The sequence below is a fragment of the Zootoca vivipara genome, chromosome 13 (assembly GCF_965207765.1).
Source record: "Zootoca vivipara chromosome 13, rZooViv2.hap1.1, whole genome shotgun sequence".
Taxonomy (NCBI): domain Eukaryota; kingdom Metazoa; phylum Chordata; class Lepidosauria; order Squamata; family Lacertidae; genus Zootoca; species Zootoca vivipara.
This window is the reverse complement of record NC_142596.1, coordinates 16,062,168-16,130,200: the sequence shown is the minus strand read 5'-3', so window position 1 is coordinate 16,130,200 and position 68,033 is coordinate 16,062,168. Positions and strand designations below refer to the sequence as shown.

Sequence of the window (68,033 nt, the reverse complement as noted above, 5' to 3'; positions counted from 1 at the left end):
TAAGGGAATACTTGAGATTGTAGCACTGGACAGCAGCATCAATTGCCCCCAATGCCCACAAACATCACAAAGTCAGAGACATTGTGGGAAAATCAGATGGGTGAGTAGATTCAGTCACTAGCCCAGGTCCAGCTCTAGGGGTAGGCTGGGTGGTGCGGGGTGCCAGGGCGCTGGGCCCGCAGGGCGCCTGACATGCTTGAGACGGCCCTGCACTAGCCGCTGATTGAAAATAAAGCAAGGGAGGCCCAGGGCATGAGCAGCAGTGGGCCTTGCTGGGGTACTGGTGCCCGGGCAGGTACCCAGGGATGCCAGTTGTTGACAATGGGCTTGGATGGAACCATCGTAGGTGAGGTAGGTGATGACAAGGGAGAGGGCTTTCTTGGTGATGGGACCCTGCATGTGGAATGCTCTCCCCTGGGAGACTCACCAGGCACCTTCTCTGCTGTCTTTTATCTGTTTTATCTGAGCTGATTTACGCTGTTTTTACATGCCTCTTAGAAAAAAGGAAGCCGCCTTTTCCCTATGCATATCATCATTTCATTTGTATGAAAATGCTACTGTTTTTTTTTTTAAAAAAATATCTTATGGGGTTTTGTAATTCTATATTCATGTAATTCTATATTGTCACACCGCAAGGATTCCTTAAAACGTACAGATTAAAGTAAATAAGCAGGTGCAAGAAGCATTTATAGGTTTATTCACATATTCATTCACTCATATTTACTTATATATTCATTTATTTATGTATTCATTTGTAAGCTTCTCTGAAAATATTATTTCTGAATCTTAAAAATGAAAAGCATACAAATAAATGGTTGTGCAAATCAGATGTGGAGGAACCTAGTTCAGATTGGAACTTCAGTGTTATTTAACATTTTCTCCTATGTTGTTTCCTCATCAAAAATTGTTTGGGGTTCCCCCGCAATCTGCTCCCCAAAGGTGCTGTTTTCTCTGTCAGAGAAAATATAGCAGGGATATATCTCCTTGGAGCTAGATTTGAATACCTGCTTAAGCTGGTATATGCAGTCCTGTCTTCCTAAATGTAAACCTGCTGGGTTACATAAGGGCTTTATGCTGAAATAACTAGCTGTGCCTCCTATTAATGCTGAGATATTATACGGGGGGGGGGCAGGCATAAGAGGCTTTCACATCATGCTGGTTACATGGGTAAGGAGCCAGGTGGCTGGCCGCAAGAGCTTAACACTGATAATCTTTGGCAGTAAAACCTCACGTTAAAAATGAAAGTGTGCTGACAACTTGGAGGAGTTGTCAGAATTTGGGGGGATCAAGGAAAGGAACGTAAGCGAAGGAATGGAGAGTTCAGAATTCATCCGAGACCAAAAAAAAGGAAGGAAAATTTTGAACCGAGCAGTTCTGCCTTTTGCTGGGCACATGAAACACACGACAAAAGACTTACAGAATACTTACGGCTAAATCCTTGCAGCTGAAATAACAACAGCTCCCAAAGATGTTGTGAATTCTTCCGACTCGGCCCCAGACATTTTAAGGGGCTAAAGGGGGCCGGTGACAACATGCTTCTCTAAGCAATAGAGGGAAGCCCTCCCCCCTTGCAACAGCAATATTAAACTCTCGGAAAACCTGAAATGAGCTAAATTTAGTCCTTGCTGCCTCTTTGTGTGGGCCTCTTGCTGCATGGGCTTTCAAAGAAGAAGGAGATTGCAGTGACTGCCAAGCGCTACTTCCTAGTAGTATCATTTCTGTGGATTTCAAAATGTTAAGGCCAGCGTCACAAACGCAGAACTGCAGCTTGCCGTGGACAGTATGGATTGGGCCCAGACTAAGTTAGTTGTGCATTGGCCTGCGAGCGCTCCAATTAGAGAAGAGCATTTGCCAAAGGTGTCATGGGCTTTGAAGACGCTCGAATACAGGACGAAAGGGAGAAACCCGCTTAGAGGAAGGCACGCTTGGCAACTCCCACCCAGAAACCTATGTTCTGTGGAAGGACGTGTGGATCCAGAATTGGCCTCCACAGTCACTTACGGACTCACTGTTCATGGAAGACAATCTTACTCGGCTACAAGTGATCGCCAGAGAAGAAAAGTTGCACATTTAATTCTCGCTGGACCATGACTCACAGAATTTGAACCTGGGAGGGCCAACTGCCACCTTACTTTTAAAATATGGCTGTGTGCAACAGTGGGGAAATAGCCAAAGTGAGGAAGATTGTGGGATCAGCTGGCCTGTGTGCTTGTAGGGTTGCCAGACTCAATAGTGGACAGGACTTCTGTGCCTTTAATTGCCCTGCTCTCTTTTGAGTCTGGAAACCTTAAAGAGAAACCAGCAGACCCTTTGTTTAATTTCCAAGCAAAGGGTCTGCTGGTTTCTCTTTAAGGTTTCCAGACTCAAAAGAGAGCAGGGCAATTAAAGGCACAGAAGTCCTGTCCACTGTTGAGTCTGGCAACCCTATGTGCTTGCAGAGTCTGCTGTCCACGTGCTAATTGTTGACGCGCAACCTCCATGGCCCCTTGTACCTTCTTAGGGTTTTACAAATCTTTAAACCAGACTTGAACTGGATAGCTTTCCAAATACAGTACAGGTTTCCTTCAGACAGAAGCTATCCTCTGTCAAGCAGGACATAAGACCAGCCGAGAAGCTAGACAGTGATGGAACTGAGTTGAATCTACACTAAAGAAACCTAAACACTGTTAGGCTCCAGTTCTTATGCTCCAACTCCCATCAGCTGCAGGCAACATGGCCAATGGTCATGGATGATGGGAGATGGAGTTCAAAAGCATCTGGAGAGCCACATATTCCCCACTCCTGTTACAGCCTATCTGACCGCTGTTTCTATAGTATAAAGGGGAAGGGGTGATAAACCTGTGAAAATAAAGATAAGAGCTTTGGTTGTGGTTAAAATAACTTCTATTTAGTCAAAAAGCTTCCATCTCCAAATATTCATTCAGTTTCAAATTTGAGCATTTTTCATATTACCAGACAACTTTTCATATTACCAGACAACTTTTCCTGAAAATTGGGGTTGGGGTTGGGCTGTGTTGTCAAATGGTATTTATAATACCTCCTTTAATTCAGGCTTTAAAGGGGTCTTTATTTCAGCCTCTACTTTAGGAGTAACCACTTTAAAAAAGAGGCCAGATTTATTCATTTTTAAAAGAAACTAGTATTCAAAACGTAGATGAAAGTCCACAAAATGATTTAAAAATAAATAAATCATTGCAATGCCAAATTGGCAATTTCATATAAATCAGTAAGGCTCCAAAGCCAAAATAATTTATATGCTGCACAGCAACCAGTTATTAGGGGGTGAGGGTGGGGAAATAGTTGGTCATAAGATCCTAGGATCAAAACGGTGAGATTTAAGGGCACTCTGCATGGGAGACATATTGCAGAACTGAGAAGATTACGGAAAAGAGTAACTATAATGGTCAGAAGTGTTGTAACATAGGGTCCCATTAATACAGGCAAAAGTGACTGGGGCTTTTATTTATTTAATTTATATACTGCCTTATACCTGGAGGTCTCGGGGCAGTTCACAGAACAAAAGTCAAACTATAAAACCACAAAATATGTAATCAAAATAAAAGCACCAACCCAATAACCCATTTTGAGCATAAGGGTGGTGGTGGTGGTGGGAGAGATGAAGGCAGAATTCCAGTGAGGCTGGTTCCAGGTCTGAATGAGTCCTCAGGGGGCTCTCCTTCTTTCCCAGGGCTCCCTTCTCCCGCCTATGGCTATTCCTGGCTAGAGCAAGAGATGGTATCAAGCCATCATTTAAGATTTTGGACAGTGCCCTCACAATGCCTGATGGTTCCATTGTCCTGGAGCATTGTGGGAAATATAGATTCACATGCAGCCACTTGGCCCAGGACAAGCATCAGCTCCACAAAGGCCTGGTGGAATACTCCACTCCCAAAAGCTGCCCGAGGTTTTCTGCATGCTGACACTGGGGCTTGAATTCAAGTTACATGTGAAGCTGGGCTGACCATCTAGCAGGTTCTCTGTTTTGAGACTTGGGGTGGGGGAGAACTTAGCTCAGTTCAAATTGAAATGTAAATCTACCCCATTCACACTTTCCAAAAACGATAGAAGAACGGCGGCACAACCATCCTTCGAAATTTGCAGTTGTCTGAATTTTGTTGGGGAGCTCTCCAGCCAAGTAATGTGGGCACAAAAATGCACATAATGGGGTAAAGTGTGCATAAAAATGCATATGTCAATGAAAATATATGAAAAATGCATTATATTAGGGGAAACTGTTTTGCAAAAATGTGTACATTAGGGGAAACTGCCATTCAGATAGGTGTCTGTTAAGAAAAAATAATAAAATGTTAATGAATCTTCATTATAATTCTTTTGGAAAAGCCATCACATCAGTTTGCAAACTGAGCTTAAGCTTGGAAAGATGAAAAACCAAGAGAACCCGAAATTGACGGATTTGCACATCCCTAGTTGAGAATACTCTCTCCTTTATTCTATGAGTTATGAAAACGAACATATCAGGGAGTGTACTTGTTCCTCCAGACAAGCCAGGGTTTCTTTGCATGATTATCTGCAGGGAGCACTACCATTTGGGAACATCCGAAAGCAACATCCCCACTGTGACCTTCAACATGACATGGAAAAGTCCTTCCTACCCCCTTCATCCCCCTCCAGGTGCCTTATATGTTCCAAGCCACCTAGTAGGCCCCTCTTCCTTTCGAGGTCAGGGCTCTCCTCATCAGCAGGCAAATTTATAATTTGTTTATTTATGCTCCTGCCTGCTGGCCTGCCGCTGGGGGTCTGCTGCCCCAGACTTCCCAAATCCCTTTCCTCGCTTATCTGTTTCCTGCCTCTCTGCTAAAGCTTCCCACTTCCTTTCATATGGCTGTAATCTCTCCTCTCCTAATTCACCGCAGGTGATGCTCTGGTCCCTTATTCTGGCTTTAGTCAGGGTCTTACACCCGCCTCTCATTTCTTTCCCTGGTTTTTGCCTGCTTATTACCCGGCCCTTGGCTTGTTTCCCCTCCTCCTCTGTTTCATGCTCACTCCCACATTCATGCTCCCGTTCTGTCCTCCATTCCAGTCCGCCCACTCTCACTCTCTCATCTTCACACCAGGCTGCCGTCCTACCTTCCCTCCCACGCTCTTCTTTCATTCCATCCCTGTCTCTCACACGCTCCTATTCATCCTTGATCTGCTGCCGCCTCTTTTACTGCTGCTTCCTTTCCCATATGTCTTATCATACGGGAGGCTAAGCAGCGCTGCTTCATCATTGATCTCTCCCTCGCAACCTCACTTCCAATCTGATTGGCTCACTTTCCATTTGGACTGTCAATACCTTGATGCATTGGAGAGGATGTCTCCCCAACCTCTCCTCACAAACCCTTACTTGAAGGGTAACCTTATCTTACATATGCCCTCTTGACTGCTTCCACTTGCAGAAGTGGCACTCCTACGAATGCTTCCTAGGGTTCGTCCTGCACTTGCAAGGTATCTATCCTTCACTGTAGAAACCCTTACTCTCTAGAACTTTCTGCACATTGACATTAGGTAGCACTAGCATAGCATGGGTTGCCAGTGCCCGGGGCCATGCAGAGGGAGGGAAACAGAAGGAATATGCATCACCCAGGAGAATGCTTCCTAGTGTTTGTCCTGCACTTGCAAGGTATCTATCCTTCACTGTAGAAACCCTTACACTCAGAACTCTCTGCACATTGACATTAGGTAGCACTAGCATAGCGTGGGTTGCCAGTGCCCAGGGCCATGCAGAGGGAGGGAAACAGAAGGAATATGCATCACCCAGGAGATCACAGCTGCAGAGATAAGAAAAGAAGAGTTGTTTTGTTGTCTGGAGAGGTCACTTCCTGGTTTGCATGCAGAAACTTTTTTCAATAGAGTCCAGCAATAGAAGCACTTGCGATTTTGTGCCACTAACAATTTTGTGCCTGGAGCAACCACCCCAGGGCCCCCCACACCACGCCACTGCCAGGCAGGCACCTTGGCTATATTTTTTCTAGCATTAGCTTAATTTTTTTTATTTGTTTAGGTAAGCCTACCCAGGTGTATACTTTTGACCTGAATTTTTATTTTATCATGTATATTTTTAATACTTCCAGTTTTGCTTACATTCTGATCCTTTCTTTAAACCTCACCTTGTTCTACCGATAATATACAATTTCATTTGTATTTTAAAATGCGTATTTTATATTGTTTCAAGTGATCCACTTAGAGCAGGGGTGTCAAACTCAAATTCATCGGGGGCCGCATCAGCAGTCACTCTCAAAGGGCCGGTTGTATCTGTAGGACTATGTGTCCACTCTTTATTATCATAAATTATTGTCACTGCATTCAATTATTACTGTTTTTTGTAATAATGTAAGTAATAACTAGCTCTGAAAGCAGAAACATAGTCAGAATAATGGCAAGTAGATATTCAAATGTACAATTATTGTACAATTTATTGAAAAATGATTTTTGGTAACTGCACTGGGTGGTGGAGGCTCGCTAGGGTTTCATGCAGGACCTTTGCAGAGCTACTAGTACCTGGAGATGCTGGGGTCCTTCTGCATGCAGGACAGATGTTCTGCCAGTGAGCCACCACCCTTCACCAAAGGGACTGGCTGAGGTTGACTCACTGGAGCTGCTCTCCTGGTTCCAGGGTTTAAGGCACGGGTGTTCTAGGCGCCGAGCCGTGGCAGGAGGAGGAGGATTCAAAGTGCTACAGAGCACTGCTGCGTCGCAGAGGCTCGGGACTCTCCGTGCGGCGCTGCCGGGCGCTGACCCGGCAAGCTGCCTCCTCCTCCTCCTGCTGTGGCTCGGGGCGCTCCACGCAGCGCTGCTCTGGCCGCCTTTCTACCTCCTCCGGCCCCAGCTGTTTGTCGGCGCTTAGTCGGTGCGGCGCTTCAGCAGCAAGGTCCCGCTGCTGGGTCCCGCTGGCTGGGGCGCTCAGCGGGCCACATGATGAGGTCTGGCGGGCCGGATTTGGCCCCCGGGCCTTGTGTTTGACACCCGTGACTTAGAGGCTTTCGATTAAAATTCTGTTAAATAAAAAGCTTAGGGAAATTTATGGAGCCTATGTTTTACCAATGGCAGTTAAACATGGCAGCAAAATTGAGCTTCCATGTTCAGGTGCAGTTTACCAGAGCTCGGTGATGAACAACAGGGACAGACTTCATGCCCTGCTTGGGAGCTTCCTGGGAGCACCTGACAGGCTGCTATAAGCAGCAGAGGATTACGGCCTAGGCGGACCTTCGGTCTGATCAAGCAAAGCAACCCTTAAAGACATTCTTTCATCCTCTTCTACCACCCACCCACAGATGCTCTCCATCCCTGAATACATACTCACTCAAAAGTTTTGTTAAAGTGTAACATTCCTATCAGGGCCCACACATCTTAGCAAAACAGTCATGGTTTCACAGCAGTTGCCTTTCTGGAGCCTGCTGCTTGTTGATCCCTCCTTTTTACACACTGCAAGTTCTGAATTCACAGTCCTTGCTCGTCGCAAGAAATGCCGCCAAAAGGCCAGGGCATTTCACCTACACACAAACTGAAGCACAGATCCTTCCGAGGAATCTGGCTGGGGGCGGCTAGGAGGCAAATTGTCAGGCGAGCTCTTTCGGTAGCAAGTCACAGCTGTCAACATTTCCTTTCCTATAAACCCTTTTGCTGTGCAAACTGCAGCTTAACAAATACATCTCCTCCATTAGCGGCGGGTCTGTTCAGCATCTTAGGAACATTCTATGTACAGCAGAACCTCGGCTTATGTTACCCTCGGGTAACGTAAACTTCGGGTTGCAAAAGCAGCAAACCTGGAAGTATTTTCCCGGGTTTTGCCGCTCACGCATGCACAGAAACGCTCTATCTCACCATGCACATGCGCAGAACAGGCACCTCTGGTTGCGGAAACCTCAGGATCCGACTGGAGCTCCGGAACGGATCCCATCCGCAACCAAAGGTACAACTGTATAGAGGCGTAATCCTATAGCTCAGCAGCAAAGCGGTTGATTTCTGCATAAGAAGTCCTAGTTTCAATCCTTACCATTTCTGACAAAAGGTGCTGGGGAAACCCAAGCTTGAGACCCTGGATAGCTGCTGCCAGTCAGAGCATGTACTGAGCTGGATGGACAAAAATAGCTTGACTCAATGCAAGGCAGCTTCCTAAGTTGGAGAATGAATTGTTTCACATGTTTAAAAGAATAATAGCTACACACTTGGCAACCATTCGGACTTGTACCATACCCCATAATACTTTTTGCCTTCCTGTTGAGAGTCACATTCCCATGGTGATAATGGGGGAGGAATTCAAGTCAGGTTGCATTTAAAGAACAAATAGGCCCATTCCAAATTGTTGTTGTTGTTGTTTAGTCGTTTAGTCATTTAGTCGTGTCCAACTCTTCGTGACCCCATGGACCAGAGCACGCCAGGCACTCCTGTCTTGCACTGCCTCCCACAGTTTGGTCAGACTCATGTTGGTAGCTTCAAGAACACTATCCAACCATCTCGTCCTCTGCCGTCCCCTTCTCCTTGTGCCCTCCATCTTTCCCAACATCAGGGTCTTTTCCAGGGAGTCTTCTCTTCTCATGAGGTGGCCAAAGTATTGGAGCCTCAGCTTCAGGATCTATCCTTCCAGTGAACACTCAGGGCTGATTTCCTTCAGAATGGATAGGTTTGATCTTCTTGCAGTCCATGGGACTCTCAAGAGTCTCCTCCAGCACCATAATTCAAAAGCACCAATTCTTCAGCGATCAGCCTTCTTTATGGTCCAAAACAATACATGAAGCAAAATACTGCTAGATGAAGTTATAAGGAAGGGGGAACCTATTTGTAATTCTCCAGTGTAGTTCTCCAGCCAAGCAATGCATTCCAAAATGATAAAGTGTGCCTAAAAAGGTATATAATAGTGAAAATAACATACAATGACAGGCTAGGGTTAGAGGGTTAGGCCTTCCAGATATTGCTGTACAACAATTCCCATAATCCCTGCCCATTGACATGCCTACTGGGGCTGATGGGGGCTGTAGTTCAGCAAGATCTGGAGGGTCATACAGTCCTCATGCATGGTCTACACTGGCCATGAATCTCACAGCCCTGATTCAACTGAGACCCCATACCTGCAACTTTTAGTGAAAGGAAAATGCACTGGCAAATCGCCTCCTCAATCTTCCACGTTACGTGTGAACTGGCTCTGAATGACAGGCACCTCAGTTTAACCCTGACCCTCTCAATAGACAATAACAATGTCTGGGCAGTAGGCTGCCATCTTTCCCCCCTTTGAGTTTATCCCTCTTCATGCTAGATAAAATGTGATGAGGGAGAATATGCCCCTCCAGCTCATCATGCAAACTGTGTCCACCCTGATGTGTGGTCCCCTTCAGCCCTGTAGATGTAATGGAAACTATAAGGCCTAGGAACCGAGGAAGCTGTCTCGTACAATGTCAGACCCGTTGACCCATCTTGCTCGGTATTGCGTCTCCAGCTGTTTTTGGACTACAACTCCCACCACTCCTGACCACTGGCCCCATTAGCTAGGGATGATGGGAGTTGTAGTCCAAAAACAGCTGGAGACCCAAGTGGAGACTGACTGGCTGTGGTTCCCTGGGGTTTCAGAAAGGGTTCTCTCCTAGCCTCTCTCCTAGCCCTACTACTACTACTACTACTACTACTACTACTACTACTACTAATACAGTGGTGCCTCGCTTAACGAATGCCCTGCTTAACGAAATTTCCGCTTAACGAAAGGATTTTTCGAGCGGAGCTTGCCTTGCTAGACGAATGCGTTTTACGAAAAATTCGTCTAGCGAATTGCGGTTTCCCATAGGAATGCATTGAAATTCAATTAATGCGTTCCTATGGGCAAAAAAAAAATTCAATGCTTTCCTATGGGATTCGCTAGACGAATTTTTTCGCTATAAGAAAAGACCCGAGGAACGAATTAATTTCGTCTAGCGAGCCACCACTTTAATAATAATTTATTATTTATAACCTGCCCATCTGGCAGGTTATTTATAACCTGCCCAACTTGGCTTCTCACGGCGAGGGAACCGCCAGAAGGCCCTCAGCACTGGACCTCAGTGTCAGGGCAGAGCGATGGAGGTGGAGACGCTGCTTCAGGTATACTGGACCGAGGCCATTTAGGGCTTTAAAGGTCAGCACCCACACTTTGAATTGTGCTCGGAAACGTACTGGGATGGTGGGGATGGAAGCAGGGCACACAGGGCAGAAGTCATGCCAATGAACGACAACCCTTCCTCTATTCCCTGCCTCCATCCTATGAAACTGCAGGCCTTTGTTAGAAGAGTTAACCCTTTATAAGGTAAACCAAAATGGCAAGACCCTTCTTGTGGGGGGTGGGGTGCACTAAGACATCTGGTGGGATGCCCTGGACACACAAAAAAAACCACCGGGTTCATTTATCGTCTTTCTTTCCCCTGCCCCCTTTTTTTTGCGGTTAGGAAACAATAGCTGTGTCCCATAGCCCTGTACAGAATTACTGAAAGAAAGTCATGTGACAGTCGGAGGGTGTGTTTTCAATTATTGCACTTGAAGCTTTCTGCCGGGGCCGCAAAGACAAACAGCCTTCTGAGGGAGTCTGCTGCCGCTTTGTTGTAAGTCCCTTTTAACATTTCATTTCTTAGAATGGTTCTATATGCTTCTCTCCTGCTCCCGCTGCAATAACCCCGGGCTCTGCTAGATGAAGTTATAAGGAAGGGGGAGACCTACCAATGGGATAGCCCAAGACACATCGGATCCTTCCCGTTTTATTTATGGGGAAAGCTCCAAAGAGGAAGAAGAAGAAGAAGAGAGTGCTGAACCTTCTCGGCTTCTCATCAGAGTTGGATGAAAGAAGTTGAACTACGTTGCTCGCGCCAAACGACACAAAAAGCCTCGTGATCTCTACAGCAAGGAAGAAATTTGGCATTTCCTGCCTTTTCATTAAGAGCAATACTCTCCAGTTCGGTTTTGCAATTGCGCCAAATAGTTTTTTATTATATTCGTAAATGCTCTGTTTGCTCATCCCAAATGAAGTGTAAACGGAATGGACGCTGTTCCTTGCAAGCACATTTGTTTATATAAAGAACAAAAAACAAAAAAAGGTTAGGATCATTTAGTACAAAACAGAGGGAGGGAGATTGAAAGCGGTGTGTGTGTGTGTGTGTGTGTGTGTGTGTGTGTGTGTGTGTGTAGAAGAGAGACCAGCCAGCCAAGCTGTTAAACATTTGATTTGGATTACAAAAACAACGCAAGGCAACTTTGTATCTGGAGCGCATACAGGAAAATCCTTAAGGAGGAGGGCGTGCTTCATCAGGGCATGTTGGCTACATCGACTTATGACTGCATTGGACTTGGCAGGTGGGCAAGTGTCTACAAAATAATTATCCATACGTTAGTTCACAAAACTTTTTGGGCATTTGTATTATTCTTTTGTGCATGGTTGATCGTGACAGTGAATCTTATTCCTTCACCTAGCAGCTAAAAAATTAGGATGAAAAAAAGTTTCAGATCCACTCAGCCAGATCAGGTAAACCTTCTTTCAGGTAGGAGAGCCACTTAAGCATCATAAATAAGAAGAAAAAGAGGGGGGAAAGAGGACACAATTTTTCATGCGTTACCTTTAAATGTATAGGGGCACATTTAGAAATACTGTAATTTAGATAGAAATACTGTTAGTTAGGAATTTTTCCAGTCTTAAATTCAGTTCTCCACATTTCCACATCAGTTTGCAAATTGCTTTTTAAACAAGTTCTCATGAAAATGCAACAGCATCCTAGTGTGAATTTCTCCCAAGAGACCTTTGTTTTGTATGCAATTTGGCAAAATATATACAGTTTGGCAATGCATTTCATTTATGCAATGCACTTTTGTATGTCATTTTCACCAATGCATGCATTTCTATGCACACTGTATCCAAATATGTGCATTTTTGTACACATGACTTGGCTGGAGACCTGAATTGCAAAATTCAGAAAAGTGTGGATTTTCAAAGATGGCTGTATTTGGTTCATGCAATATTCTGGAAAGGGCTAATGAGGGTAAGTTTGCCTTTAAATGCAAACTGAATTGAAGTTCCCCACTATCCCCAAATATAGTACATGTCACCACAGTGAGAAAGACTATGTCCTGGGCATTTGCTCTGGTTGCTATCCTGGGGCTAACTGGGGATACGCAATTCTATTGCTCCCACTGCTCTCGTTTCTTTATCTTTAAACCAGACTTGGGTTAGACCAGGCATCCCCAAACTGCGGCCCTCCAGATGTTTTGGCCTACAACTCCCATGATCCCTAGCTAAGAGGACCAGTGGTCAGGGATGGTGGGAATTGTAGTCCAGAACATCTGGAGGGCCGAAGTTTGGGCATGCCTGGGTTAGACAGCCCTTCAAATGGTAACTTGGTCACATGACCACCTTAGTTTTAAACTGAGCACACACACACACACATGTGGATATGTAGGCAGGTGTATTATGTTGAACTCTGGGTCAAGGTAAACAATGCTCATGGGTCAAAATTTAAAGCACTTCGGTCTACCATAAAAACACTTATTCAGCTTTGGCCTAGGAAATCCATCTTATCTATCCCCCCTTTCGCTCTTTTGATCCCTGCTTGTGCCGCTTTGACCTGCACCTTATTAATCCTTTCCCCGAATGCATTCCTTCCAGGAAAGTGAACATTTATCAGAAGGTGGTCTCAAATTCCTTTCTTCTCTTATTGAGATTTTCTCCTTCCAAGGCGATAGATCATGCTTAAGGGAAGCAGCTGGGCTGGTTTCAACGCCGGGCTGGTTTCTGCTGTAATTGCTTCTGTTGTGGTTGCTGTTGTGGCTCTGATTTATGACAGGGTTAGTCCATTTCCATGTACAGCATGAACCCTTTTAGCCAAGGATGAGCAGGTCCTTGATTACCTGGGGTTCACAGATGAGGCAAAGAGGGGCTAGACACTGCGCCACAAATTTGGTTCTCCTCTGTTATCTTTCTCAAGAAAAAGAAAGAAAGAAACAAGCAAAGCCCAGGAGGGAAAACCCCCAATAGCCAAATCTGTGGGTGCATGCTTCAATTCTCTTAGAGCACATAAAATCCTCAGAAGATGGTATTGGCACCATAATTTCGTTCCAACAGTCCTTTGGCTACTAACTGGCTGTTGTGGCAGGTCTTCCGAGGGTGGGTGTTGTAGTGTGTGGGTGCTTTTAAATGGTTTTGAGTGTCTTCAGTGTTACTGGAAATGACATTCATAAATGTGTATATTATGAGAAATGCACACTAAAATGCTGATGAGTTTTCACAAAGAATTCTAAGATTGGGAAAATGAGATTCTCAGAGATACAGAAATGGAAAGATTCATCCATTCCTGGTAAGGATAGTCAGTGTCAGTTTCATGAGCATTCATTCATAAATTTGGTTTCGTTTTCACATCATTTTGGGCCTGCATTTTTGGTACACATTTTAATTTGAAATATTTATCCTGAAATATGTAGTTTGCTGAGCCAAAAACTATATTCTAGAATTTGGAGCAACACAAAAGTGAAAGGAAACTGCCTTCTGGGGAAACTAATTCTTGGTTGGTCTACTTACAAAACCCCAGACTTAACAAAATCCTCAAAAGCATCTGTACGATGCATATTTTTGGCTTTTAGTTTAAACATGTTTCCTTTGCATAATTTAATTCCACAAGGCGTAAATGTATACGTTATTCAATGAGATCTTTTTTAAAAAAAGCACTTCCCTTAAGATGTTAGAAGAGGAAATCATCTTTGTAGAGATAGGTTACTACAATAGTTAACTACGTGTCAATATAGATAACTTAGCTGCCAAGTATCCCGTTTTTCATGGGAAACCCCCGGATTTTAATCTGTTTCCCGCTGTTCTCCCAAATGGAGAAAAATCCTGGAAATCCCCCGGATTTCCTACCTGCCAGGGAGCCTCCATTTTGGGTGCTGCTCTTCCCATGTGTGGGCACCAGAAATAGGGCAGAGCGGCACTGGAAGTCGCTTCTACGCATGCTGCTCTGCCCGATTTCCGGTGCCCACACATGGGAAGAGCGGCCCCGGAAGTTGCTTCTACGCAACTTCCGGAGCCGTGCCGTTGCTGATCCTGCATTTTTCAGCGGGAGACTTGGCAGGTATGATAGATAACAGCTAGTGTGCCATGAGAAATAAAATTTAAATCAAACTATTACAAACTATACACAAGTGGAAGCTGCCCAGTAGCTCTTTTTGAAACTCCATGCTCTCCTCTTGCTTCTTTTCAATCAGCCTCCACTGGGGATGGCCAGTTCTGCCTCATATGAGTTTGATGCGATGGACCTACCCCATTATTCCTAATAGAGACACACAGACCTAACTTAAGAAGAGTTCACCCCCTGCTTTTCTGCCCGAGTTACCCTTTTTCACCTGAAACAGTGGCTCATACAGAACACAACGGGGCAGACTTCTCTGAAGGTAGGCAATTCCTACTCTCAAAACACTCTTAAAAAGGGGGGAAGTGAAACCAGGTAGCTGATTATAGCAAGCATCCTGGTCTTTGTGGAGCCACCAGCAGTGGTATAGCATGGATTGCCAGTGCCCGGGGCAGCAAGGCAAGTATTGCACCCTCTAAATATTGCACTGCTAGCCAGAGTGGACAGCCATGGGCTAGATGGGCAAAAACAGCCTGAGCAGGGATCAATCAATTTCCTAAGCATGCCCAAATTCCCTGATGAGGAAAGGCTACAACATGGCAGGGGGTGGGGAGCAGTTTGGAGAAAAGGCAAGTAAGACGGCATTACTGGGGTGGTTGGGAAAAGAGACTCTGTGTGCAGTTCCATTCCTCTCCATAGGCAGCTGAAAATCAGAACGGGGCTACAATCACAGCCAATCCTAGACTTCTGCACATCAATGCATTTATTTGGATACGGTTTCTTGACTCCCTCTGTCCCCATCTGGCCAGCTGCCAGCCCTGAGCTTCCTTTCCTTAAGCAGCTACAGGTGGCTTCAGGCTGGACAGAAAATCAAGCTACTTTCCTTCCCCAAAGGTAAAAAAGATACAGGGATCCCCTATCCGGCGTACCTGTATGACAGATGTTTGGAAACATGTGCTTGCCACATGCCCACTTTCATTTTTAGGTGTATTTTTGAGGAGGAAGGGACACAGGAGGATTGCCAAAACTGAAGAGGACCGATGCAAAATATTTGTTTTGAGTCTTCCATGGTGTTTAGAGACAGAAATAGAAAGAATATAAAGCCAAGAGATGAAGGCGGTGAAGGGGGGGGGTGAGGGGAGACATGCCTAGCACTTCTCTGAAAAATACAGAATTAGCAAGTCATGAGGCATCACATCACGTTGCTGTGCCTGAACTGAAGGCCTGTGTCTTAAAAAAAATAAAAATATCACAAATTTGAAACGGTGCGTTATTTTGGGGTGGGGTGGAGAAGAAGAGATGAAACAGCAATATCTTCAACTCAGCTTTCTCCTCTCTGTATCTCTCTCCTCCAGCAGGATATTCAGCTGCAATAATTGGGACAAGCCCCTGTAATAGCCATGGCAAATTGATGGGAAGCAGCGGATTACTGGGTGGGCGAAGATGGAGCGACAGAACAGCACAAAGAGTCGGAAGTCGAAAACCCTGCGCTCCATTTCACGCTCCCTCATCCTCTGCAATGGCAAGAACAGCGACGACGGATCGAGCCCAGAGGAGAAGTACCCCAATCCCTTCGAAACGCAGGCCAACTGGGGTCAAGAGGAAAGCGACTACTGCCCTCGGCTTCAATTAACATGTGCATCGTCAAGCGAGGACAGTCCTCCTGATCCTTTTATGATCACCAGCATGATGCAGCTGAGGGCTGCGGCCAGCGATGGCTGCAAGAATATGAAGAGAAAGTTCTTCATCAAGGTAGGAGGAGGGTCACACCTGACCACTGGATGTTTGGTGTTCCCTAAGATCTGGGTAAGAGGTCCCCCCCCCGCGCCTTTCCCTGGTTGAATATGGGTTTTCTCCTGATCAGATGTTCGGGAGACAAACCCCGGAACCGTGTCCCTTTCCCAAGGCAGCATGAATTTCCGTGCCAAGGGTATTACCCCCCCCCCTACTGTGTGGCTTGCTCATCCAATGTGCTCTGCAACGCAGGAGGCTCACCCTACCAGGAATACAGAGAGAGCATTGCTATGATACAAAGCTGTCATTACAGCACACACAGCAGGGGTAAGCTGGGGTCTTAAAAGGCACCTCTCATCAGCAAAATGTGGCTTAAAAGCTGTTAGTTGGAGGGAAATGCTAGGAGACAGGTCTTGTGTTGCAAATGTTACGGGTGCCTCTTAGGGCTGGTGCCCCAGGCCATAGGCTGGAGAGACAGGCAATGATATGAGAAAAGTATCATTGCTCATATCTGTTTCTCTTGCCTACTGTCATCCACTGGCAAAGGGGCTTTGCGGGATTTTGAAGCAGTGCGAAAGCCTCCACGGCTTGGAGTAGAGTGGATACAGGAATAACTGCATAGTTAGGGATAGCTCAGTCTGTAGAACATGAGACTCTTAATCTCAGGGTTGTGGGTTTGAGACCCACGTCGGGAAAAAGATTCCTGTATCGCAGGGGGTCGGACTAGAATCTAGATGATCCTTGTGATCCTTTCCAACTACAAAATTCTATGATACTAGTACACAACAGCTGACATGCAATATTGCCTAGAATTTAAAACACGTATGAGATTTCATACTTTAAATATTGTCATGTTAATGTTGCATAAAGAAATGTCCATAAGCTAGCGCCTAGATTTCAAAACCAGTACACACCACCCCCACCAAGATAGGTAAAAAGGTAAAGGGACCCCTGACCATTAGGTCCAGTCGTGACCGACTCTGGGGTTGCGGTGCTCATCTCGCGTTATTGGCCGAGGGAGCTGGCGTACAGCTTCCAGGTCATGTGGCCAGCATGACAAAGCCGCTTCTGGCGAACCAGAGCAGCACACGGAAATGCTGTTTACCTTCCCACTGTAGCGGTCCCTATTTATCTACTTGCACTTTGACATGCTTTCGAAATGCTAGGTTGGCAGGAGCTGGGACTGAGCACGGGAGCTCACCCCGTTGTGGGGATTCGAAGATACCAAGATACAACACCAAGATACAACAGCATAAAAGCGAGCTGTAGAACTCGGGATGGGTGATTCTGTCAATTACAGTTTCACTGAAGTACAGATTGGCACAATTCCACATCAGTTAGTGGGTGGCGATTTTTTGTAAGGTCTTCATTAAAATTAGACAGCGTTTTAGTGTGCATCTTTCCTTCTATATGCATCTCTGCAAAACCAAATTGCCTAAGATCATGCATATTGTTCGTTATATTCACAAACTTATGCATCTTTAAGCTCTCCCTTAATATATGTAATCTTATACGCATTTTTTTTGGTTGGAGAACTGTATTTTTCCTGTAAACCGCTTTGAGGTATATTTTGAGAAGTGGGATATAAACTTTTTAAATATATAAAAATAACTATAAGTGCATCACAAAATATGGAGCAATGCAAATCTTGAAGAATAACTGCATTTCAGTTTGCATATTGTTTTGGCAAGTGCAAATAAGGCAGGTTTGCATTAAAATGCAAGCCATTTCAAAATTCTCTGCCCTCCTTAGGCAGAAGTAACAAATAAAAGACTGTGGGCTTTACATTTTCAAGCAAGCAGCAGGGACCAAAAATATCTACCCGTCTGCAAAAAGGGTGAAAGAAAACAATACCCTTCAGGTCCAATTCATGTTAGCAGAACCATTCAACAAGATGATAGACAGGCAGAGATAATGGCATCTAACATCACATCTTTGCAGTACAACACCCTGTAAAAATGTTTTGATAAGAGGTGATATAGGAATGACTATGGAGGAATAACAGTTGTTGTGTAATGCTATTTAGTGTTTGATGCTGGGAAGCTTGTGAGAATTCATACCTTTGAAATATGACTTGTCCATAAAAGAAATAATAGAATTGTCAAGTTGGAAGGGTCCCCGAGGATCATCTAGTCCAACCCCCTGCAAAGCAGCTGTCTCATACAGGGATCAAACCTACAACCTTGGCAATATCAGCATCACTCTGTAAGCAACTAAGCTGATCCATTTAACACTGCAGATTTTTATTTTTATTGAAAGAAAAACACCAATACTGTAAAGCCATCACCACAAAACAGGGCAGATAGGCAGAAAGAAAGAAACTGCAGGTTTTTTTAAAAAAAGGAACAGTAATGTGTGAAAACTTTATTAGATCGGAGGCTGAAATTCTTCTACATGTCAGCAACAATGTTTTTAGAACAAGGCTGGGCTCCTTCAGGGAATTTCCTGGGCCTAACTACCAACAGAAAAGGAACTAAAACTAAACTAACTGCTTTGCTGCCAAAGGGCACGTCAAAAATACTGAAATGTGCAGTTAAGTAACATCCCTAAAGGCACACAAGGAATGTATGTCACAATACCGCAAAAGCCATCTTAGCTTTTTCTCCAAATCAAGTAGACCTCGTTAGAGTGACAAAGTACTAATAAAAGAGCTCAACTTTATCAAGGATCACAGCCGAAAACACCCCACACTATCTGCATACCTTCCAAGTGTCCCAGTTTTCCCGGAACAGCCTCAGAATTACAGAAGTCATCCAAGTTATTGACTTGATCCCAGAATGACCACTCCTCACATCAAATGGGGGGGCGACTTTTGCGTGGTCGCACGCAGCCCCCTGATCCCAGAGGGCGACTCCCTGGTAGTTCGGGGCTGGCACCCCCTTCCCAGGTAGGATGCCAGGGGTCTCCGCCTACCCAAGTCTAGCGTCCAATCCTGCCTGGGGAGGTGTTGCCAGGGGATGGCCAGGTAAGGGGAGGGACTGTCCGGCTCACACAAGAGAATTTGAATCTTACCTCCAAGCACCAGTTGGTTCCAGAGCTTCTCCCACCCTCCACACCCTCATTCATGTTCTTTTGCAGGTTAACCTTTTCTCTACAGGTTCACAGGCGCTGCTACGTCAAGGCCGCTGTTGAAGGGCTGGAAAGGAATTTTCCTGCATTGGCAGGTTTTGCCTTTCCCGTAGCAATACGTCACAACTTTGGCGGTGTCAGGCTTTGGCGATTTTCCTAGAGGGAGGGGCGTGAGGCGGAGACTTCACCCCCTTGCGGCAACAAGATCGGGGTATTGGGGGAAGCCTTCACCATACCAATAGGCCTCATCACTTCCCCCTTCCAGCGGCGGCGAACAGGGGGCGGGCTCTCTCTGCTTGAACATATGTTCTCCAGAGCCAGCCCCAACCCCCATACATGTGGATAATCCTGAAGCCTCCCAGAGCTGGGGACTGGGAAGGATAACGGCCAATGCCTGAGCCAAGGTCTCCCTACATCTGAATCTTAATAAAGTTGTGGCCAATTTGAATCCCTTGGCACATTGTCTTGCGTCTTTATTCCGCTCAGGGGGTCACCTGGGGGTTTGGGGGAACTCCGCCTGTCCACGCAATAGGAACATCCTAAACAGACATATGGGACATTGCATGGACAGGCGGAGTCCCCCAAACCCCAGGCGACCCCTGAGTGGAATAACGACACATTTGATGCATGGAGCGGTCATTTTCTTCAGGGAAATGTTGGATGGGATGTTATCTGCTAAGATGCAGATTCAAAGTACATAAAGACTGCATGGGATAGAGAATGTCTTCTGATTTGTATGAATACATCAGCACATCTATTTTTTAGGCTATCCAAATGTTATAGCTGGGCTCATGAGAAGCATCAGTTCTTACCTTAAATACAGTTCCAAATTTTTCCAAACCAGGACAGCTGCATTTGGAAGCTCTGCATAGCCACGGGGACCGATGGGCTGGGAATTCAAGTCTCCAGGACTCCCAACTGCTCTGCTTTTGGAAAAGAATTCACAGTCAGCCATGTGATTGACGGAGGAGCTGCCCAGAGGTACCTCACATGTTCACTTAAAGATGATGAATATGAATGTATTTGGTTACTCATATTTCTAATTTACCTCTTCTACAAAGGCTCAAAACAGGCGATGGGCATTAGCATAATAATAACACAACCCACAATTCTGGACTGAATAACTAAATTCTATTATTGGAATTAATTATGCATGCATGTATCTATTTGCACGATTCATCACAGTGCACAGGCTGTGTGGGTTTGCAAACAGTGATACTGAGCAATTAGAACATTGGTGAACATTGCATGACATCACAGCAGCTCACCCAGAGCAGTATTTTAATAACTCAACACATTATGTGCTCTCCCTTACAGGTTGTGTTGTTATGCCCCATTCCAGCATCACCTGGTTGGGGTGGAGGGTGAGGGGCAATTTTTGGTAAGGGGCAAATGAACCTCCTCTGTGCAGTCTCCAAATTTCTAAGTTACCTGAGCTTCAGGGAAAGAAGCAGCCCCAGGGAAGTGATTCCAGTTCCAAATAAATACAGTGGTACCTTGGTTCTTGAACGGCTTACTTTTCGAACAAATCGGCTCCCGAATGCCACAAGCCTGGAAGAGAGTGTTTCAGTTTGCGAACTTTTTTTCGAAAGCCGACCATCCGACGCGACTTCTGCTTGAGTGCAGGAAGCTCCTGCAGCCAATCAGAAGCTGCGCCTTGTTTTTTGAACAGTTTCAGGAGTTGGGCGGACTCCCGGAACGGATTAAGTTCAAGAACCAAGGTGCCACTGTATTTTCTAACGTCAATGACAGTGTGTATCTGATGCTGTTTTTAAAGGGATGGCCGTCTAAGCCCTGGCGACGAACTTCTCACTGTCAACGGACAATCTCTTAAGGAGCTCTCCAGCAAAGAAGCGGAATCGCTCATCCGGTCGGCAAAAGGCCTGGTAAACTTAGTCATTGCTAACAAGGTAAGTGGGAGTATGGAGAGACCTCCTGGTAGGTCTGCAGGTGTGTGTGTGTGTGGGGGGGAGACTTTGGCAAGATGCCCTGCATGACTCCTCCTTCCTCTTTTCTTTTTTTGTCTGTGCCCACTTGCTCCTTCAGCCAAAGGGGAGGCAAATAGCACTTGTTCCTTCTTCTTTTTTCCAGAGGGGGAAGAGCAGGCCAGTGCCTAGCAATAGCCGTAGGAGCACAGAGCACCAGGGAAAGAAATCTCTATTGATTACTGGTGTGGGTCCATTTTCTAAGAAGAGACCCTGATACGTCCTCCTGGAAGGACTCTGATGGCATGAACATAAAGCCACACATTCTCATAGCTAATAATTTCAAGGTTGCCAGGAACAGTATCTTTCAGCCTTCAAAGGTCTGGGTGTAAACCAGAATGGTTTCTTTAAAAAAACAAAAAAAAACCCACAATCCTCCTGGAAGTCAGTTATGGGGGAGACAGACACACTTCACCAGCTAGGCCATTCTCCGAAGATAGGAGCCACCACTTACAAGGCCCTGTTGCAAGTCTCTTCCAACTGGCAGTGGCATCACAGGGGGGGGGGGCAGTGCGCCCCGGGTGCGATGTCTGGGGGTGTGTGTGAAAAGAAGGCACCCTGCGGGGTACTCGCCCTGCTGCCTTGTGCGTGGCGACATGAGCAGCCATCACGCCGCCACAGCCGCATGTGGAGGATCCATGTGGAGCAGAGGTTTCCACCACCATCTGTATGGCGTTTGAGCGGTGCCGGCAGCAAACCGCTACGTACAACGTACGTGCGGTGTCGCATGCATGCACTGTACGTAGTGACGCCGCACATGCACTGTACATAGCAGTTTGCCGCCGGCACCGCCCGAGTGCCGTACACACGGCGGTGGGATCCCTCTGCCGCCACTGCCGCCACAAGCAGAGGATTCCGCCACTATCCGTACGCTGCTCGGGCAACAGGAAGTCACTATCTCAGCAAGCCGGACACCTCAGCAGAAAGAGCTTCTGTAAATGTAAGAGGAAATTCATCAGACGGCATCATCAGCCACAAGGCAGAGCTATGCGTAGCAGGGAACTACTGGGCAGCACCATGGACAGGACCCAAGTTGGTTGGTATTAGGGAAGTTGCACACACATTCAACCCCCCACCCCCACCCCCCCGCAGGCACCTATGCCTTTAATACCTGCATGGCAGGCAGAAATTAAAGAGGTGCACTTTTCCTCTCCATGGCATGGCCACACTGGGAAAAATTGACTCCTCTTGAATTGCTGCCTGTCCCAGAGCTCTTAATGGCACAGCTGCCACACACACAAAAAGTAACCATCGAGAACACTGCAGGAAGGAAAGGTGATTATCAGTTCAGTTGGTGAGACCATGGTGCTGATAACGCCAAGGTTGCAAGTTCGATCCCCACATGGGACAGCTCTGTATTCCTGCATTGTTGAGGGTTGGACTAGATGATCCTCAGGGTCCCTTCCGACTCTACAATTCTACGATTCCATGCTTTTCTATGTTAATGCCATTCCCCCAAAGTGTTGTATGGGGAAGATACCCAGCCACGGCGTTTGAGTAACTTAACAAAAGCGCCATCTGCTGTGGGAGAAAAGGAAGTCGCCACTCAACAAGAAATCTTGATGGCAAGTTGCGATGGGATTTTCTGAAAATCCAGATGTTGAAAACAGGCCCAAGTCCTCCCAAGGGCATTCTTGGCGGGGGGTGGGATACATGGCTGCCCTAACAGCAATGTCTATCAATGTGCGGTTTGTGGAATCCAGGCAGATATTCAACAGGGGCAGAACCAGGTGCTATGAGAAGGGCTGTGTAGCTCAGCGGTAGAGTTGCTGGCATCTCCAGGTAGGGATGGTTAAGTGCCCTGCCTGAATCCCCGGAGACCCACTGCCAGTCAGTGTACATAATGCTTGGCTATATAGACTTAATGGTATAAGGCAGCTTCCTACCTTCCTATGTTCATATTGAAAAGAGCCAACCTTCTCCCATTTCCAGCCTGCCACATAGCTATTAAAACTAAGCTTTCTCTGAGCTGTTAGTCAAAGATTCTTTAACCCTAATTAGAAATTATTTAACATGCAGGGGACTCATCATACAAGTCTGCTAAAGTTTTCAAGAATCTCTTTCATGGGTATGACAAATGGCTCTCCCGTTTTGGCGAGGGGTATTATTGGTGTTCCACGCCAAGACAGGAGAGCGCTCCAGCGTATTCAGGCAAGCTCAGAGTAAACATTGCCCCCTTAAAAGATTAAGCTAGTCTTTTTCTCCACAAATCTTCCCATTCCAGGAATCCTCAGTTTGCTCTCGCAAAGAACAGCCTGTTAAACAGGACATACACAATGGCTCCATTCTACAGACAAAAGCAAAATGTCAGAGGACTCGCAGCAATTCAGCCAGTAAGTTCTAGCGGCGATTTATATTTTAACACTTAATGCTGTTATTTCCTCCTCCTCCCCACATCCATTTTCCTTTTGTGTCGTGCCTTCTTAGATTACAAGGTCTTTTTTTTAAAAGTGATTGGCAAACCTCTCTGGGAGCAGTCTTTAGCTGAAGATCAGCATTTTTAAATCTATCTGAATTTGAATAACTATATAGCACTTTAGGATATCGAAAGCAATCCCCGTATGTTATCTTGGTAATCCTGGCAAACAACGCTGTAAGGCAGGGCAGAATCATTGTTGCCTTGTTGAACTGGGTGGTTGTTTTTAAAACTGCATATGTACATCGGCTGGAGATGTATTTTATGAGGCAACAAGTAACCTGAAAAATAATAACAGTAATAATAATACTAATAATAATAGACATTGCCATGGTGATATTGCAAATGGGTGTGTGAGGAGGAAGGACGGAGGCTGAAGATGCCCCATGGTGGGCAAGGCCAAAGTCCATAGTGGGTGAAGCAATTAAGGGAAATTTTAACTTTGTACAGTAGGCTAGCTTTACACACAAACCTCTACAGGTGCCAGGCTGTAAAATAAACACACACATAAATGCATACACACATTTGAAATGATAATAATAACATACAAAATCATATATAGTAGAAAAAAGGATAAAATAATGAAATAATAACCATATATCTTAAAAATTAAATTCATACATTCACTTCAAATCCAACTTAAATTATAATACTCGTAACCCTAAATAAATTATGAGTAAAAACAAAACATAAAAGAGAAAAAAAGAAAGAAAAAGAAAAAGAATCATACTTTCCATCTATACTCCCCTTTACTTATATCTCTTTATCTCCTCCTCCCCTATTTGACTTCCACTTATCTCTCTCTCGGGTTCGTCAAGTGCTATATTACAATACTGCTTCCCCATATTTCTGCTAATATATAACCTAGGATAACCTATATATACAAATTCATCCTCCATCCATTCCAATGCCGTGTAGGCTGGGGCAGCCTCTGCTGGGCCGCACTGGTCCCCACGGTGCCAGGAGATGCTGTGGAGGCCGTCACAGCCTGGAACGAGGCCTAGCATAAGGCTGCACCCACTGGTGGAGGAAGAGGAGCATTGGGGGAATGCACTGCCCTTGGCAGCGCGATCCCGGTGGGGTGCCATCGCGGCTGTCCCCCCACCCGCGCTGGGCGGCACGCCCCCACAGGCAGCATGCCGCACCCCCAAGACGCGTGCCACACTCCCAGGATGCACACTAGCCCCACCCCACCTGCTCTTCGCCCCCCCTGGAGCCGGAGCATGAAGCTCCACCACTGGCTGCACCTGCCAGCTTGGTGTCGGGAGTAGCTGGTGCACAGGCCAGTGTGACTTTGCAGCAGGCCATGCTGGTCCCCGCAGCATCTTCCAACACCGTGCAGGCCTTCTATTGATGCTGTGCCGTGCTCAGCCTGGCGGTTCGGCCAGCCCCCTCAATATTCGGGGGGCTGAGCCCCCCGCTAAGGAATATTGAGGGGGCTGCGACACCTCCGCCCCCTAGAGATGCACACCTCTCCATCCTCCATATCTGCCTTGAAAATGTCGATTTGGAAATGCTTGCATTGCTGCAGTTTCTCTCTTATCTTCTGGCCCTTGTGATGCACCCCTGATTGTTTCCTACCCTTCTCCCTTCTCTTGTGTGTTATTGTTAACAGGTGTCAGTCCATACTGGATAGGGGAAATTGACAGCCCCATGGCAAAGAAATCAGCCTCCCGATACAGACAGTCCCATTCCCTTTACAGCAACAGGAAGTCTCTCTCTCAGCAGCTGGACACCTCAGCAGGAAGAGCCTCTGTAAACGTAAGAGGAAATCCATCAGATGGCCGCAGCAACAAGGCAGAGCTATGTTTAGCAGGGAACAGCTGGTGTACAGCTTTATGGCTACCAATTTCCCTCCTGTCAAGGGAACAGTCACCTATTTTCCATCACAGCTCCAAGAGCTTAGGGCTGTTGTTGCCAAACTGTGTGTGCCAGGGCATTATTTTATTAGCTAATAAAAGGGATGCGGGTGGCGCTGTGGCCTAAACTACTGAGTCTCTTGGGCTTGCTGATCAGAAGGTCGGTGACTCGAATCCCTGTGACAGAGTGAGCTCCCATTGCTCTGTCACAGCTCCTGCCAACCTAACAGTTCGAAAGCACACCAGTGCAAGTAGATAAATAGGTACTGCTGTGGCAGGAAGGTAAACGGCGTTTCCGTGCACTCTGGCTTCCGTCACGGTGTCCTGTTGCATCAGAAGCGGTTTCGTCATGCTGGCCACATGACCCGGAAAGCTGTCTGTGGACAAATGCCGGCTCCCTCGGCCTGAAAGGAAGATAAGTGCCACAACCCCATAGTTAACTGGACTTAACAGTCCAGGGGTCCTTTACCTTATTAACTAATTAATGCCTCCAATGAACCCAAAGCTATCCATGCATGGAGGAGGCTGCCCACAGCATCTCTAAGCATCCAGGCATTATCTTCTCAGTCTGGCTGTAACTAGGTAGTAGAACATATGCTTCATGGTGCATAAAGTTTCCAGTTCAAGCCATGCTAGGAAGCCCAAGGAAAGACTCTCTTGGTAGGAGTAGAGGAATTTAATATGGTGGCCTCCAGATGTTCTTAAGTATAACTCCTGTCACCCCCAGCCTGAGTGACTAATTGTCAGTAATGATGGGAGCAGTGCTAGAAACTCAGATATCTAAGCTAGGCGCCAAATGACCCCTTAAACCAGGGTTACAGTTGCCAAAACGGAATGCCCAATTGCCATTTCGGGGCCAGACGGCTCAAAAATCACATTTTTCAATATGCCTTTTTGGCTCCTGAAATTTGTTCTGATTGTGCAGAGTGAGAGCCACTACCGAGAAGGCCCTCTGCCTGGTTCCCTGTAACCTCACTTCTCACAGGGAGGGAACTGCTGGAAGGCCGTCGGAGCTGGACCTTAGTGTTCATACTGTTTCAGAAAGTGTGCATTGAGTAGTAGTTACAGGTAGGTAGCCGTGTTGGTCTGACGTAGTCGAAACAAAAAATAAAAAAAATTCCTTCCAGTAGCACCTTAGAGACCAACTAAGTTTGTCATTGGTTTGTCATTGGTATAAGCTCATACCTATGACAAACTTAGTTGGTCTCTAAGGTGCTACTGGAAGGAATTTTTTTATTTTTTGAATTGAGTAGGTTCACGTTAAAATTCAAACTAAGAAGAAGAGGAGTTTGGATTTGATATCCAGCTTTATCACTACCCCAAGGAGTCTCAAAGGGGCTAACAGTCTCCTTTCCCTTCCTCCCCCACAACAAACACTCTGTGAGGTGAGTGGGGCTGAGAGACTTCAGAGAAGTGTGACTAGCCCAAGGTCACCCAGCAGCTGCATGTGGAGATGCGAACCCGGTCCCCCAGATTACGAGTCCACTGCTCTTAACCACTACACCACACTAGCTCTCTCTAAACCCTATTTGTCTCCTACCCCTAGTCATAACATCCATGGTCTCCTGTCCTTTCAAGTGGCATTGACCTGTTGCTTTTCGTTGAACATGCAGCCCCTTTCCAGGTCTTCGCGGTCGCTGAGTACAGCCCAGCTGATGCACGCGACGTGTGGTCTTCAAGCCTCTGTCATCTCCAATATTGTTTTAATGAAAGGCCAAGGGAAGGTGAGATGTTAATTTTAATTCCTGCTTGGGCAGGAATGGTTTCCAAGAGGCTGCTAAGCAATACTGCTTAGACTTAGGAGGGATATAGGAAGGCATAGTTAACCGGTCTCAAACTCCCATCAGCCCCATTCAGCATGGCCAACACATTGTTCAGTAGGACTGGAATTGTATTCTCAATTATCTCAGAGTAATTACACTGAACTCAGTGGAACTAATGGCATAGCTGTGAAATTGTAGGTTTTATCTATCAGTTTTCATAAGTTCTCTCCCATCTGTATTTTTGAGGGTTGGGTGGGATAGCATTGCCATACGGCAGGCGTGGCCAACTCCCAAGAGACTGTGATCTACTCACAGAGTTAAAAATGATCTACCCCCTTTTTGGGGTTCAGGTCAAATTTGTTGAGCTTTGTTTAGGAAGGAGGAAGGCCCATTTGGGGGGGGGGTTCAGGTCAAAGTTGTTTAGTTTTTTCAGGGGGAAGGTAAAATGTTGAGCTATTTTTAGGGGAGCTGCAGTTGTTCAGCTTCTTTGGGGGAGCCAATGATCTACCAGTGATCTACCGTAGACGTCCAGTGATCTACCAGTAGATCATGATCTACCTGTTGGACATGCCTGCCATACGGAATTTCCCAGACATAGCAGGGATTTGGTAAAATCTGGATGTATGGTAACCCATGTCAGAAGTGCAGATTTTTGGTGAATTTCCATAAAAATAGCTGCAAAACTTCAATTTTTGAGCTCAAAAACAACTTTGGGCAAAGCTAAAGAAAGCTCAAGAACTTTGGCCAAAAATAAAATAAAATAATGGCAAGACCTTTGTAATGTGCAGCATTTACATTTAATTGGGAAAGCCTTTTTGAAACAGCTTCATCAACTAAACATGCTCCCCATGCATCCTCCCCTTAGGGCCTTGGTTTCAGCATCGTGGGTGGCAAAGACAGTATTTATGGCCCTATTGGCATATATGTGAAGACTATCTTTCCTGGAGGAGCTGCCGCTGCAGATGGAAGGCTGCAAGAAGGTGGGAGAACTTTGCTTCTGTATATGCAGACTGATCTTTTCTTTTTATAACAAGTGGGTATCTGTGAAATAGAATAAATACATCCTGTTGTGCACTGCATCTTCTTTGCAGTGTGCTTGTTTGTGTGCGTGCACACTCATTTATACTGAGTGGAAACTGAAAAGGCACAATGGTTTGGAATCTTCGTTTGTGACTCCCACCCTTTGTCCAGGTTGCGATGTTGGCCTTGCTATGGACTTCGGTTGGTCGCCGTTGAAGGGCCTGGTAGGACTTTTTCCACTTGGCAAAGTGGCACCGGCCACTTGGTTTTTGCCTACCTTGTAGCAATCGTCACAACTTTATAAGGTTAGGCGGTTAGGCATTGGAAGAGTGTTGTGGGGGGGAGGGGAGGGGCGGCCATCACCTGCCCCTCCGTGATCAAGGGTATTCTGTTAAAGGAATCTGGGGGTGTGGCTCTCGTCCAAAGCCTGGGGAGGGGCTAGGGCCATGCCACGACCCCAGCGGGAACCCAGGGGGTGCTCAAGTCAATCCACATTGGCAGGGCTCCCCCTACTGGTGGTTTATCCTTACCAGACTCCCGGCAAGGCGGGCAGGAGTCAGATATAGTCTGTTGATGCCAATGCCTAAGCCAATACCACTCACATTCTGTAACCAATAAAGTTGTGGCCTAAATTTTGCCCATTAACATCAACCTAAAATTCTGTGTCCTGGTGTCTTTATTCTCATGAAGAAGAGAAGAAGAGTTTGGATTTGATATCCAGCTTTATCACTACCCTAAGGAGTCTCAAAGCGGCTAACAATCTCCTTTCCCTTCCTCCCCCACAACAAACACTCTGTGAGGTGAGTGGGGCTGAGAGACTTCAGACAAGTGTGACTAGCCCATGGTCACCCAGCAGCTGCATGTGGAGGAGCGGAGACGCGAACCCGGTTCCCCAGATTATGAGTCTACTGCTCTTAACCACTACACCACACTGGCTCTCATGGGGGGTGGCTTGGGGCTTTGACATGCAACAAGTGGGTAACTGTGAAATAGAATAAATACATCCTGTTGCACATTGCATCTGCTTTGCAGTATGTTTGTTTGTGTGCGCGCACACTCATTTATACTGAGTGAAAACTGAAAATGCACAATGGTTTGGAATCTTTGTTTGTGACATCTATTGGAGCGATGGTGTTACATATAAACAAAGCTAAGGCTACCTAACAGGATTATTTCTTTCAATTAACAGGGGATGAAATCCTGGAACTGAATGGAGAATCTATGCACGGACTCACGCATCACGAAGCTCTGCAGAAATTCAAGGTTACGTCCATCTCTGAAGTCCCGCCCCTCCCCTTGCCCAACACACACACACTCAGGTCATGGTGCTGAGTACAGAAGGTCAGCCAAGTTAGTTTGGCACTCAAGACTAGGGTTGAAACAGAAATGTGATCTTATTCACACTTTCTGAAAAAAAAAGCAAACTGAAACACAGCCGTTCTTCAAAAGTTGCGCATCTCTGAATTTTGCAATGCATTTTGCCGGCCAAATAATGAGTACCAAAACCTGTATATAGGGGTGGTGGTGCATAAAAATAAAAATATTAGTGAAAGCAGCATACATTAGGGGAAATTGCTTTGCAAAAATGTATTTATTAGACAAAATGCACACTAAAATGCTGATGAATTTTCGGGAGGACTTAAAAAACAAATAATCACAAACTGACCTGAAAATGTGGACACTGCAACATAAGATGGGAGAATTGAGAAACAGAGAAAAATAAAATAAAAAGAACAGATTTGTCAATTTGCAGCTGAGACAGAAAATGGCACAAGTACTTTCTCCTGCTTTCCGGGCAGCAAAAACACAAGAATACTAAATCAAGTAACCCAACAATTTGTTGTCCTTTCATTCCCCCCAGTCTGCTCCCTGGGGCAGCTGCCTCACTCTGCCTAATGTTTGGGTCTGCCCCATTGCCTCTCTCTCTATACACATAACTAACACAACTCATGTTGCTTCCTTGTTTCCAGCAGGCCAAGAAAGGTCTTCTCACACTCACGGTCCGGACTAGCCTCAGCACCCCACATTCTGCCGCAAGCTACTTATCCTCCCACCTCTGCCGTTCCCTGAGCACAAGCATGTGTATCACCAAGGAGAACAGCTCCTTTGGCTCAGAAGGCACCACTTTCCCCCTGAACTCTGCCAACCCCAATGACAGGATCATTATGGAAGTTTCCCTAAAGAAAGGTGAGTGTCAGAAATATCGGAGCACCAAGGAACAGAAGCAGCAGCTCTGCTTTCCCTTGGGCGGCTTTTCCCAAATCGGTGGTCATTCCTGGGCATTGAATTCAACTAAATTGGGATAGCCAGTGAGTTGTCCTCCACATGTTGTGGAATATAGCTCCTATCAGGTCCAGCCAGCATGACCAAAAATTATGGAAGTAGTATCCTAAAAGACCTGGAGGGCACAATGATTTAATGATTTAATTCCACGGTAGCCAACATTGCACCCTCCAGATCTTTCAGAATACTACTTCCATAATTTTTAAGTCCATTGAAATGAATGGTCTTGGCCAGGCATCCCCAAACTTCGGCCCTCCAGATGTTTTGGACTACAATTCCAATCTTCCCTGACCACTGGTCCTGTTAGCTAGGGATCATGGGAGTTGTAGGCCAAAACATCTGGAGGGGCGCAGTTTGGGGATGCCTGGTCTTGGCTGACATAAGTCTATTGATTTCAGTGGGGTCTACTCTGAGTAGTTGGATATAACTCCCCCTTTGGGTGGGAGAGGGGGTGCCAAGTATTTGCCCCCAAACAGATTTAATAAGTCATAGTCTACTGAGAGGAGTAGGGCAAGGTGAGGGGGAAATTGCCAGTGTTTATAAAGGGGTGAAGAAATCTTAAACCTAATTTCCAAATGTCAGTTTTTAAAAGTGGGCCGAGCAACAGGTGTGACTCCTTCCTTTATACAGTAGACATTCTGGCTATGCAAATGATGGATGTCCCCACATATACACCTCTCTCCAACCAGGCAAGCACCAACCCCACTTTTCAAAAGGCACTTTTGCCAGCCAGGCAAAAACACTCCAAGCCAGCAAGGAGGAGGGCCACTGAGGGGTGGGATCTGGGAAGGAGGGGTGTGGCCTCAAGAGAGGGGATAGTCCCAAAGGCAGGAAGGCATAGAGAGACCCCGACGGCCACATCTGGCCCCCAAACCTGATGTTCCCCGCACCTGATTTAGACAGAAAGGGAAGAAACCAATCTAATTTTCAAAGTTTTCATCTAATGACTTACAGGCAGTTTATATAATCCAAAAAAACGTAACAGATTGTCTTTGTTTTTGCATCTTTCTGATATATTTTCCTCAGAGGCTGGCGTGGGTTTGGGCATCGGATTATGCAGCATCCCTTATTTTCAGTGTATATCAGGAATATTCATTCATGCCCTCTCTCCGGGCTCTGTAGCTCACATGGATGGAAGGCTCAGGTATGTTGAGACCGAATAGCTTCTTCAGCAGGTGTGTGTGTGAGAGAGAGAGGGGGGGCAGCCACTAACTGCTGGACTGCAGCTGGGGAAAAAATACACGAGGAAATCGAATTACAGAAAAGATATAGAGAAAAGATGGTCCTATATTTGCAGTCAATTTTCATTTATTCGTTTTAGGCATTGATATACCACTTAACCGTTAGCATTTCTATCTGATATGCATAAACAATACACTACATAGAATAAAACATCATAAAGGCATCATAAAACTGAACATAAAATGCCTACTGGAATCAGTGTTTGCTTTGCACTTGAAGTTCAGCAAGGAGGGGGCCTATACAATCTCAGTCGGAAGCGGGATGCACAGGCTTGGTCCACAACACAGAATGCACTGAATGCAAACTTATGAGTCATGCACCTGAACCATGGAGACAGTGACCCTCTCCCCAAGACCTCAGTGATCAGATAGCATAGCTGCCAAGTATCCCGTATTCCCCGGGGAACCCCCGTTTTTCCAGCCGTTTCCCGCTGGCAGCCCAGATTTTTAAAAACCCCGTAAATCCCCCGGATTCTTACCGGCCCAGGGAGGCTCCTTCTGCGCATGTTTGGAGTCTCTGGACATGCGCAGAAGCAATTTCTGGCACTGCGGCCATTTTGGAAATGGGCAGAGCATGCGTAGAAGCAATTTCCGGTGCCACTCTGCCCAGTTCCAAAATGGCCGCAGCGCGACTTTCGGTGTTGCGCCGCGCCGATCCCGGATTTTTCAATCTGGGAGTTGGCACCTATGTCAGATAGTCCTGGGCCCAAGCTGTTAAAGGGCCTTCTTGGTTCTCAAACTTAATCTGTTCTGGAAGTCCATTCCAAAACCAAAGCGTTCCAAAACCAAGGCACGCTTTTCCATAGAAAGTAATGCAAAATGGATTAATCCGTTCCAGACTTTTAAAAACAACCCCTAAACCAGCAATTTAACATTAATTTTACTATGTAACGAGAACATTTATCCATAAAATGAAAGCAATAAACAATGTACTGCAGTCACACAATCAATCAATCAATCAATCAATCAATCAATAAATAGATGAACTGGGTTCCACAAAGTCACAAAAAAGAGCTGCAAAAACTAAAACGCAAAAACTAAAACGCAAAACCCCCCCACAAAAAACGCTGAGACAGACCTCGGCGTAACACTCAAACCAGAAGTGTAGCATTCAAATCAGAAGCGTAGCACTCAAAATGGAGCATGTTTGGCTTCCAAAAAAAGTTCGCAAACCGGAACACTTACTTACAGGTTTGCAGTGTTTGGGTTCCAAGCTGTTTGAGTACCAAGGCATTTGAGAACCAAGGTACCACTGTAAATTAAAACAAGAACCTCGAAACTGATGGTGTCAGCCCAACTTCCCTTCCACACACATGGCAGTGATAAGGGCGTGTCCACACAACAAACTTGCACCGGATTGACACCAAAACAGCCTCCGCACGCAACACACACACACACACTTTTTAGGGACAACAGAGCAACCACTCTCAAACTGCCCCAACTGCTGGTGCTTTTAAAAACCGCATGCACACTTCCTAGAACGATATGAGAACTTGCACATTAGCAAGCTAAATTGTGCTGCATATACCAGTTGGGCTTGGACCGCATTGCTCTTTTTTTGCCTTCTGTGCTTAAGCTGGAAGTGTTTAAGCAACACTCACTCCCCCTTACCCCCAAAGTGAAAGGCCAGGCTAAGCAAGCAAGCAAGCAGGAAGGAAGGAAGGAAGGAAACTGTGGGTGCAACACACTTGACAAATCATGCACCACAGGTCTGGTTGCAGCTAAAGGCGCATTAGAAGAAAGTTTGTAGACGTCACCAAAGTGTGAAGGATGAACGGGTGCTTCAGACCTGCATGACTTCCACACGCTGTATATTTCGGGGATATTCTCCTGGGCAGGCAGCCCTCTGGGACTTAGTCATTTGCAACCTAATTCTATCACCCTCTGCCCCATTACAGACTGAGAGACCAAAAGGAAGGAAAATAGAATTACTGTATTTTTCCCGTGTATAAGACGGCCCCGTGTATAAGATGACCCCTATTTTTTTAAACCCAAAATTAAGAAATTAAGTTTAGTTTTAATGGGTGGTGAGGGAGGTCACTTCTGCCAATTGCTCACCCGCCTGCCTGAAACTGCCGACCGCTTGCCATGGCCACTGCCGATCACACACCTTGCTGCATAGCTGCCAAGTTATCCCTTTTTTAAAGGGGCTTTCCCTTATGCTGAATAGGCTTCCTTGCGAGAAAAGGGAAAACTTGGCAGCTATGCCTTGCTGCAGCCGCCAATTGCCTGACCGCTCGCCGCCACCAACAGCCCACCTGCCCACTTGCCACAGCCGCCAATCACCTGCTCGCCTCTCCACAGCCACCAATTGCCTGCCCACTTGCCGCAGCCACAGCCAATCGGCAGCAAGCCTTGCTGCAGCCACCAATCACCCACTCAGTCGCCACTGCCTATCTTCTGCTTGCTGCTGCCATTAATCGCACGTTCCCCCCCCCCCCCGCATTCACTATCTGTGTATAAGACGACACCCAATCCTCCCTTTTTAAAGCAAAAAGCACTGTCTTATACACAGAAAAATACAGTATATTGTAGGCCACATTTACACCATACATTTAAAGCACAATAATACCACTTGAACCCACCATGGCTCCTCGCAAAGAATTCTGGGAGCTGTAGTTTCTTAAGGGCACTAAGAGTTGTTGGGAGGTTCCTCTTCCCGCCACAAAGCTACAATTCACAGAGTTCCTTGGGAAAAGTGATCGATACAATGCAAATTGTAGCTCTGTGAGGCGAATAGCAGTCTCCTAACATCCCTCAACACCCTTAACAAACTGGAGCGTCAAATTTTGGCCTTGTGGGACAGAACTTCCTAAATTGTATAGAAATTTATTTATGTATGCTACTACAGTGGCAAGAATGTTACTTGCCCCAAAGTGGAAAGAAGCAGACGTCCCAGTAAAGGAAGAAGAACGGATACAAAAACTTATGGAATATGGAGAAATGGCAAAGCTTACCGGAAGAATGAGAAATCAAGATAGCAAACTCTTTATAAAAGAATGGAAATGGTTTAATGATTATTTACACATAATTTGTAAACAGATAAAAAACATTAGCAGGATTATTGTCATAACCTGCAGTCTTATAAGAGTAGATATTTACAGGAGATGATTAAAGGAGCAAGTCAAATGAATTTGGATATGCAGAAGATATAAAAAAAATAAATTTAAGGAACTGCAGAAAGAGGAGGAAGGAAGTCAAATTTTGAAATGCAAAATTGATTGCAAAACTAATGAAATGTATAAATTTGAAAAGTATAACTAATAAACTTTTTTTTAAAAAACAAAAACAAATTTTGGCCTTGCTATTCACCTCACCACACAACAAGGCTGTGTGTGGCCCCTAGGTTCTGGGTCAAAGGACTGTTGTGGCCCACTTGGTATGAAAAGTTGGACCGCCCTGATTTAGGCCATCAATAGTAAATGCATACCCTCTAGCATTTCCCTGAAGAAAATAGGGACGTCCCATTCCATAATAATAATAATAATTTTATTATTTATACCCTGCCACTCTGGGCGCCTTCCAACGTATACAAAAACATAATAAAACATTAAACATTTTAAACAGATGCCTTCAGATGTCTTCTAAAGGTTGTATAGTTAGTAATCTCCTTGGCTCGGGGGTCACATAACTCCATATCCTCCTACATTTCTCCGATGAAAATAGGGACGTTCTGATCAAATCAGAAACCCGGATGGCTTCTGTAAATCTGGGAGTATCCTTGGAAAATAGGGACACTTGCAGGGTCTGTGTTATCAGTTGCTGGCGTTCCCAATAGCAGAATGGGGAAGTAGTTTATCTTTTTTTTCTTAAAAGGCTGCCTTTTGTGCTGTATTCAAGTCTGCTATTTAATAAAACCGCTGAACTTCCCTCCACTTGTGTTGCTATTGCCCAAAGAACTCTTACGTTTGGCAAAACAGTGGGAAAGTTGCACTGACAAGCTTAAATCCTTGGCTTTTGTAAATCCGGGGCTGTTCCTCGAAAATAGGGACACTTGGAGGGTCTGTAAATGTCTGCTAAAATAAATAATCACAAATGGATGACATCTTGGCTTCCGGATTGAAATATATAAGCTTTCCCCCCTATCCATTTTGGAAGGTGCGGAGATGAAATAGTGGAAATCAGCGAGGCATCGGTCCAAAACATGTCACTCAATGAGGTCCATGCAGTTTTAAGTCATTGCAATCCCGGCGCTGTGCAGATTATCATCAGTAGACACCCTGATCCTCAGGTAAGCTTGAAGCTTCCATATTCTGATGATGCTTGAGTGTGAGGACTGAGCCATGGAGTCACAACCGGGAAGACCCTGTTACCTTTTATTGCTCTTCCTGTCTAAGGGGCCCCAATGGACAGCTTGGGTCAGTGTGGCATTGATAGTCCAGGCCTGGTTTTTAACTCTTTATTGCCCAGGAAGATATCCCAACTGCAGTTCTGGTGGGATACAGTGCCGGATTTACGTATAAGATAAACAAGCTATAGCTTTGGGTCCCACTCTCTTGGGGGCCCCAAAAAAATTTAAAGGAAAAAAACCCTGGATGTACTTTGATAAAATAAGTATTTTGTTATGTGCAAATGGCTTTAGATACCTATTTGGTCCATAAATTACCATATGGCATAGATTCAACACAAAAAACCAGCGGCAATTTGTTGTTGACAAAAGACAGCTGGACCTATAAAGGGCCCCATTACCTTCAGCAGCTTAGGGCCTCATCAAACCAAAATCTGGCCCTGGTGGGATGCCATATGGGGCAGGCTCACACAGAGCCTTGTTAGACATCATCGTCAGCCAACTTGGCCAACCGTCAGAGGTGGTGGTTGTAGTCATAGAACCATAGAATTGTAGAGTTGGAATGGACCCCCGAGGGTCATCTAGTCCTCCTTCTTCTTTCTTCTTTGGCGATCACTTGTAGCCGAGTAAGATTGTCTTCCATAAACACGGTTTTAACAATGAGTCTGCAAGTGTCTGTGGAGGCCAATTGTGGAACCACACGTCCTTCCACAGTGGGGACATTGGTTTCCGGGCGGGAGTTGATCACGGTGTGGATTTGCCAAGCGTGCCTTCCTCTTAGCATGTTTCTCCCTTGCGTCCTGAGCTCCAGTGTTTTCAAAGGCCATGACACCTTTGGTAAAGGCAGTTCTCTAATTGGAGCGCTTGCAGACCAGTGTTTCCCTGCAATGCAAGAATCTCAACTAGATCATACGAGGCAGAACGGCCATCCAACCTCTCCTTACGAACCTTCAAAGGAGGAGATTGCACTACCTTTCAAGGGAGTCGCTCCCCAGATGCTTCGACCCTCGTAGGGTTGCTAACAACATGCGTTGGGAACCACCATGATGGAGAAGAAGCAAAGGAGCTAAGATTGGAGGTTTTAAAGCAGAGGTTGGGTGCCCACCTGTCATGGATGCTTTCATTGAAATTCCTGCATTGCAGGGGGGTTGGACTAGATGATCCTTGGGACCCCTTCCAACTCTACAAGTCTATGATTCTATGTGGCGGATGTGGAAAAGGTGAAGCTTCTCTTCTACTGCAAATTGGGTGTTCGTCACAGCGTCTTTTTTTACTTTAAAATGTAAATGCTCAGGGCTTATGTACACTCATTTACTGCTCTGTTTGTCTTTAAGCCTCGTGAGCGAAGTGCCATTTAGCAGCAACTCAAATGCTTTACATGTTGTCATCTGGTGGCTTTTAGCTTCCTGAATGTAAAAAAAGAAAGCAGTTATTCAAATGATTTCACTTTAGAATTGTTTCCTAGCAATCTATGTAAGACACTTTCAGTCTTGATAGCAGGTGGCCAGGAATGGATCTACTTTGAAACTAATGAAGTTTAACCTTAGAATCATAGAATTATAGAGTTGGAAGAGACCACAAGGGCCATCCAATCCAACCCCCTGCCAATCCAGGGGGCCCCAATCCCGGAGGGGCCCTAGAAGCAACTTGAGTCCACATTGCTTAACAATTTTTGGTTTAGTAAACCCTGTTTGAGTCTCACATCTCAAACTGATTAATTTTTTAGGGTATATATTTCAACAACCCCAAAGTCTGAGAGTCAGTAGCGCAGATGTTGTAAAAGCAGAATGTCACAGTAACCAAAAAAACTATAAGGCATAGGAAATTTTTGTTCACAACAGTGACTTTGACCTGTGAGATAATCCAGTACAGCAGTTTTAATTGGAGATGTAGTAGTTCATTTATTTTTTAAAAAATGTGATCTGTTGTGGAACAACCCAATTGAAGAACATAACAGTGGCTACCCAGACCTTGTTGCTGGTTGCGAAGGGCACCCCCCCATAACAGTTCAAGTTTCAGGGTCCCCAAAATGTAGGTGGCAGAGAAAGGAAATGCTGTATATGTCACCAAAGACACCCTCTTATCAAGTCAGATTTGTATCTGGTGTTAGTCCCATTCAGAGAAGACCCATTGAAAGTAATAGACATGGCTATTTTAGTCTCGAAGCTACTAACATGGGTGTGACCAATCTGCGGGAGGCAGTGGAAGACAGGAGTGCCTGGCGTGCTCTGGTCCATGGGGTCACAAAGAGTCGGACAGGACAAAACGACTAAACAACAACATTTTAGTCTTATTAATTTCAGTGGGTTTACTCTGAGTAGAACTGAGCTAGATACAACCCTCTGGGTTTTATGTATGCTGCAAGTATCAGGTGAAATACAGCATCAGAAAACCCCAAACCTCCTATATATTCTTGGAGTCAAGCTATGTGATGTCTCTGTTGCTCTACTGTGCTATTTCAGCTTAGTTCCATTTGTAGGGCATGAGATTCTTAACCTCAGGGTTCTGGGTTTGCGTTCCACGTTAGGCGAAAGATTCCTGCATTGCAGGGAGTTGGACTAGATGATCCTCATGGTCTTTAGCCAAACTTTCCAGCTTCCACAAGTAGCTCTGTGATCTGTGACATTTTGTAGGTTTCTGAACAGCAGCTAAAGGAGGCTATTTCACAAGCGGTGGAGAGCAACAAGTTTGAAAGGGAGAGGTACCAGTGGCGGACAGAAGGTAAGGAAATCCCAGCTGGTTTAGAAATTATTAAAAATTGAATGCCTTTTCTGACGTTGGCCCACTTGAATCGTATCTCGAAGTCCATCTGCCCCATTTTCTGGAGGGGATGTAGCTCCAGAAATATGTGATGGGCCTTCACCCCTGAAAGTTCTGGAGTCTGGCAGTATCTGATATCAGGACCACCACTGGACAGAGGAGCATCAATCTAGATCCCAGGCTTTCCCCATGAAACATGTTAGTGGGAGAGAATTCGGACCACCGTTAGAAAATCTTTAATCATTCGCCTGCTGGGGGCTGCCTGCTTACTCACAGGGGAAAGGGTGGAAGGAGCCTTAATCAAATCCCATGACGAACCGGCTCCGTAAGGCTCATCAGCTGGGAGTTCTTTGAACAGCCACTGAGACCTGCTGGAATTTGCAGCAGAGTGGTGTCTTTTTGTAACGTATTTGTCATCAGAGACACTGAATAAGCAGATCCTTTGGAAATATGGTTTGGAAATGCTTATGGTTTGCAGCTGTCCAGGTTTTTCCTCCGCTTCGTAGGGGGGCACTGTGACTGGGCCTGCAACAAATGAACAAACTTACTTCGTGGTGAGTTCCCCCACCTTTTCACCAGAAAAAAAGAGCACTGGGTTTGCCATGTAGGTTTGTCATTTGCAGTCATCCTTGTGTGGGTGTTTAGATTCTGGTCATTGTCTTTTTCCTCGCTCAAAAACTGTTCTTTGTTTTTAAAATGTAGGTGTTAAAAGCCTGGAAAACAGCTGGCACAAGAGACCTCCATGTGAAAAATACTCAGAGAGGAATAATGCTCATTCCAGCCACCGCTCCCAAAAGCTTATGATCCGTTCCAGCAGCGACAGCAGTTACAATCCCAGGCCATCCTGTGGCAACGGCCTTCCCTACCCGCTGGCTGATATGAAAGAAAAAGGACACAGCATTGATGCACCAATTACAAGACAGCCTGGCTCCTTGTATTCTTCCTCTAGAACTAGCCTGGAGAAGGATTCCTCTCCACCAACGCTGAAAGATGCTGGTCACCTCTTGCAAAATACAAAAAGGTCGACAGAGATCCTGGTTAGGAAACCCAGGTCCTCAAAGCCCAAACCTCCGCCGAGGAAGTATTTCAAGCAGGATTGCACCAGCAGCGAGCAGGCGAGCAGAGAAGCGAAAGAGAAGCCCAGGCTGCAAGGGGACGGGAGCCCACCTCCTTCCAATGCTCAGGTAAGACAACTTCCCAGGGAATGGAGCCAACAAAAATAGGAGCCTCAAAGGTGCGGATTTTACCTCCCTGGTAAAATCCACACCTTCTCAGAGCAGTGACTCTCGGACTAGGAAGGACGTCCACTTTCATTGGGCAGAAGTGATGTCAATGGGTAAGCGGGGGAGAAATTCAGTTCGGCTCACATTTAAAAGCAAATTTATCTAATTCACACTTTTTGAAACAGAAGCAGAGATGTCCTTTGAAATTCACACTTCTCCGAATTTCGCAATGTAGTTCTTTAACCAAGCAATTTGTAGAAAAATGCATGTGCTAGATTAAAACAACTACCAGACTTTTAGAGGACATCTGAAGGCAGCCCTGTTTAGGGAAGCTTTTAATGTTTAATAAATTATTGTATTTTAATACTTCTGCTGGAAGCTGCCCAGAGTGGCTGGGAAAGCCCAGCCAGATGGGTGGGGTATAACAGCCAGATGGGTGGGGTATAAATAATAAATTTATTATTATTATTATTATTATTATTATTATTATTATTATTATTATTATCATCAAGTGTTGCCGATAAATGCATATACAGTGGTACCTCTGCTTATGTGCACCTCTGGTTACATATCCTTCAGGATACACACGCTGCAAACCCGGAAGTATATTTCTAGGTTTTGCCATGCGCGCATGTGCAGAAGCGCTCTACTGCACCGCGTGTGTGGGCAGAACAGGCAGCTCCGGTTCCGGAAACCTCGGGATCCGACTGGAGCACCAGAACGGATCTCGTCCACAACTGGAGGTACCACTGTATTTGTGAAAATAACACACACAAATGCATTATTAGGGAAGAGTGTTTTTCGTAAACAGTAGGGAAGAAAGTAAGCAGGACCTGAGCACAACAGCACTCTCCCCTCCTGCAGTTTCCAGCAACTGGCATTCAAAAGAGGCATCCAGTCCTGTAGGTAGCATATATGCAAAGCAAGCAAAACAAATATATCACTGGTACAAAGTTTTGCAAGAATGTATGAAACTTTGCAGAATGATTTTTTTTAAAATGAAGTTCCAATTATGGTAAAAAATTGTAGGTAGGATTTTTCGTCTTCCACCCTTCAAATATGCACCAGTAACATCCACAGACATTTAACCCTGAGGAAGGGCAACCCCTTAGATCAGGGTTTCCCAAACTTGGGTCTCCAGCTGTTTTTGGACTACAATTCCCATCATCCTGATCACTGTTCCTGCTAGCTACGGGTAATGGGAGTTGTAGTCCAAAAACATCTGGAGGGCTGAGTTTGAAGAAGTCTGCTTTAGTTCCTTCCTCGCCAAACTGGTGCCCTGCAGATGTTGGATTGCAACATCCCTTATCACTGGTCATTCCTCCTAAAAAGTTTATGTAAACGTTCAATCATATTCAGTCTTTATTGGGTAATTCATTCTGATTTGTTTGCAGGGCTGTTATATGTCTGAGCAGTCATCTTGTATTCATCTTGATTTGCTTGTGGAGTGTTTATAAATCTTCCCACTCAATAATTTGTTCATTCCACACTTTTCAACGCATATCCCTGTCACTTTCCTAACTGCAGAAAGTCATTTTTTAAAAAAAGTGAATTTGTTGTGTTAGGACAGTAGAACAGTTTAAATTAGGCACGGGGAGAAATTTGGTGTGATTGAGATTTTAATGTGCATGTATGTAATTTGCACGTTCCTAAACAATATGCAAACAGGAACCACATCCGTCCCTTGAAGCTGAATTTTGTGATGCAGTTCTCCAACCAAATGTCTACAAAATTTGTGTATATTGGAAGAAGTGTACATAAAAATACATACATTAGTGAAATTAATATGCTCCGCATTAGGGGAAATTGCTTGCAAAGTTGCTTACTGTATTTAGAGAAATCCTGACAAATTATGCTGACAAATTTTCATGAGGACTTTAAAAACAAATCTAAACTGATGCAGAAATGTAGAGAATTGATGAAGGAAGGAATGAGAAGCTGGGAGAAACAAACAAACAAAAAAGGATGTATCTGTCTATTCTGAGCTGTAATCCACTTTAATTGCACAACCCTAAATTTCCCAGAATGCACTTGAATCCTTGTCGGAAAATATTGACAATCTGGGGGCATCCTTAATCATCGGTTCATTCTTCCTTAGGAGTCCCAGCGCAAATGTTTCCCCGCCATTCTAGAGAGCAGGTGTCAGCTTGTGGGTGCAGAGAATGTAGTTTTTGTGCAACCGGGCCTCATTACACTTGAGCTTCCTGTTTATTCCACAGGAAGCAGAAGACCTGCTGCGGCAGAGGAATAAGACAGTTGTCACTCACGGTGCTTTTGCGAGCTCTTTAGCACCCAGAGCTTCAGAGCAGCCAGATGCCTTTGTCGGAGCCACAGCCCAAGGCAGAAAAACCAGCAAAGGTATGTTTCTTTGTATGCTGACAAACATCACTTGTACTCAACTGCAGCAAAGAGAATTTATTTTGGAAGGAAATTTCTGCTCCGTCTTAAATTGCGAATTTACGCAAATGTTAAATTATGAACAAGACTGCACACTTATGCGGACTAGGCATGTATAGGATTGCCCAGTGGAACAAATGAATTTTGGTGAGCTAGCCAGTGCAGCACATCTGCTATGAAGTAGTCACACTTCTGAAGGAAGTGTCACTGTATTCAGTGGTGGTTACTCCCAGGTAAGTGTGTAGGAAATCAAAGCTGCATGGTTTTCAGTGAGACATGCAACAGAATCAAATGCATGGAAGGAACTGTGTCTTACCCGTGCACAGGACTGCAGCCTTACCGTGCGATCCTGCGCATGTCCCCTGAGAAGCAAGTCCCATTGAGTTCAATGGGATTGGTTCCAAGCTAAGTTGTAACCTGAATCACAAGCCTTAGAAATCAGGGCCGGATTTAGGTTTGATGAGGCCCTAAGCTACTGAAGGTAATGGGGCCCTTTATATGTCCAGCTGTCCTTTGCCAACAACAAATTGTCGCTGTTTTTTGTGTTGAATATATGCTATATGGTAATTTATGGACCTAATAGGTATTTGCACATACAGAATGTAGGCACCCCATTTATAGAAATGGGCAAACCAGTGATATTTTAGGGAGCAGGCTAGCAGGCTTGGCCCATTACTTACATCATAGCAGCCTACACAACACAAAACTCTGTGGCTGTATGTAGGTTTTATTTATTTGTTTTTTTATCTTATATTTTGGAAATGTACATTCAGGTTTTTTTTTCCTTTAATTTTTTTGGGGTCCCCAACTAAGCTATAGCTTGCTTAGCTTATACGTAAATCCGGCACTGTTAGGAAGGCAGCCTTAATCACAGCTAACTTTTGGTGTAGAAAGATAAATGGCAGCAAAAGTGGAACATGATCTTGAGGAATGGACGGTTTATTTATTCTTACCATGTGTTCTGTGGAGACTTTTGCGATATGGCGCTTTTAAGATCTGTTTTGGAGATTGTTCTGCATAGGTCATTTTTAATATACCTGCTGTTATTTTGATGATTTATTTTCTACTCTACTTCATAAACATATACTGGGAAGTGGTGTATAAATCCATAAACCTTGGTTTGTTTCTCACCCTCCCTTAACCCAAAACACCCAGGGAGGAGCAAACTGGGGGCCAGGACATCTGTGCAGCCATCTGGCTTACCATGATATATGCTCCATAATTTTCTCTCTCTATCCTAACTCACGAGGTTGTTCTTATGTTCACCGTTCTGAGGTCCCTGGAGGGCTGTTGGAGTAGAAGTGGCATAGAAAAATCTAAATGCAATTAGAAAAATCTAGACCACTCTCTCTATCCCCCCCAAAGATACTAGAGCTATTTTAAGTCTCTTTAAAAATAAATAAATAAAACTTGGATCTTTTTTTTTATTAAAAAAAATAAAACAAAGTTAGAGGAGGCATAAGCAGCTGAGTTGGTATTATAACGAATATTTATTCATATGAAGTAGCCTTAACTTAGATGCTATAGAGGGCGTTGCTCATTCAGGAAAATGATTGGCCCCCCAAATGAAAACATATGTAGCGTTCCGGCGTTCATTTCCTGTTGCAGTAGACTGGAGGGAGGGAGGACAGTAGCTCAGACACAGCTGCAGAAAACTCACCCTGTTGTAAACTGAAATCTACTTGTCCCACGGAAGAAGCAGGACTGAGGGAGAGTTCACCTCACCGCCCCCTTGTGGTGGACTTGTGAGTTTGTGAAGGCATTTCGTAATAAATGAATGAATGAATGAATGAATGAATAAATAAATAAATAAATAGTGATGCAATTTCAAGGGTCGCTCAGATAGAATCAGACCGAGATTATAATATATAATAATAATACCTTTATTGTCATTGTGCAACCTGTGTACAATTGTACCTGTGCACAATGAAATTAAACGAGCCTGCCTCCCTCCCCCACCCACCCAAACACTCAATCTCTTATCAAACAACACACCACCTCACAAGTCAATTTCGCTATGTTATTTTCCGTTCAACAGCCTAACAGCCCACAGATAGAAGCTATTTTTTAGCCTGTCAGTATGGCTGATTATACTCCTATATCTCATATAATATAATATAATATAATATAATATAATATAATATAATATAATATAATATATATTATATTATATTATATTATATTATATTATATTATATTATATTATATTATATTATATTATATTATATTATATTATATTATATTATATTATATTATATTATATTATATTATATTATATTATATTATATTATTATTATATTACGGTATATTAAGTGTTATTAAGTGTATTATTATATATTATATTATATTATATTATATTATATTATATTATATTATATTATATTATATTATATTATATTATATTATATTTTATATTATATTATATTATATTATATTATATTATATGTCTTAGGACGTAGCATGGGCATCCTTTGATTCTAGCTCTTCCCTCTGGAAAACGCAATGGGTGAGAATTTCAAGCTAGCAGATTTGGGTCTAAGAACCAGGAGAGAGGCTTGCAACATCGTTGTTCCTCCAGCACCTCTTGCATCTGCCACCAGAGACAGGGGCTATGGGCAGCGGCAGCCACTCAATGAAGAAGTCATGGCTTGCATGGGGAAAACCTTTAGCTGCTTCAGTAGTCAGCTCTAGGCCAGGAGACTCGGCTGTAGAATGGAGCTTTTGTTGGAACATTGGAGAACAAGGGGAAGAAACAGATACATTTTTTTTGCCCTACTGCATCATTATCTGTTTTACTGTGTTTGTAACTTGGGTTAGTAGATGGGGTGGTGTATAAACAAACAAACAAACAAACAAACAAACAATCTCTTTTAACTCTACAATCATATTGACTCAAATTTAAAAAGAGTTGAAATCATATGTGATCATGGCCACAGGTTTATGCAGCAGGGGGACAAGGGAATTTGATTCAGTTTGTGTCTAAAGGCAAACCTATTTATTTCACACTTTCCAAAACAATACCGAAATGCAGGCATCCTTTGAAATTCGTACTTCTCCCAATTTTGCAATGCAGTTCTTCAGCCAGGTAATGTGTGCAAAAGTGCATTTTTTTGGGGGGGGCAAAGTTTGCATAAAAACGCACAGATTAATGAAAGTAACAGACAGAAAGGCATCACATTCAGGGAAAACGCTTTGCAAAAATGCGTACATGAGGCAAAATTGCACACAAAAACGTTCGCGTTAGGAGAAATTCACACTAAAATGCTAATGAATTTTCAGAAGGACTTGCAAAGTGATGTGGAAATGAGATCTAAGCTTGAGACTAGAACAATGAGAAACTGAAAAACAATAAAATTGACTTGTTGATTCCTATCTGTGTTAAATCTTGGAATGAAATGAACATCCCTCTGCACTGTTAACCATTATGGTGCATTTATAGGAATGCACGATGCTCCTGTTAAGTCACATTTTCCCCCAATACAGGGAAGACTCTTTCACCAACTCAACGGCCTGTGCTCAGAAGGCAGGCACGGGTAGATTATAGCCTTGAGGCTACAACTGAAGACCCTTGGGTTCGAATTTCGGACTGCATCAAAAGCTTGTTTAACCCCAGCATGTCAGAAGGCAGCTGCCCCTTAAACTTGCACCCAACCATGGACCCAAATGAAGGAAACCAAACCTCTAGCTGCTCGGAAGCAGCCCTGCAGAGATCAGACACGGAAGAGGGTGACTCAAAGGCACCCAGGTCATCCGATGAAGGCGACTTTGCTAAGAAAGGGCCGCCAGTAGCCCCTAAGCCAGCCTGGTTTCGTCAGAGCCTGAAAGGGTTGGAGAAAGGAAATTCTGATGCAGCAGCCGCCAGAAGCACGGCTGAACACCAGAGCGTCTCTGACAATGAAGTGGGTTCTACTTCGAAGATAATCCGGGCCTCGCCTAGAGGGTCTTCAATAAAGCAAAGAATAAGCTCATTCGAAAGTCTGGGCACTCCTCAGTCTCCAGAAAGAGGAAACAGAAAACTTCTATCAATGCCGAACGAAAGATCTTCCAATAGGAGGGAGTCAAACTCAGTCACGGTTCATCCTAAACAAGTTCCCAGTGAGAGTGTTGACTTTCAAGGTCCTGAACTCATCCACCCTCAGCCATATCCTGATGTCACTGGCCTAGATTCGTTGTCTTGTTCAAGAGGGGACTATGCCCCGAGTCCAAAAGCGTGTAGCAGTAGCCCCACTGAATCTTCCTTGACATCAACACCATTACAAGGTGCGGAGCCCATCTCACAAGTCGCCAAAGCACCCAGCAAAAGAGCCCGGAGTTTCCCACTTACCTCGGCCCAATCTTGCGAGATGCAGAAAATGGACGGAGAGAAATGCAGCAAGATCTATTCCATCAGCAACCACTTCTCATCGGCTCTAATGAAATCGTTGCATTCCCTTCCTCAGTCCCCGCTGTGTTCTGGAAAAAACCCACGGAGGGCACACAATGGGTCACCAACCCCCCAAACAGAAGAAAATGGGACAACTCTCCTACACACGCATGAAGCTCATTCTTCGGATACCAGCTTTTCACTTAAGTAAGACCTTCCTACTTGGGATTTTTACATGTGTGTTTCTGATCAGTGAGCAATTTCCTGTGTGCCATCAGTTACTCTATAGGGATTGGGGTTCTAGGGCCCTTCAGACGTTCGGTGGACTCTCATATTCCACCAGTCCCAGCCAGTATGGCCAATGGGCAGGGATGAGGGAAGCTGCAGTCCGACAACATATGGAGGGTTACAGGTTCCTCATTCCTGCTTTACAGTTTAGGCCAGAGATGGGCAGACGACAGCCCCCCAGAAGCCACCTCTGGGTCCCATATCCTGTCTTGACCTCCCTATCACATTTTAATCTGAGTTTCATTCATAACAATGTTTCCCAAACTTGGGTCTTCAGCTGTTTTTGGACTACAACTCCCATCATCCCTAGCTAGCAAGACCAGTGGTCAGGAATGATGGGAACTGTAGTCCAAAAACAGCTGGAGACCCAAGTCTGGGGAAAACTGAATATTTTCAGGTTCAGAAAGTGGGGGGGGGGAGTGACCCACACTTCATTGCCGCATCTCTTTTGGGATTTTGTCATTTTGCACCCAATGTTAGCCCTACTCAGAGTAGACCCATTTAAATGAATGGCTCTAAGGCCTCTCTGGCACGATATATTTAAAGGAGTACTATACCACCTTAAACTGTCATGGTTTCCTCCAAGGAATCCTGGGCAGTGTGGTTAGTTATGGGTCCTGAGCATCACTAGAAGATCCCAGTCTCCGCAGAACTACAGTTCCCAGAGTGCCCTGGGAAGACAGGCTGATTGTTAAACCGCTGTGTGCATTGTAGCCCTTAACAAACTACAATTCCCAGGATTCTTTGGGGGGAGAATCATTGAACAAGTATGAGAATGGATTTCTAAAATAGTAAATAACAGGCACAGGACCTCCAATCCAGATCAGAACCACCACCCCAAACACACACCTGCAGCTTGTGTCCATGTGCCACATGGACATAAGAGAGACCATCTATCCCAATGTAAAGAACAGGTGAAGGGGACTTAATTTGGATCAGGCAGTAGGGGGACGATGGAGGGGTAAAGCCTTCCCACCACCCCACCCCAACTCCCAATCTGGATCAGGTCCTTTGAGCTTCCTTTGATAAATTTTAAAAGTACGTATTTGCTAAAGGAATTCGGACATCAAAGTCATTCTGGGAAGGAAAAGCCCATTAACAATAAACCCACTGCAGTGGACCCAACAGTCCTCTGGTGTGTGGTGGGTCACAGGGAAAGCCTACTACAGTATGATAATTTGGTGTTTCTTGTTTCCTAATCCACAATCGGCCAGCCTCTCCGAGCTGAGAGACTACAGTGCAAGTCGGCCAGGCAGCGAAAAGGAGGGAGACAAGAGGATACACTCTTCCCCTCAACCTTTAGGCACCTCCTCAGGACAGGCTGTCATATCGCTGCTCACCCCTGAAGAACTGGAGAAACTCATGGAGGAGGTGAAGTCCTTAGACGAGGCAACGTTGAAGGTAAGTGTCTTGCTATGGACACTTCCAGTTTCCCCAACACTGTCCATTTTCAGTGGTTTTCAGCTGTTGGGTTAGGACTAGAGATGGATTTTCCCCTTACCATGGAGCATTTGATACATGTTGTTGTTGTTTAGTCGTTTAGTGGTGTCCAACTCTTTGTGACTCCATGGACCAGAGCATGCCAGGCACTCCTGTCTTCCACTGCCTCTTGCAGTTTGGTCAAACTCATGTTGGTAGCTTCGAGAACACTGTCCAACCATCTTGTCCTGCCGTCCTCTTCTCCTTGTGCCCTCAATCTTTCACAACATCAGGGTCTTTTCCAGGGAGTCTTCTCCTCTCATGAGGTGGCCAAAGTACAGGAGCATCTAAGTATTGATAAATAGGTAAAGGGTCCATCAGGTCCAGTCGTGTCCGACTCTGGGGTTGCGGCGCTCATCTCGCTCTATAGGTTGAGGGAGTCGGCGTTTGTCCGCAGACAGCTTCTGGGCCATGTGGCCAGCATGACAAAGCTGCTTCTGGCGAACCAGAGCAGTGCACGGAAACGCCGTTTACCTTCCCGCCGGAGCGGTCCCTATTTATCTACTTGCACTTTTTGATGTGCTTTCGAACTGCTAGGTGGGCAGGAGCTGGGACCGAGCAACAGGAGCTCACCCCGTTGCAGGGATTCGAACCGCCAACCTTCTGATCAGCAAGCCCTAGACTCTGTGGTTTAACCCACAGCGCCATGAAACGACCAATTATATGCCTTGCAAGCCACCACTGGTGTGGAAGGTTGTTAGAGTACTTTGAAATGGTGGGTGGTTTGTCATGTGTGGGGTGACGTTTTGGCAGTGGAGGCTGGTGACCATTGGAAGGTAGGGAGCCCAACAGGTGCAGCCACAGCCAATGACAGGAAGAGCCAGTGTGACCTAGTTTTGTCCTCATCCTTCTCCTCATTGACTTCAAGCTGATGGACAATGCCACTCCCTGAGCTGCTTAGGAGTGAAAAGGCAGGTGGGGACAGGCTGTGGGTGGCACGGAAGGGCCCTAGTCACCCTAATTGATCCATCCTTGGTCTCTAACATGATACCACTACTTCTGTTTGCTCCTGACCTGAGCAGAACCGATCCATTTTATTTCCAAAGGCTTAAAAGGCACCAACTCCTGCCCTCCTGGAGAACCAGATGGGCCTGGGCCACTTCCAGCTGTTCAGGCAAATAAATAATAATAACGACACAGAAAAACAAAATAATCTGTATGACTTAACAACAACAACAACAACAACAACAACAACAACAACAACAACAACAAAGAAGTATTTTACGAAAGCACGTCTCTTATTTGCTTAAATTTGCAGCTCTAAGCTGAGAGAGTCTGGCACATTTTGGGCTGACACACATAAAGACAAGTTGCAATGCTGATCAAATACCAAAAAACAAACTAACCAACCAGCGTTTAAATTGGAGACCTGCTTTGCACTTGAGGCCTAGGCCAAATTATCCTCCACTCCGCCCACCCCTTCTCTGATAGGCCCAGATAAAGGGTCTTGCACAAGATCTCCATAGGCAAACAGTCAGATCAATATCATTCCTGTGCAAGACCCTCAGCCTTACAAAGTAAATGAAAATAAAACCACATAAGACTCCATTTTGCCCTTTGTGAAACATGCTAAGGATGCAATCCTGACAACCCCACTTACCTGGGGGTTAGCTCCACTCAATTCAGTAGGACTTACTTATGAGTAGACATGGGACTTTTTTTTTTTAAAGATTCACTTGCACAGATAAAGGAATATATGTGTGGATGCCCAAAACAGAAAAAGGAAGGAGGTGATGGGAGATTCGGGGACACCTCCAGAAACATTCCATGAAGTTCCTTCTTCCCAGCCAAACCTCCACAACAAAAGGTTGTGGCTCTGTTTCCTGCAGTGTAGTACTGCTTGTTTCTGCAGCAAATACATCACTGGGAGATAGGTTGCAAGGATGTTGGAAGCCTGGTGCCATCCAGACTCCAGTTCCCACCAGCCGCAGCCAGCATGGGCAGTAGAGTCAGGGGTGATGGGAGCTGGAGTCCCCCATCCCCGAGAAGACCACAGGTTTCCTTATCCTTGATCTTCCATATTGACAAATGTGGCAAAGCTCTACGAAGTCTGCTTCACTGGCACCGCAAGGGTGCCCACACACAGAGCAATCTACTTGCAAAGGAAGGCTCCTGCTCCATTAATGTGCTGAAGAGGAGATTTCAGCCAAAAAAAGCTTGTCACTTTGCAGAGCTGCTATGGAATCTCCTCCTCCAGCCAGCTATTGAGAGCATGGCGCTCTGGCTTGCGCCCCCCCCCCCCGCATCGGTACATTTGGCCACTGCATTGACCGAGATCCACTTTCTTCTCCCTTTGCACAGCAACTCAGCGACATTCATGTCACAATTCTGCACAAAGAAGAAGGCGCTGGTCTTGGTTTCAGCCTAGCAGGAGGAGTAGACCTAGAAAACAAAGCCATTACCGTAAGTTAGCGGAGGGTTAACTCCCCCCCCAACCCAAAGGTTACATTCTCTCACGGACGACCTTCCTGGGGAGCTACATTCCAGTGGTGGGGAGGGCCAAAGGAAAAGGGGTGTGGCCAGCGACAAAAGTGGGTGGAGCTCTTACTTTTGTACATGCAATAGGCGATATTCTGGCTATACAGAACTCAGAGATTTCAACATGCTGAATTCACGGACCATGTGTAGCCAGACAGCAGCATCTGCAGAGGGCATGATGCAGGACTGATGAGGAGTGCGGCCCTCTGGAGTTTCCTGAGGGCCAGATAGAGAAGCTTGGGGTCGCATTTGGCTCCAAGGTCTGAGGTTTCCCCTCTCTGCCAGAAGCAACCTTGTTCTGTTTTCATCCCAAGGCATATGAAGAGCTATGGGCATGAAAAATGCAGTTCGCTCATTAGCAAATTATAACATTCCTGAGCATAGATTTCCAAGTCTATGACTGCATCTGACTGTTGGTTGTAGCAAGATGCTGCGCTTCAGGCAGCAAAATGTATTGGGCCAGCACTGGCAGGGACATTGCAAGTTCAATGACTTCCTATGCCCTCCATTTTTTTTTAATGTGTGGAGATGGAACAGATTTGCTAATTTGGGCTGGGAGGTCTGCAGGTCCCAAGACCTGGATGGCTTTCAAAGAGGATCTGGCAAATTCATGGAGGGTGAGGCTAACAGTGGCCACTAGCCATGATGGCTAGGCTCTGTCTCCATGGTCAGAGGCAGTTAATGCTTCTGTAATACTAGTTTGCTGGAAGCCAGAGGAGGGGAGAGAGCTCTTGTGCTTGAGTCCTGCTCGCCAGTTTCCAATAAGCATCTGGTTGGCCACTGTGAGAACAGGATCCTGGACTAGATGGGCCATTGGCCTGATCCAGCAGGCTCTTCTTATGTTCATAAAACCATGCTGTTTGATATGTCGAATTGAAAATGCCACACATCTTTTCTTTTATGCATGTGGTTGTGTTGTCTAACAGGTCCACAGAGTTTTCCCCAGTGGGCTTGCATGCCAGGAAGGAACTATTCAGAAAGGCGACGAGGTCTTATCGATCAACGGGAAGTCGCTCAAAGGCAACACTCACAACGAAGCACTGGAGATCTTGCGAAATGCCCGGCACCCGAAGCTGGCAGTCATCGTCACGAGAAAACCCAAAGAGGCTGAAAGCAGCCCCAATGTGTCCATCACATCCTCCGCCTCTATAGGAAGTGAAACTTCAATGGAGTCTAGTGAGTTATTTGTTAAGAAGGCTTAAATAAACAATAGGGTCCTGACCTGAGAAAAAGAGGTGCCGGAACTCACCGTGAACACCTCCCTTGTTCTCATATAATGGCAATGGCGCCCACCTGAGAGGTGCCAGTACTGAGTTCTGGCTGAAAAAAAGCCCTGGGGTCAGAGAAGGTGACCCCAGGGCCACATTCCCTTCTGGGTAATCTTCCAGGGGCCATATACTACTGCTGGGGCCAGATCCTTCCCAGGTGTACTTGGAGACGCACGCTCTCTACCACTGAGCTTCAGCCCATCCAAAACAACACACACCCCCTCTGACAATATTCTGTCTCCACACAGCATCTGAAGATCTGATCTTCACAGTTACACTGGAGAAGACATCTGCAGGTTTGGGTTTCAGTTTAGAAGGAGGGAAAGGCTCCATCAACGGAGATAAGCCAATCATTGTCAACAGACTTTTTAAAGGTATGTAATGGCTGCAAAATAGTTGAGCATTATTCCTTTTCAAACTGTAGATACTGTGACGCTCACAAAGGGGATCTTTAGTTTGCATAGAGGAAGGACAGAGAACCTGTGGCCCTCTAGATATTGTTGGTTTTTCAGTCTCAGCTAGGATGGCAAACAGTAGGGGATGATGGGAGTTGTAGTCCAACATCTGCAGGGCCACAGGTTGCCCATCCTTGGCACAGAGGCTCAACCCAGGTATGTATTAAACAGCCAGTGTGGTGTAGTGGTTAAGAGCGGTAGACTCGTAATCTGGGGAAGCGGGTTCGAGTCTCCGCTTCTCCACATGCAGCTGCTGGGTGACCTTGGGCTAGTCACACTTCTCTGAAGTCTCTCAGCCCCACCCACCTCACAGGGTGTTTGTTGTGGGGGGAGGAAGGGAAAGGAGAATGTTAGCCGCTTTGAAACTCCTTCGGGTAGTGATAAAGCAGGATATCAAATCCAAACTACTCCTCCTCCTCCTCCTCCTCCTCCTCCTCCTCCTCCTCCTCCTCCTCCTCCTCCTCCTCCTCCTCCTTCCTTCTTCCTTCTTCCCTGACCCTTGCAAACAGCACAGATGTGCTCATTTAACTTGGAAAAGCACAGAACAGACTTGAGCATGTTCCATGAACTGAGCAGGACCTAACATGCACGGTAATGTGCCCTATCAAACTCTTTACCCAGAGAGCAGAGTCTTGAGAGAATCACAGCGCCTGCTGTGGCTGCAGAGACCAGTAACTCGTAGCTGGTCTTGCACTGGTTTGCTGCATTTGCAGCACCGAAGTGACCTCCCCAGGGCGAAAGCCTAGGCAGTGTGTATGGAGGTCTTGGGCTGCCTAGACAAGACCCTCCTCTCAGCCTCACTGAAAGCAGAGTAATACATTTGGCACCAGCTTGGCTGCAGAAGTTGCTGGAAGGAGGCGTACAAGGCACCATCCAAACGTCTTATGGACTCCACTCTGGATTTGTGCAGGGTTTACTCCTCAGCCTTTTCTTCTCCCAAAGATGTCCTGCACTGAATTTGTGTCCCAATAACTTTGCACTGAATTTCTGTCCCAATAAATGCTGGAGTTTGCAACCTTTACACTGGTGACATTTGCAGAATGTCTCTTATGTGTATTTTTGCCTCTGGCCAATGGTCAAGCACAATGGGAATTGTGGTACAATGAGATGTATAGGTTGGCAATCCCTGCAGTTAGGAATGGGAACTACTGGTTGTGTCAAAGGCTTCATTGGAAGAGGTGGAGTTTGGGGTTGGTTGTCCCATTGTGTTTGTGCTGTTTCCCATATACCATCTTCTCATAAGCCGTCTATTGTACTCCTTTTGCTTCTTTTAGGGGCGGCATTGGGACACAGCCCCGCAGTTCAGCCTGGCGACGAGTTGTTACAGGTGCACACAACTTTGATGCAAGGACTCACTCGCTTCGAGGCCTGGAACATCATCAAGACGTTGCCCGATGGACCGATTAATGCTGTCATCAAGAGAAAAAATTCCATCAGCAAAACGACTGCATCTCTCCATGGAGAGGAATGACAGCAATTTTTAAAAAGGAAAGAACAGAGGCTGAACTGCTGCCCATGTTAAACCATGACCAAAAAAAAAGCTTTCATTTATCACTCAAAAGCCACAGAAGACCCAGATGCCCAGCACCAGATGTTTGTTGCGAGCGAAGAGAAAGTTGGCCAGGACTGAGAAGAGGTGTATGTCAAAAGTTTGGTTGGTTGTGGTCCCAGTATTAATAAAGCAGCTGCCGCGAGCGGTACACTAATTAAAAGGAGGCTTTGTTAACAGGCAACTCAAGAGCCAAACCCCGTAAATCACCTTGGGGGTGAAACAGACGCTGATGAATTAACATGTCTTGATTGCATAATGAGTGGATGAAGCACATTGCTCATGCACCCACATCTGCCAGGGAAGAATGGCGCATGGAAGTGGTTCTGGACATATGGATCCCCTTGATGGATGGGAACCACATGTGTAGTCTAGGTGGCACATTTCGGCATGAGCCACCTTCTATCGCTGCAAGATGTAGAAAGTGGGCGCATGGTTTTGCTTACAGTGCAACACTGACGGGAACCCATGGCCTCGTCACTTAAGGGCCGTGCGTGGATTCGGGGCATATCCGGCTCAGGGACACTTGATTTAGCAACATCTTTCAACTCTGTTCTATGTTGCCCAAATAAATCATCACTGTTGTAATCACTGTTAGTTTACTTGTAATTACCACTCACTCCTCTTTAATGAACTTGCCTGGCCATCACTCTTCAAGGTTACCATGGCTTTCCAGCCGCAACACAAACACATCAGCGACAGCTCAAAAGCACCATCTATTATGATTATGATTAATTTACAAGGTGCTAACCATCTTATTGGGACGCAGGTGGCGCTGTGGATTAAACCACTGAGCCAAGGGCTTGCCAATCAGAAGGTTGGCAGTTCGAATCCCTGCAACGGGGTGAGCTCCCGTTGCTCGGTCCCAGCTCCTGCCAACCTAGCAGTTCAAAAGCACGTCAAAGTGCAAGTAGGTAAATAGGTGAAGGTAAACGGGAAGGTAAACGGCATTTCCGTGTGCTGCTCTGGTTCGCCAGAAGCGGCTTTGTCATGCTGGCCACATGGCCCGGAAGCTGTATGCCGGCTCCCTCGGCCAATAATGCGAGATGAGTGCCGCAACCCCAGAGTCGGTCACGACTGGACCTAATGGTCAGGGGTCCCTTTACCTTTTTAACCATCTTATGGTCAATAAAAACAGAAAGTGTAGAAGAGTTTTATTGCCTGAGCTGTGTGATCAACCAAATAGCATATGGTGGGACAGGGAGGAGGTCACATGCTTAAATGCTTCTCTTTCTCTCCACAAAATATCCCTGCACCCAGAAGACTAGCATGTTAGAGCAAAGGCTAAGCCAGGCTTTCTACCAGCAGAGGTGGGTGTTTGTGTGATGCTCTCACCACTACCCACAGCACTGTTATCTGAATGCTGTTTGGTAAAGGGGAATAAAAGCAAATCCACAGCAAGGAGAATTTGTGCTAACATACAGTGGCATGGCTAAGGATGCCCACCAACTGTAAGGCCTTGCAAACCTAAAGCCAGATCCAAGTGTGTGTGTTTTTATTGACTTATAGGGCATTTGTACAAAGGTATCCGGAGTTGTTTACACATAGCCGTGAGAAACAAGGCAGTTTCTGCCTGCAGGCTTACAATCTAAAAAAACCCCAACAACACAAAACATAAGGAGAAAGGGAAGGCGGCACAGGGGTACTAGAAGGTCTTCTCCATTCAGCTCAATGGGGCGGAACTGCCTTCATTAGTCAAGCAAACGAGGGCAGGGATATTTCCCATAGTTCCATGCATGCATTGCAGCACACATCGGATTCTGCTTCAGGCTGCTGGGCTACCCAGATCTTATCGACCTGGATTGCAGCTGACTTTACAGGGAGGCGATCGCAATTATGTGCTTCCCACCCTAGGGCAGAAGTGTGCAGATAGTTTCCTTTTAAGAGCCACTCCCACCCATGTTTTTTCCTCCGCTAGCATGTTTTGCTTGTCATGCAAGCAGCACCTGACTCCTCGGTGCTTGGATTGGAAGCGCATCATTAGAATGAACGACACTGAGTCTATATAGGCGTCTGGACAAGCAAAGCCATCACGGCAGAGGTGGTAGTAGCTTCAGAACACCAAAAAATGTTCAGGGATTCCAGAGGTGTTGTAAAGTGGGATGATAGGACTCATGACAGCCCAGGATTAAAAAAAACTGAAATCAAAAGGGGGTTCCTTGTTGTACTGGAAAACCGCAGTTCTTAATTATTATAGAAAGGCAAAAGAACTAGGATAGGGGTAGGCAATGTTGCACCCCACCCCACCCCAAATGCTGTTGAGATTCTCAATACCCACCAGCGCAGGATTATACCAAAGCACTGTAATGCAAGCCCTGCTTGATGTCAAGGCATCTGTTAAAAATCTTCCCCAACTAAAAACCAATGGGATTTGCAATTGCTTTGTTTCGATCACACCCCAAAGCTGCCACAGTTTTGAATCCCACACCTCCACATTGTCCAGTAACTTATGCACTCGCATATAATAATAATAATATTTTATTATTTATACCCCGCCCATCTGGCTGGGTTTCCCCAGCCACTCTGGGTGGCTTACAACAGAAAAATGAAATAAAACAATTAAACATTAACAGCCTCCCTAAACAGGGCTGCCTTCAGATGTCTTCTAAAAATCTGGTAGCTATTTTTCTCTTTGACATCTGATGGGAGGGCGTTCCACAGGACAGGCACCACCACCGAGAAGGCCCTCTGCCTGGTTCCCTGCAACTTGGCTTCTCGCAATGAGGGAACCGTCAGAAGGCCCTCGGTACTGGACCTCAGTGTCCGGGCAGAATGATGAGCATGAGGGCAATCGCAGAATTCTGTGCGCTCACAAGTTCAATTGGAGTTTGTTTGTTTTTAATTGCTTAAGCCGCTAGTTTTAACACTGCTTTGGTCAGATTGCTGTAAAAACCGGTCATGCTGCTTGGGAAGAAGGACTCCACAACTGTTTGAGGAAGGTTGCCGCCTAGGTCTGTCTGAAAGAAACTGAGGAGTTGCGTCTTACATGGCTCCCTGTGGGGAGAGAAACAAACCAACAAGCCCAAAATAAGTCAGCAGAAATCACCATTTAGCCAGAGATGCAGGGGAGCCCATTTCTGTAGTCCCACCCATGTGGCCTGAGGTTTCCGATACTTGAAGCACTAGGATACCACTTCAAGAAGTCATGGTTTCCCCAAAGAATTCTGGGAGCTGTAGTTCGTTAAGGGTGCTCAGAGTTTTTAGGAGGCCCCTATTCCCCTCACATAGTTGTAATTCCCTGAATTCCCTGTGAAGAGGGATTGGTTGTTAAAGCACTCTGGAAAATGTAGCTGTGTGGGAGGAACATAAGTCTCCTGACAACCCTCAGCACCCTTTGAAAACTACAGCTCCCAGAATGCTTTGGGGGGAAACCACGGCTGTTTCCATTAGTATCACAGTGCTTTTGTATGGTGTTAATGTGGCCATTATCAGAATGGCAGGACATGTGGCAATGTCCCCCATGTTGCATTATACATTTAAAGCCTTATGGTACCATTTTAACAGGAATGGCTTCCCTCAAAGAATCCTGGGGGTTGTCGTCTGTTGAGGGTATAGAGAATTGCTTGGAATTCCCAGAATTCCTTAGGAAGAGAGATTGATTGCTAAACCACTCGGGAATATGTGTGCTGTTTTAGCCCCATACAGCAAGAGTGCTCAAAGCCTGCATATATTGGAAATAAGAGGACATTATGATACCCCGGCTTCAAAGGCCCCAACCTCCCAGAAGCCTTTGCAAAAAATGAACCAGGAAGAAGCTGCTCGCAGAGCAATCAGCCATTTTACCCGCAGCAAGCTGACTGCATGTCTCAGCAAATCCAGTCTCCTTGTATCCCACCTTTAGAGACTTTAGTATCTAGTGGGATGGTGGGCAAACCTTTGCCTAAACTTTGTAACAACTCCTCCCACTCAACAAAAGCAAGAATCCAACAACATGCACTATATATATATAGTGGTACCTTGGTTCTCAAACAACTTGGAACCCAAACACTGCAAAGTAAGTGTTCTGGTTTGTGAACTTTTTTTGGAAGCCGAACGTGCTCTGTTTTGAGTGTTACGCTTCTAGTTTGAGTGCCACACTTCTGTTTTGACTGTTACACTGAGGTCTGTCTGGTTTTGCTATTTATTTTGCGTTTTTGCGGCTCTTTTTTGTTTGTTTTTGTGACTGTGTGGAACCCAGTTCAGCTACTGATTGACTGATTGTGTGACTACAGTACATTGTTTACTGCTTTCATTTTATACATCAATGGTTTCTTTAGATAGTAAAATTCATGTTAAATTACTGTTTTAGGGGTTGTTTTTAAAACTCTGGAACAGATTAGTCCATTTTGCATTACTTTCTATGGGAAAGCGCGCCTTGGTTTTGGAACGTTTTGGTTTTGGAATGGACTTCCAGAACGGATTAAGTTTGAGAACCAAAGTACCACTGTACATGCTTGTGATACTACAACATTTCCACCCATCGTACCCTGGGGCCGGGATGCAGAAACAGCCACAGGGATAATTAAGGCCTCTCACGTAACTTGGTCGAGGTTGGCAGAGGGGGTGCTCCACATTGGTCGCTGCAAGGAAGAGATATAAAAATAATGCACAAGATAAAGTCCATTTAGTGCTTTGGGGAAAAGAAAGCCTTTTCAGTTTCAAAGTAATAGTAGAAATACAGTCGTACCTTGGATTCCCAACGCCCTGGAACTCAGACGTTTTGGCTCCCGAACGCTGCAAACCCGGAAGTGATTGTTCCAGTTTGCAAACGTTCTTTCGGAACCCAAACGTCTGATGGGGCTTCTGTGGCTTCTGCTTGGCTGCAGAAGCCGCAATTTGGTTTTCAAACGTTTTGGAAGTAGAACGGACTTCTGGAACGGATTCCGTTCGACTTCCAAGGTACGACTGTAATAAAGAACAGCAAGAGGGGTGCCTTACAATGCAGAAGGAACACTTTTAAGGTCAGGGTGGGGTGTAACATTAAAATGCAATATCTCGCTCAGAATGAGGCAGCTTCCTATGTTTCTTTATCCATGAGGACTAGAGTCTTACTTTATTTTTAGGGGAAAGTCCACTCTTTGGTAGAGCATCTGCTTGGCATGTATCCCAAGGATCCTAATTTCCCACTGTCAGTCAGGGTAGAAAGTACACACCCTAGAATGGACCAATGGTCTCATTTGACGCAAGGTAGCTTTCTAGGTGGCAAGAAGCACAGTGTTTGCAGCACGGTGTGTGTGTGTGTGTGTGTGTGTGTGTGTGTGTGTGTGTGTGTGTGTGTGAGAGAGAGAGAGAGAGAGAGAGAGAGAGAGAGAGAGAGAGAGAGAGAGATCTGAAATAGCCAGCTAATTGCTTAGTTGCCAGCATCTAGGAATTTTTTTGTTTTTTGTTGGTGGGGATCAAAACTGAAATTTTCAGGTTGTTGCATTGTGTGCTATGTATGAGACTGTTGGGTCTCTCACCTATGCTGTTACTGAATGGCTACTGGCTTTCAGAGCATCAGGTCACACATGTGAGACCATTGCTTGATGGCAGCAACATCTAAGCAGTGGTGTGTGTGTGTGTGTGTTTGTGTGTGTGTGTGATGGCACATGACAGGTCAAGTACCACAGAAAGGGAATTTCCTGGTTGCCCCCAGTTGCTGCCAATCCATACCTACAGCCACTGGTATTAAGTACTTATACTAACATGGGCACCAGCCTATGCAGGCCAATATATTTAGGCGTTGGCCATCTTACCATTAGATGTGATGGTTCCGTCCTCATCCCGCTTAATCAGGACGACGTCTATGAACTCCCTCGGAGAGATGATCTTCATAAAAGCCGACGGTGTGATAGTTCTGACTATGGAAACATCCTACAAAGCACAAACCAGGGCTATGATGTAATATTTAGGCGTATTTGTTGATCAACGCTCAACCATGGATGGCCACAATGCATTTCCTTCTATCAGACCTAAATGACCACACAACAGCTAAGGTTGCTAGCTACATTGCTGGGGCAATTAGAATAAAGGCCACCAACTGATTGATAATTCAGAATTCTAATTTGTGCTTTTATCAGATCTTTTTCTGTATACATTGTATCGTTTTATTGTGCCTTTGGCTAATGCGAATAAAGTTGTTTTTTATTTTTTTATTTTTTTTAAATTATTATTATTAGTTTATCTACTGCAGGTACCCCATCCCGGACTTCATGTGCACCATACATTTGAAGAAGTATCATACTCCTTCAAACAGTCATAGCTTCCCCCAAAGAATCCTGGGAGTTGTAGTTTGCTAAGGGCGCCAAGAGTTGTTAGGAGACTCCTATTCCCTCCGAGAGCTACAGTTCCCAGAGTTCCCTGGGAAGAGGGATTGATTGTTAAACCACTACAGGAAATGTAGCTCTGTGAAGGGAATAAAGTTCTCTAACTCCTTTCAGCACCCTTAACAAACTACATTTCCCATGATTTTGGAGACTGTTTTAAAGTGAAATGAGACTATTTTAAACGTTAAGCACGGGTGGACCCAAAATGCAGCAGCTACACTTTACCAGTTGCCACAGTCCAACTGTGTTATACTTACTTCGCTAATCTCTTCAACGACTTCAATCTCCTTCACATTTGGATCCCACTTTTCTCGAAGTCCACCCGCCTCTGGTTTCAAACATTTAAAGACATCCTCCGGTTTTGCAGGCATAATCCCTTCCGCTTTGTATCTTTCGGGGGAAGAAAGAACAAAAGGGGGCATACAGACATTAACAAATAATTTAAAAATTGCCCTCATTTTATTTCGGTCTCCGTAGGCAGACCTCTGGTGCTAGATATTTTTCAATGCCCCATCATCCACCTGATAAACTCAAATCAAATGTCATGTGTACTGGAAATGCATTATTCGTAACGGTGACTTTGCTTTGGCTTTGTACATAACAATCCACCTGCCCCCCCACAGGTGACTACCAATTTCATACAGGTATGGGCTGGGGGAGGAGAGATGGATTGTTCCATCCCTCTTTCCTCCAGCTCGCTCAGTGTCCATGCCAGGTGGGGAGAAAGGGGAGTCTCCCCACAACCAGGATGGACCTAGTGGGTTGATGTGGGGTGGGGAGAGACTGGTCACCCTATTCTTCTTCCTATAGTCCACTTGGTAGAAGGCATTTTTAAAAATTAGTCTGCCAGTTGGTTGGAGGCTGTGTGGGGTGGCTGGGGAGAAAATCTGCAGGCTAGTAACTTGTGTGGCTTATTTGCAAGCCTGCTCTACTTGGTGGAAAACCGCAGCCTCTCAACCTAACTCTCTTGCAGGCTGAAAGAGAAAGATGCAACAAAAATTTATCACAAACTCAAAATCTGGAAATATTATTATTAATAATAATATTTATACCACCCAATCTGGCCACTCTTGGCCAACAGAATATTAAAAACATGATAAACAGCAAACATAAAAAACTTCCCTATACAGGGCTGCCTTCAGGTGTCTTCTAAAAGTCAGGTAGTTGTTTCCTTGACATCTGATGGGAGGGCATTCCACAGGGCGGGCACCACCACCGAGAAGGCCCTCCTCTGCCCGGTTCCCTGTAACCTCACTTCTCGCAGGGAGCGAACCGCCAGAAGGCCCTTGGAGTTGGACCTCAGTGTCCGGGCAGAATGATGGGAGGTGGAGACGCTCCTTCAGGTTTACTGGGCCGAGGCCGTTTAGGGCTTTCAAGGTCAGCACCAACACTTTGAATTGTGCTTGCAACGTACATTTGAGAACTTAGATGTATAAAAACTGAATGGAAACTGCCCATTCAATCCTATATTTGTTATTTGGCAATCGGCCCCAATGGAACTTATTTCTGAACAGACACATATTTTTATTTATTTATTATTTATTTATTAAATATAGATACTGCCCTTCATCAAAAGATTTCTGGGCAGTTCACAGGATATATAGGATTGTACTGCAGATGTGACCAAAGTGGTGGGATCTACCTCCCACCCCCCAAGTAATTTACCTCCTTAATAAATATGCTCATTTTGGGTGTGTGCGTTTGTGTGCAACTTTACTTACATGTTTCCACGAAACTCCGTTGATGGTCTCCAAGATATTGAAAGTTCATTCTAGAAAAATTAAATTAAATCAGTCAAAATCCACCCCCACAGTATAACTGTGTCGAGTGAGGTTATTTTTTTTAAAAAAAAACTTTTAAAAAACTCAGCATTTATATAGCACTTTAGAAGTGTTTCAAGCTCTCTACACATCTATTATCTCAGTATTTCCCAAATGGTCCTGTAAGATAGTTAGAATAAATATCCTCTTATATTGCAGGTGGGGAAACATGGTTGGGACAAAGAGTGTGTGGCTTAAACCAGTGTGCTGAATTAGTTAGAACGCTGGATTAAATTCAGGGAAACGCAGGCCTGAATCCCTACTCAGCCCTGAAATTCACTGGGTTTGTGACAGCCACCAACTACCGGTATCTGTCTTACATCTTACATGTTTGTTGAGAAGACAAATGATTAGGATACGATCCAAGTTGCCTTCTTCTCCTTGACGGCAATGTAGGATACAAATTTGTTGTTGTTTAGTCGTTTAGTCGTGTCCGACTCTTCGTGACCCCATGGACCATAGCATGCCAGGCACTCCTGTCTTGCACTGCCTCCCGCAGTTTGGTCAAACTCATGTTCGTAGCTTCGAGAACACTGTCCAACCATCTCGTCCTCCGTCGTCCCCTTCTCCTAGTGCCCTCAATCTTTCCCAACATCAGGGTCTTTTCCAAGGATTCTTCTCTTCTCATGAGGTGGCCAAAGTATTGGAGCCTCAGCTTCAGGACCTGTCCTTCCAGTGAGCACTCAGGGCTGATTTCCTTAAGAATGGATAGGTTTGATCTTCTTGCAGTCCATGGGACTCTCAAGAGCCTCCTCTAGCACCATAATTCAAAAGCATACAAAGGATACAAATACTGTACAACAATAGATGCATCACTCATATTTGGAAGTCTTGTTTATTTGTTTCAGGGGAATAATGCCAAGGGCCAGCATTCAAATAGAGTACCTTTCGAAACAAAGAAGTCTGCAGCACTTCAAAGGCTAACACATTTAGTGTGGCATAAATGTTCATAGACTAGACCAGCCTGTCTATACACATACGAAACTGCCTTATTGCAAGTCAGACCATTGGGTCCATGTAGTTCAATATTGTCTACACTGACTGGCAATACTGCAAATGGAACGTGGGACTTTCTACAGCATCAACAGGAACAGAGCCGACTTTCTCCCAATATCTATGGGTGCAGTGAAGTTGTTAATTTCTGCTTGTGTACACACCAGGGGGCAGTGACAGGGCAAGGGAGTCTTTACACTATGCCAAGGTGTTCACATAGGAGAATGTCTGTATATAATTTTTATTGAATTGTCTGTTTTACAATTTAAAGTACTCATTTTTACATGAGTCCAGCTGTCCTTTGTCAACAGCAAATTATCACTGTTTTGTGTGTTGAATATATGCTATATGGTAATTTATGGACCTAATAGGTAACTAAAGCCATTTGCACATAACAAATAGGAGCCTTATCCAACACAAAGCACTGTTGCTGCTTGTAGGTTTAATTTTATTAGTTTTTTATCTTATATTTTGGAAATGTACATCCAAGACAGTGGGGCCCTAAGCTATAGCTTGTTTAGCTTATAAGTACGGTAAATCTGGCACTGTCCCAGGGAAATTCCTCATAGAGTGGTACCTCGGGTTAAGAACTTAATTCGTTCTGGAGATCCGTTCTTAACCTGAAACTGTTCTTAACCTGAGGTTACCACTTTAGCTAACGGGGCCTCCCGCTGCCGCCAGTGCACGATTTCTGTTCTCTTCCTGAAGCAAAGTTCTTAACCAGAGGTACTATTTCTGGGTTAGCGGAGTCTGTAACCTGAAGCGTCTGTAACCTGAGATGCCACTGTACTGAAAACAAGTTTGGCGGCTCCAGCGTTACATTGCTTGCTTCTTCGCAGCATGAACAGACACCATAGGGGAGAGGGAACTGAATGAATTCCCTCCAACATTTCAGAGATGCAGGGGCCGCGGCTGCGGCCGGGGGGGGGGGAGAATACAAGCCCCTCTTCACGCACTTGAGGAGGTTCATGCCCTCTCCCGCCCCTTCTAAATAACCCATTGTTCCCCATTTTCTCTCCAAGGTTTCCGTTTCAGATCGTCCATGAATCTGCCCAACCCAATTTTAAAGCCACCGCCGTCTCTTGTGGCAGCGAGTTCCACAGATTTAACTGTGCCCTGGGTGAATTGCTCTCTCTTATCTTCCAGCATTCAGCTCTGTCTTATGTCCACTACTTCTAGTGTTACGAGAGAGGGGGAGAGGAGACTTTTCCCCGTCCACTTTCTCCAATGCCAGACTCAATTTTATATACTGAGTTACTACTGTTCCTCCTTTCCAATAACCCATGCACCCACCCCACGCTGTAAGGTCCCGGGGGACTCTCAAGCCAGAACAGATGCCTCTCAACGCACATTCAGCAGCTACAACAAAGAGTCTTGTGGCCCCGGGAAGAACCTTTGTCACCAATTCCTTTTGCTGTTTGCCATTAGAGGAAGCAGCTCGCTCGCATTTTGCGTCCTGGGCTACGCATTAAATGCGCGCACGAGGAAAGCTACCAACCACATCCCGGGCCAGCTTCTTTTTCCACCTGCCAGCCCGGACCGGCAGCCGCTCTCCCAGGACGAGCAAGCTAGGCGCATCCCCCCTTCCAAAAGCGGTACCATCATAGAACTGTAGAGTTGGAAGGGATCCTCCAAGGTCATCTAGTCCAACCTCCTCCCCCCCCCCCGCGCAATGCGGGAATCTCAACTAAGGCATCCATGACAGATGGCTATCCAACCTCTACTTTAAAAGGAGAGTCACCGGGATTTCACCCCCTCTGCGGTGAGAAGGGGGGCAACCTCCCCAAGCGCGCCGCGCGGGCCTCACCGTGCGCTTGCAGCTGCGCCACCCGCTGCAGTCTTTGCGATAGCTCTGCAGGCGCTCCGCAGCCCAGCTGGCGGCCTCCCGGTAGTCCATGTCGCCGGCGAGCGGGAGGGCAAAATGGCTCTGGCGCTACCGGCTGCTGGCCCAGAAGCTCGGAAGCGGGGAAACGGAGCTGCCCAGCAGGCCGGCCCAGAAAAGGGGCCGAGCCTCTGCGGGGAAGCGCCCCCGCCTGGAGGCAGCATCGCGGCGCCGGGGCCGCTCTCCCCGGCTTGTCCCAGGGAGCGCCGCTTGCGCACGTGGGCGGATCAATGGCCCGGAGCGGAGCGGTGGTTCCCGTGTAAAACGGAGGAGGAGGAGGGAAGAGGTTTGCTGAGTGCCATCGCTTGCTGAATCGGGTGGGAGAGGGAGGTGGCTGGTTGCCGGACTCCCGCTGCCCCCCTCCCCGCGCCGCGGCTTTAAAGGAGAAGGCGGTGCGTGCTTTTCATCCAAGGGGAAATTAAAGCAGCACACACAACTTTAGCCCCTCTCCGTCAATGCGTTGCCGGGGTAAAATTTCAACAATAAGGGGCACTTCGCCACGGGAGTGCCCTATACAGATGGGAACATCCAGTACATTTTAATTGAAGCGGGAATAAAAGTTGGTACTATAAAATAGAGGCCGTGCGCCCAGGAACCTTTCACAGTTCAGTTTTCAGTCGCATTACTGGGACTCTGGGAGAATTCGAGAAAGCACTAACCAGAACCATCAGTAAAGATTCGGGTAGCAATCATAGCTGCCAAGTTTTCACTTTTCTCGCGAGGAAGCCTATTCAGCATAAGGGAAAATCCCTGTAAAAAAGGGATAACTTGGCAGCTATGGTAGCAATTTAAAGTGTAATCAAGACATTACTGTAGTATGTATCAGTTTTTTTTAGGATACAGGCAACTCTACAAATGCACGACGTATTTATTTATGCAGTTAAGAAAAGAAAAAGGGGGAGGGTGCTCCATGTGTTTGAAATAAGATTTATTTCAGCCCCTATGTGTTTTTTTGGAACAAATCCTTACTTGGGTTAAAAACGTGCTCTGTTGGATTTACAGTATTCCAAAATAAGTCAGGACTCAGGCCTGGAATGAATCTTATTTCAAGCACCTGATGTTTCCCCTCTTTCCACCTCTGCTACCGGTAGTAGCGTGTTCTCCAGGGATTTTTTTAAAAAAAGTTATATTGTTGGTGGTGGACCACACCTCCCATCATCATTTGCTGCCAAGGAGTGTGGTGGAGTCTCCTCCTTTGGAGGTCTTTAAGCGGAGGCTTGACAGCCATCTGTCAGGAATGCTTTGATGGTGTTTCCTGCTTGGCAGGGGGTTGGACTGGATGGCCCTTTGTGGTCTCTTCCAACTCTATGATTCTATGATCCCCTGGGCATAGTCAGGTGGGTGGAGGGGAGTAGCTGTCCCAAATCATGTAAATAAAAGTACTTAGCTAGCTGACCAATTGAGTCACAGATAGCTTGGTTCTGCCCCCCCCCCCAACAAAAGGCCTCCCCCCACAACATAAATCCTGCCTCTTCCCTGACCATAGGTGATGCTGGCTAAGTCTGATGGGTGTTGCAGTCCAGCAATCCCTGTGCTCTATAGATAGGAAGCTGCCCACAGTTTGTCCCATCTAGTTCAGTACTGTCTACTGGGACTGGCAGTGGCTCTCCAAAAGTTTAGGCTTTGCCATCACTTGATCCTGGAGATGCCAGAACTGAACCCGGGGCCTTCTGCAGGCAGTGGATGATCATGACAACTGAGCTGCAGATGGGGGTGAAAGTATTATTGCAAAATAAGACCCGAAGACCCAGGTGCAGGAGAGAGGTGTGCCACAGCCATGTCCAATTTGTTCCCACCAATCCTCCTGAGAGTCCAATTTCACCAGCTGTAACAGAATGGCAATTGCTAGCACACAATGGCATATATTGCCTGTTTCAAAGGGACGCTTCCAAGCTGTGGAGCTGGAATTCATGTGTAATTTGACGCTATCAGATTTGGGCTCAACAGGGACTGGGTGTGGCTAGCCCACTGTAGAAAGTAAATGTGCCCTCTGTTTGTGCCCGCTACAAATCTTGCTTTGCCAGCTCATTACCAGCTGGGAGAGGGTTACGCCCACTCTGGTTGAACCATTTACACTTTCAACTGGATCTTTTTTTTCATTTATGCCCTATTTAACACGCCTCTCTCTTTCATTGCCAGTCTTCTCATATAACAAGAAGCCTCGTCCTCCCCACTTCCTGTGTGTCTTTCTCCTCCTCACATCTGCAAATATGGCTGGGGAAAGCGTCTGTCTGAAACCCCAAGGAGCCATTTCCAGTTGCTGTAGACCAGGGTTTCCCAAACCTGGGTCTCCAGCTGCTTTGGAACTACAATTCCCATCATCCCTGACCACTGGTCCTGCTAGCTAGGGATGATGGGAGTTGCAGTCCAAAAGCAGCTGGAGACCCAAGTTTGGGAAACCCTGCTCTAGACAATACCAAGCTAAATCAATAATCTTCAGCCTTTTCAGACTCAGGGCCCATCATTTCCATGATATATCTATATGTTGGTAGTGTTGCCATTGTGGCCCAGTTTAGATGAGGTTGTGGTACTGCATTCTCCTGGCCTCCAGCTGAAGACCAATGAGGCAGATGAACTGAAGGTCTGGCTTGATTTAAGCAGATTGCAAATGCAAAGTGGGGAAGGGTCAGAGTTCTTAAGCTCCTAGGAGGAAAGATGGACTATAATAATTTGTACGGTGGTATCTTGGTTCTCAAATGCCTTGGTACTCAAACGACTTGAAACCCAAACACTGCAAACCCAGAAGTAACGTTTTTCGGAAGCTGAACGTGCTCTGTTTTGAGTGCTACTCTTCCGTTTTGAGTGTTATACTGAGGTCTGTCTGTTTTTGCTATTTATTTTGTGTTTTTGTTTTTGCGGCTCTTTTTTGTTTGTTTTTGTGACTGTGTGGAACCCAGTTCAGCTACTGATTGATTGTGTGACTGCAGTACATTGTTTATTGCTTGCATTTTATGGATCAACGGTCTCGTTAGATAGTAAAATTCATGTTAAATTGCTGTTTTAGCGATTGTTTTTAAAAGTCTGGAACAGATTAATCTGTTTCACATTACGTTCTATGGGAAAGCGCACCTTG

General features: G+C 45.6%; 2 protein-coding genes across 3 annotated transcripts; one reads left to right on the top strand and one right to left on the bottom strand.

Annotated features, from left to right (window-relative positions):
- Positions 1-10,514: 10,514 nt before the first annotated feature.
- Positions 10,515-54,569, top strand: IL16 (interleukin 16). 2 transcript variants are annotated; one of them, XM_035131848.3, is made up of 21 exons: positions 10,515-10,562; positions 15,419-15,815; positions 19,711-19,847; positions 20,644-20,776; positions 23,076-23,184; positions 24,883-25,028; positions 26,740-26,850; positions 27,755-27,869; positions 29,099-29,172; positions 29,880-30,096; positions 31,219-31,336; positions 35,532-35,664; positions 38,355-38,442; positions 39,184-39,665; positions 41,924-42,062; positions 45,585-46,671; positions 47,967-48,153; positions 50,533-50,634; positions 51,636-51,885; positions 52,226-52,351; positions 53,707-54,569. In XM_035131848.3, exons 2-21 carry the CDS (start codon positions 15,507-15,509, stop codon positions 53,901-53,903), a joined length of 4,260 nt encoding a protein of 1,419 aa, XP_034987739.3. In that variant the 5' UTR covers positions 10,515-10,562; positions 15,419-15,506; the 3' UTR covers positions 53,904-54,569. The 2 variants fall into 2 exon arrangements, with proteins under 2 accessions (XP_034987739.3, XP_060138381.2); XM_060282398.2 differs by lacking the exon at positions 10,515-10,562 and having other exon boundaries at positions 15,341-15,815; positions 29,883-30,096.
- Positions 54,570-56,443: 1,874 nt separating this feature from the next.
- STARD5 (StAR related lipid transfer domain containing 5) lies at positions 56,444-65,020 on the bottom strand. The gene is made up of 6 exons (XM_035131343.3): positions 64,886-65,020; positions 61,987-62,036; positions 60,523-60,655; positions 59,696-59,813; positions 58,447-58,540; positions 56,444-56,975 (listed from the first exon to the last, which is right to left on the bottom strand). The coding sequence occupies exons 1-6, from the start codon at positions 64,973-64,975 to the stop codon at positions 56,828-56,830; spliced, it is 633 nt and encodes a 210-aa protein (XP_034987234.1). The 5' UTR covers positions 64,976-65,020; the 3' UTR covers positions 56,444-56,827.
- Between the last annotated feature and the right edge of the window lie 3,013 nt (positions 65,021-68,033).

What these genes read in the sequence shown, in the direction of transcription:
- IL16 (XM_035131848.3), top strand. Translation starts at nt 15,507, where the DNA reads ATGGAGCGACAGAACAGCACAAAGAGTCGGAAGTCGAAAACCCTGCGC. An exon ending in GACGGAGGAGCTGCCCAGAG is followed by an intron (nt 19,848 to 20,643) that starts GTACCTCACATG and finishes CTGTTTTTAAAG; the next exon opens with GGATGGCCGTCTAAGCCCTG. An exon ending in AAGCTCTGCAGAAATTCAAG is followed by an intron (nt 29,173 to 29,879) that starts GTTACGTCCATC and finishes CCTTGTTTCCAG; the next exon opens with CAGGCCAAGAAAGGTCTTCT.
- STARD5 (XM_035131343.3), bottom strand. Translation starts at nt 64,975, where the DNA reads ATGGACTACCGGGAGGCCGCCAGCTGGGCTGCGGAGCGCCTGCAGAGC. An exon ending in ACGGAGTTTCGTGGAAACAT is followed by an intron (nt 60,656 to 61,986) that starts GTAAGTAAAGTT and finishes TTCCCCCGAAAG; the next exon opens with ATACAAAGCGGAAGGGATTA. An exon ending in CGGAACCATCACATCTAATG is followed by an intron (nt 58,541 to 59,695) that starts GTAAGATGGCCA and finishes TCTTCCTTGCAG; the next exon opens with CGACCAATGTGGAGCACCCC.